The 72,089-nt window shown below is 45.9% G+C and overlaps 1 long non-coding RNA gene across 1 annotated transcript; it reads right to left on the reverse strand.

Annotated features, from left to right (window-relative positions):
* Positions 1 to 12,878: 12,878 nt before the first annotated feature.
* LOC144680284 (uncharacterized) lies at positions 12,879 to 60,038 on the reverse strand. The gene is made up of 3 exons (XR_013576521.1): positions 59,877 to 60,038; positions 56,941 to 57,050; positions 12,879 to 13,286 (listed from the first exon to the last, which is right to left on the reverse strand). It is a non-coding gene; the product is annotated as an uncharacterized LOC144680284 (long non-coding RNA).
* Positions 60,039 to 72,089: the final 12,051 nt, after the last annotated feature.

Consider the following 72,089-nt stretch of genomic DNA (forward strand, 5'->3'; position numbering starts at 1 on the left):
AGGGGAAGACTGTTTAAATTCACAGCCTGTTCTTTTTTGATTGATCTATGTGTCTGGTTTGCATTATCCCTCAGTCCCTTCACTGCATCCAGTTGCCTTTTGAACCCAATTATACCTTTTGCTTTACTTTCCCTTCCTGATAATAACAATACATTTATCGCACAAGTTGTGTAACAAGTTATACCTGACTATTTTTGTAGAACTTTGCCTGTGCTTGAACCCTGCCCTACAGTGAACAATTTAGCTGATAGTTTTTGCCAATTCCTTTCCGAATCATGAAATCTTTAATTTGCCCATTTTGAATCTTTCTTGAGCCCAGTTTTTCTTTTCACTAGTGATGCCCTTCCCAGATCTCAGGGGATTTCAACCCTCTTGATTCACAGATTGCCTTTTTACCTGTCCTTCACTTTCCATTTTTTGCCTCTCCTTTGCTCTCTGTTGCGATCGCCCTAGTGACTGTGCACAAATCAGCACTCGTGTTTCCCATCATTGTGCTGATCTGCTTTGCCTGTTGTTCTGACCCTGAGTTTCTGGCCCACTTCATTAATTCCTCCTTTAATGTGTTTCTCCTGTGTGTCCAGATGTGTCAGGGTGTGCAGGGTGCAGGATGTCTGGATGCTGTGCTTTGGATGAGATTCCAGTGGGATCGCAGCACCCCTGTGGTTCTGTCTGGTTTACTGCCAGATACATACTCCCAGCCTGGACACTCCAACACAGATAGCTGGCATCTACTCTCTGTGGCCTAAACATGGGTAAACAGCGGGCAACATTTTTATTTTTTGGATTGTAATGCACACCAGCATTGAACATTCTTAAATTCGTGAAATCCATAGATGGGCTACAGTAGACCCACATCAGAACAACCCTGTGAATGCATTGATGGCTACACTGTACGTGCTTCGAAGGTAAACAACCATTTATTTCATTTAGCACATGGGTTTCAAATGCAGCTGTTGCAAATTTGTAGATAAATTGGGGGGAGATATGGAACAGAAAGGAATTTAAAATGCAGACGGATTTGAAGTGGGACTGAATTCCTTATAAGTGTGCTCTCCAATATGCAGCTAACCAAGGCTACATGATTGCAAGATCTGGCATCCAATCAAGAACTGACAGTGCCATTTTAAGCTGTAACATCTTGGAAATGCAGCTGGCATTGCACATGATGTTAGAGGGTTCAGCGGAATACCTATATTACCAGTGTACTTTACCCAGGAAAAAACTGCCCACTGTTCACAGAACCATCCAGCACCGGAGGAGCCAATCAGTCCATCTTTGAAAGAGCTATCCGATTAGTCCGATTCTACAAGATACACTGCAGGATTTCACCAAGGCTCCTAGGCAGCACCTTCCTAACCCACAACCACTACCGTCTAGAAGGACAAGGGCAGCAGGTAGATGGGAACACCACCGCCTGGAAGTTCCCCTCCAAGTCACTCACCATCCTGACTCAGAAATATATCGCCATTCCTTCATTGTCACTGGGTCAAAATCCTTGAACTCCCATCATAAAAGCACTGTGGATGTACCTGCACCATATGGACTGAAGCAGTTCAAGATGGCAGCTCACCACCACCTTCTCAAGGTCAGCTAGGGATGGGCAATAAAAATTCTGGCCTAGCCAGCGAAGCCCACATCCCATGAATGAATAAAAAAATGTAAAATTCCCTTTTAAAAGTTACTATTATTATTATCTGCAACCACAGCCTTTCAGGCAGTGTATCCTAGGTCATATTGAAACGTCTAATTCTGAACACCTCTCCTTAACTTTCCCTGCTCTAAGGATAACAATCCAAATTTTTCTGGCCTATTCACGTAACCGAATTCCTTCATCCCTGGTACAAGTTTGGTAAATCTCTGCAACTCTCGAGGCCTTCTCAAAGTATGGAGCCCATAATTAGACAATACTCCAGCTGGTGCCTCATCAACAATTTATAAAGGTTTAGTATGGCTGCCTTTCTTCTGTACTCTACACCTCTGTATATAAAACAATGGGTCCTGTATGCTTTAACAGCCTTCCAACATGTCCTGCCACCATCAAAGATTCACATATGTGAAGTCCCCATGTCTGCCCCCCAACTTTAAAATTATACTATTTAGTTTATATTGCCTTTCCTCATGCTTCCTGCCAAAATGCATCACATCGCATTTCTTTGCATTAAATTTCATTTGCCACATGTCTTCCTATTTTGTATTTTGTAGTGTCCTAGGCCCAACCATCTTCAGCTGCTTTTTCAATGACCTTCCCTCTGTCATGCAGTCAGAAGTGGGGATGCTCGTTGATTATTGCATAATGTTCACGAATCCTCAGAAACTGAAGCAGTCTATTTCCATAAGCAGCAAGACCTTGACAATATCCAGGCTTGGGCTGACAAGTGGCAAGTAACATTTGTGCCACACAAGTGCCAGGAAATGACCACCTCCAACAAGAGAGAATCTAACCATTTGCTCTTGGCATTAAATGGCATTACCATCGCTGAATTCCCCCACTACTGGGGGTTATCATTGACCAAAAACTGAACTGGACTAGCCATATAAATACTGTAGCTACAAGAACAGGTCATAAGCTGGGAATTCTGCAAAAAATAGCTCACCTCCTGACTTCCCAAAGCCTGTTCAGCATCTAAAAGGCACAAGTTAGAAGAATGATTGAATAGTCTCTACTTGCATGGATGAGTCCAGCTCCAACAACACTTCAGCAGCTTGACACAATCCAGGACAAAGTGGCCCACTTGATTGGCATTCCATCCACCATCTTAAAAATTCACTGCCTCCACCTCTGACGCATGGTGGCAGCAGTGTGTACCAACTACAAGATACACTTAAGCAACTTACCAAGGCTCCTTTGACAGCACCTTCCAAATCAGAGACCTCTACCACCTAGAAGGACAAGGGCAGCAGATATATGGGAGCACCACCAGCTGAAAGTTCCCTTCCAAGCTACACACCATCCAGACTTGGAACTATATCACCGTTCCTTCACTGTTGCCAAATCCAAATCCTGGAACGCCCTCCCTAACAGCACTGTTGTCTTCCTACAACGTATGGTAGTAGCAGTTCAGGTTGGCGGCTACTTCTTAAGGGCGATTAGGGATGAGCAATAAACACTGACCTTGCCAACGATGCTCCCATCCCATGAAAGAATAAAAAAAAAAATCTGCTCCGCTTTGAGGCATTGCCGGGCTTGGTGTTTTCTCTGTGGGTGCAATCCAAAAGTTAGCGGCGGCTTTTGGCCCATTTGCTGTCCTGTGGGATAATGGCTATCCTGATCAGATCATTGTTTGCTGAACAAACTCACGAGTTCCTTTGATGCAGAGCATCCAGGAGGCCTGGAACAATTTGGGAGGGTTGGAGACAGGCACAGTCTTTCTGAAGGCACAGCTGCAGGATCTAAAGCTAGAATTAACTTAAAGAAGAACCAGCAAGTAGCAAGATGATCCAGCTGGATCTGTCCTTAAGCTGTTGGAATTTCAGGGCTAGTAAATTGCTTCAGAAAACATGCATAAATATTCTTCACTTCCTGCGGACCACTAGCCTGAAAATCCATAAGAACAATGGATGAAAATAGAGAAGGAACAGTTGAGTGTTGAATATACAATGCTGGTACAGTTGATTTTGCAATTTTTAAAAAAAAAATCGTACTTGGGATGCTGGCAGCAAGGCCTGCACTTAATACCTACCCCCAGCTGCCCTCAAGAAGCTGGTGGTGAGCCACCTTATTGAACCGTTGCAGTCCATGAGATGGAAACGCTCCTACAGTGCAGATAGGGAGGAAGTTTCAGGATTTTGACAGAGCAACACTTTGAGGAGCCGGCAGTGAATAAAATGGATTTTTCTCGCTTGTGCTGATCAAGTTAGGATGGAGGCATGCCTGCAAAGGGGACTGATGAGCTTTTAGATAGCATAAATAGCAAACTGGTTGATGCCAATGTGGAAGGGCAGAGCCTGCTAATGAATTCTGATGCAGAGGTTTCTTCCAGTAACTATTCTGCATGGCCTTTCCTGTTCATTCTCCCAGTTACGTTGTATTCCATGGGGAAAGCTTACCGATTCAGCATGTCTGGGAAGAACTCTTTTGTGCAGAAGCCTCAAAGTCAGCAAAAAAAATCCTCCCACGTATTCTACACCACTCCCTGTAGACTTTTGAATCTTAATTAAGACAACTATGGATAGCGCCAAAAACTTGTAGAATTGTAGCAAGGGCCTGAAGCAATCAACCTGCAAAATCAACTGTACGTAGCTGATGACCCTTTCAAGCAGAGCTTGGAGGGGGCCCTTCCTGCTGCTTAACATTGTTCTCTCCATGTCAATGAGAGAGTGTTGACTGAACACTGAGATCCAAAGTGGCAGTGCTGGTGTCAAATCAGTGTTGCATGCTGATTGACGTCATGCCAGATCTGTGTACTTCTGCTGTTCATTGCATGTGTGCCAACGTCTACACCAAGATAGAGTCTGGCACTCTTTGCATCGGGGGTGTGTGTGCAGGCATCACGGAGGCTATGATAGAACCCTAAGGGCACTTGCAGCACCCAAAAAATAGGTGCTATCAACACCAATTTCTCACCCGCTACATCTGCAGCACTGCTTCAAAGGGACAGCATGATTCGTGGTTAACTCTGTGCTCAGGTGCAAACTCCTGAGACATCACTCCTGGCTGAAATCAAGGTAACCTGAACCTGGAATGGTGTTCTTGTTGTCAGGATTACAGTGGGCTCCCATATTTTCAATCGCGATTCCAAACAACAACTTCAATAATTTAACAGTGGAGTGCCCACGGTGCCACAGAGCCAGCATCATTCAACGTTCTGATACCTCTCAGATTCATCCTCAGTCTCTGCCTGCTCAATCTGCAGACTTTGCCCAAGATTCAGATATGGGATAGAAGCACCCAAACCAGGCAAATAAAGCAGATATTTAACAAGGTATTCACAAAACACCTGTTATTGCTCCAGTTGGAATTTAGCAGGAAGAACTAAACACTAATTTGCCTTTCACAATTGCAGATTTTCTCGAAGTACTTTACAGCCAATGAATTGTAGTCACTGTGATAAGGCGGGAAATGCGACTGCCAACTTTGCACACACCAAAGTCTCCCAGTAAGGAGATAATGACCAGATAATCTGTTTTAATGATGTTGATTGAAGGATATTCACCAGAACATTGGAAAGGACTCCCCTACTTTTCATCAAAATAGTGTTAAGGAATGTTTTACATCCACCTCAGTAGGCAGATAGGGCCTCAGTTTAACAATCCATCTGAAGCGCAGCAGCTCTGAGAGTGCAGCACTCCCTCGGTCGACTCTTTTCTTCTCCACCGATGCTGTCAGACCTGCTGAGTTTTTCCTTCAATATAAGGTAGTCACCAAGAAATCAAATGGAATATTCAGAGTGGGACTTGAATTCGTCACCTTCTGACTAGACGCAAGAGTGCTACCAACTGAGCTCCTGGTGACACCGGCCAGGGGCAGATAATACACACTCAGGGCGGAATTTTCCGTGCCTGCTGGCAGCGGGCGTGAAGGTGGGTGTGAGCGGACAATACGGCAGGAAGACCAAACATCGCTTTCATGCCATTGTGAAACCAGTTTGCAGTCGTCTGCTCCGCCCATCAATGGCAGGCCATATTTCCGGCCACCACACGTCAGGAACTTCATTGTAACACATCTGCATGTCATTATAAGCCCAGCTCGCTGGAATCATTCCCCCCATGTCAACTTTACCACTCACATGTACAAGAAAAAATGCCATTGCAGAATATGCCTTGATAAGCGTGACGTGCAGAAGTTGGGACTTACCGTCAGGGCCTTGCTCACATCGCAGACACCCGAGGAGCAGAAGATGCTGGAACCCGACAGCAATGGGACCCTGAAGGAACGTGCATCGCATGCTGGGTGGATTCTCATAGACACGGCTTTGTCGTGAAGCAGACTACGGAAGGTGGAAAGTCACCGTTGAGGGTCTGCTTCGGGACTTCAGTGTCTTGGCCATGGTCTGCTACAGATGATTGTCGAGAGGGTGGAGAGGAAAGTGTAGGTTTTACTGGGAGAGGAAGGTGTGTCGGGGGAGGTGAGGTTGGAAGGGAGTGAAATGAAGATGTCGGGGGAGGGTGAGGTTGGGAGGGGGGGAGGGAGTGTGGGGAGAGGAGGGTGTAACAGCGGAGGACACAGCAACTGGGGAGGCAGGTGTAAGGAGGGAGGAAGGTGTATGGTAAGGAGCTCGGAGGGGGGATGGAGTTCAGGGCCAGGGAAGGATTTCGGGTATAGGAAGGATTTTGGAAGAGGGCAGGGCTTCAAGTGGAGGAAGAAGTTCTGAGGGGGGAAGGATTGTGAGTGGAGGAAGGAGTCCAGAGGTGGGAAGGAGTCTCAGGGGAGGAAGGAATCTGGGGGGATGAAGGAGTGAGGTGGAGGAACGAGTGAGGTGGAGGAAGGAGTGAGGTGGAGGAAGGAGTAAGGAAGGAGTAAGGGATAAGAGTGGAGGAAGGAGTAAGGAGGGGGCAAGGAGTCCGGAGGGAGAAGGAATCCGGGGGGGGGAGGAAGGAGTCCGGAGGCAGCGGGGATGAGGTCCTTAGGGGAGGAATGAGTAGAGGGGGCGATGTCCAGGTGAACATGCAAGGGAGGGGTCTGTAGAGTCAATGACTGCCTCCTGGGGAGCGAAATGAGGGTGGGCATGATGGAAGGGAATTGTGAGAATGAGAGAGGGCAGAGTGAGCTGGTAAGATGGTTGGGTGAGGATGTGATGGCATCAGTAGAAGGGACAGTGAGGGTGGTTGGTGGGTCTCTGAGGCAGGCACAGACCCTGGGGGTGGGAAGGAGGAGGTCAGGGAGCATAATGTGGATGGGGGTGGGACTTTTGGGAAGGAAGGGGACATGCACATTCACCTGGACATCCCCGAAAGAAAAGGGTTCTGGATGGTAGGTGTGAGTGGGGAGGTGGAAGGTGATGCCAGGAGGGTGGGCAGTGATAGGAGAAAGGACATGGGTGACTGGGGAAGAGGAAAGGACGGGGGAGCTAAAGACAAATGTTACACGTACCATGCTTCTAAATCCGAAAGTGAGCAGAGCCTCGTGTTGGGCAGGAACAGGTGCTGCATGGGAGTGTGAGCAGTGGGTGGGTGGAGATGCTGTTCAGCTCAAATGGGCAACTGAAAGCGAACCCCAACAGGCAGCATTAAAAATGCTCAGGACATTGAGTTGAGTGTGAAGGAGGAAGGATCCGCGTGCATGGGAGAGGCTGCACGAGGCTGTGAAAGGTCTTTCCACACACACACTTCTCCCTCCAGAATTACTTGCGGTCCACCTGAATGCAGCTGAGCTGCTAGTGGGGGGGATGCAGTGGGAGGACTAACGAAACCTGTCAATGAAGCTGAAAGACACCATTACACGTTATTCAGTGAAAGTGACTATGTTTTCAGATTATAAAGTGACAAAATGTATCCATCTGTGCAACCAACTGTGATCAGAATTTCTTAACTTTTCTAGGCCTACCACTTCTAGGTGCTGCCCTGACATCCGCAGCAGGGGTGGAGACAGCCTGTGCCATGGTTGGCCCTGTTGCCTCTGATGATTTCGTCGTGCATCCTCTGGTGAGCCGAGGCCTTGGGTCCTGGCTTGCTTTGGCTGTCCTCCTGTGGCCAGCTGCTCCCTCTGTGGTGACAGAGGATGAAGTTGAGGAGGTCGCAGACAAAGGGGACTCAGAGAGAGCGGATAGCTTCTGAGATTCCTGAGTGGATGACCCAGGCGTGTCCAGCTGCCGCTCCTCCTCCCTTCAGGTGCCCGAAGGCCCAGGCCTGGCTCCTTGAGAGGAAGGTGCAGCTGGAGGGACCCCATTTCCCTCATGTTGCCACTGCAGGAAGTCACCCATGGCTACCGCGATGGAGTGCAGAGACTCAACATCTGGCTTCAACTTAACAGATGCCTCTTCCCCAGCAGTCCTCCAGGTGCCAGGGAGCTCGGTCGCACCTGCCTCCTCCTGCAGCAGGCACGTGTCCGTGTGGTGACTACCAGACCGTGTACACAAGCCTGATCTAGATCTAGATCCCACCAAGGTGTGTGTATCTGTGCTGGTGCAGGGTGTGGGTAAGCGCTGTGACGGGTCTTCCAAGCCGCTTATTTCCAGCTCTTTAAAGGAGGAGGTGTCCTCGTGGCTGGAGATGAGGACCTGGATGGAGCTGAGGGATTGGCTGGTTGAGTGCGTTGAGCTCCCTGTAAACCAAAGTAGAGATAATTAGTGCAGGCAGCAGAGTCAAAAGCAGGAGAGAGAGAGCACTCACAGTTGCATTGAGGGAGGGATGATGTGGTGCAGGATCCTCACGTTGGTGTTCGCCGCTGACCTCACAGGCACTGCAGGTCTACATCCTCACCAGTCGGCGTGATGGCACCCTCCTCAACGTGAGTGAGGGGCCTAATGTGGGCCATTCCATCCCCGGTCTAGGACCTCTCCCTGCTGTTGTGATCCAGCTTCTCCTGCATGAAAACAGATGGAGAGAGTGTGAGCAGGACACATGGCAATGCATGGAATGTTTTTGTGGTGAGTAGAGGCATGGATGGGATGAGGACGCAAACACCAGAGGGTATGAGCCTGATGGAGATGTGAGGGTGTGTGTGTGAGAGTTAGTGGTGTTGTCCCTTGAGGTGTGAGATCCCTGTGGATGTGTGATGGGTTTGGGAGTATGAGTTGAGATTGATCAGAAGAGTGACTTACCTTGGTAGAGTGGAGGAGACCATTCATCCTCTTTTGTCAGAGGGTGGCTGTCTAATTTTGCAGGGCGTTGGCGCTGACCATCGCTGCCACTGCCTCCCATGCTGGATTTGTCACCTTGCTTGCTGGCCTTTGTCCAGAACAAGTGTAGAGGACATCAGGGCGGGCCTCCACGGCGTTCAAAGGGCGTTCCAGAGATGTGTCACTGAATCGGGGGGCTGCAGTCTTCTTGCCTTTCAGAGCCATGTCTTCTGTGCGGCAGTCCTGGGCTGGAAGCACTGATGCCTGCACACGGCGGCACTTTAAACATAGCGCCCAGCATGTGGAAGCGGCAAGATGACGACATGACAGGCAAATTGGAGACCGCCAGCCAGCGAAACGGTGTGTTTCTTGGGAATGCATGATTAATACGGTGAGATTGGGACGGTACGGTATGAAAAGCCGCCATTCTGGCTGACAGGTAAAATGTAAAATGTCATTTCTCCCGCCTGTTACCGCACTTAGTACAAATCTGGGACGATTTTCTCAAGCCTTAACCATCAATTGGTGAGTTAACATTGTCGCATGAAGGAAGTTGTGACCTTGGGAGGTCCAAATAATCTTTCTTGGGGCTCTGAGAAAAGGAACGCTTTTGCCTTTTCAGGGGGAAAGCTATATTTCATTAACATTTCCTGGCCATGTCCTGCACTGTCCATTTATACTTTCTGAAAGTTTTCAACTCAATACTCTTTATCTGAGAGCTTTTAAATGAAGTGAGTGCTTCTGAAATCATCAGTTTCATCATTTTATGATGAAAGGGCAAGAGCCAGCTGCTAATTGCAAAGCCAGGGAGTTGGGCCCTTGATTAGTGGGCACAAATTCAAACGACCCTCCTCTAGATTGACATTTTCACCTCAACTTCACTTAGATGGAAATATTTGCCAAACAGGCAGACCAGCATTCAACTAAAAGAAATAACAGATAAGCTTACCTTTATTTCTTGACTTCATGTTTCCTCTTTTAGCCAGAGGGGCACAATAGCCTGGAATGCAAGTTTTTTCTCACCTCTGTGGCTTTCATTAACTGGAAAGTTATGTTGCAGGGCAGCTAAGCTTTCCTGATAACTTTTTTCCTCCTATTGTTCAAATATTCTACCAGCAATGAACATCTCAAGGGAGACATACTCCACCCAGGGATGGTTTTGGCTGAATGTTAGCTCATGTCAGGCTGGTTCTTAAGGTAGGCCCTGGAAATAGAAATCCATGTTGCTATTAGCCTAACCAAGTTTTTGGATTTTCTGTCCCTCTGTTATAGAGTTGATTTTCCAGGCAACTTTTCTTGGTAGAAATATTGAACTTTATTTACAAGACAGCAACAGCAGCCGCATGTGTGCATCTAGCTCTGTAACTAAAGAAGAGCTCCCTCCTAGAGGTTCCCCGCGCTGTTAACACACTGGTTTACACAGATCATGTGATCTTACAATACAGGATTATTCTTAAAGTTACAGTCCTACATTTATCGGAATTACTACATTCCTCCCCCTTTAACTTTTCTGTACATTTTCTATTTACAAGGATATTTATCTCATGATATTACAATATTTACACAGGCCATGAAGTTACAAGTTCAGTCTTTCAGGTGGTTTCCTAATCCGTGAGGAACACCGTAGCTCCACAACTTCTGATTCTTTGACAGGAACCACATCCTCTGGAACCGCATTAACAACAGGTACCCTATTAGGCACAAGCAATTCAGTGTCTTCCACTCTGACAGAGACATCAGGTTGTCTATCCTTGGTTTAGCAACTTCAACAGGGATCACTGGTTCAGTAATGGTTACAGGTGGAACATCATTTTGTTGGGGTATCTCCCTTTCTCTTAAATGATCCACATGTTTACGAGTCATCCGGCCTTCCACTTCCAAACGGTATGACAACGGTCCAGTCACAGAGCTAGCTTTACCAGGTAACTACTTCAGTCCTCTACTGAAATTCCTTACATATACTGCTTTTCCAACAGTAAATTGTCGCTCACGACTATGCAAATCATGAGTCACATTTTGGTTCCCTTGACTTTTCTCCACCTTCCCTTCCAAATTGGGAAGTATCAGGCTTAGCCTTGTTCGAAGACAGCGCCTCATCAGTAACTCTGCATCCTCTTCCTACGTGTCTTCTTCTTTCTACCACAGAATTTAGTCTCGGACCTTTTTTTTTTGACTTCACTGTCGGCTAGACTTCTCTGAAGTGAAATCTCAACTTGTCTTAGTTCAGTAGTCGAGCTACGCATTATTTCCTTATCTACTCGCATCTTGGAAAGTTCTACGATGTTTGCTTTCAAAGTTTCTTTAGCTTCATTCAGCTGATTCTTCTGTCTCCTTCTTGTATCTGTTGTCTTCCTCCTGGTACCTTGAACATTGATTTGTCTTCTCTGCCAACTGGTGCTTCAGTTCTGTTCAGTCGCAAGCGTTATTTCTAATGCTTTCTTAAAACCACGATTCACTTCAGCCAGCAATCTTCACTGAATAGCATCTTCCTGCACGCCACATGCCAAACGATCTCTGAGCATATCATTCAGGGTTTCACCGAAATTACAATATTCCGTTTCTCTTGGTAATTTTTCAGAGGCACAAACTTTGACCTCAGGGATCCTTGTGTTGTGTGAACAGGCTCAACAGGTTTTCCTTCTCTTTGCAAAACTCACTCGCTTCATGTTGAATTCTGTCACTCAGCAGAGTCTCCTTGGGTTTCTTCTGCTGTTCCTCCATGTCATTGTTTAAGATAGTCTTCATTTCTTCAGGTTGCTGAATAGCTACACATTCCTTCTTCATCCTGTTGCGGTCCTTGGATTCTCCAGGCTCTTTCTGAAGTACCTTGTCTTGTTCCTTTTCCAACTCAGGGACTCTTCCAGCTTCCTTTTGAAATCTCACTGGCCAATCAAGGTTAATTTCCCTCAACCAATTTCAACCTAGAAGCCTTGGTCCTTCACCTTCTACCACCATCACTGGTAGTTGTGCTGTTTGATGTCTATAATAAACAGGTACTCTGGTGATACCTTTTACGTGGGTTTCTTCGCCTGTGTACGTTTACAACTTGGCAGAAGTTTGTTCCACATTTAATTGTTGAGCACCTTTATTTAAATATCTGAAAGTGTGTTCTCCCACTACAGTGGTAGAAACACAAGTGTCTACTTCCATTTTTAAAGGCTTACAATTCGCTTGCACTGTGACAATAATTAGCTCTGTCTTCCCAACTTTCATGTTGAATAATGAATAAATGTCAGAATTGGTTGTTTCTGGCTCTTCCACACTATGTGCTTCATTGGACTTCGATTGTTGCCTGTTTTAATCTTGCTTTGCAATGTTTTAATGTGTGCCCACGTTTGTGACAAAAATAACACTCTACTTTTTAAATTACCAATCGTTAGGAGTGTGACTGTTTCCGTGTCGATAAAAATTAGTTTTCAAATTTGCTGCTAAGCTGTTTCCTCTAAGTTTTCAGTTAGTGGGGGCTGTTTCCCGCCTTGCAGCAGAGTCCCGGCTTTTTGCGCCACTTTTGGCCGACTGTTCCTGCCCAACTAGGAAAACAATGCCTTACAGCACTTTCCATCGCAAGCGCTATTTCTAACTCTTTCTTAAAATCAAGATTCATTTCAGCCAGCAATCCTCCTGCACGCTACACACCAAACAATCTCTGAGCATATCATTCAGGGTTTCACCAAAATTACAATATTCCGTTAGTTGTTTTAATTTTGTCACGTAGGTAGCAATGGTTTCCCCCCGAGGCTCTAGTCCGTGAATTGAACCTGAACCTTTGCATTGTGACTGAGGGCTTGGGTTGAAAATGTCCCTTAATGGGGTCCACTAATTCACTGAAGGTCTTTGAGTCTGAGGCACTGGGGGCCGTCAAGCTTTGAATTAAACTAGGTTTTGCTCCCACAAATGCTCAGGAGAATTACCCTCCTCTTTTCCTCCCCCATGATTTCACTGGCTGGAAAGTAGAACGCAAGACATGCTATATATTGAGACCAGTCATCTGCGGCTTGTTCAAAGGGATCGATTCTGCCAAACTGTGGAATCTCAGATGAATATATCTTCCTTTCTTTTTAATTATCTTAGATACAATCGCTGGGTGAGGGACAGTACCGGATCTGATTTATTCTTGTCACCAGTTTGTTATAGAGTTGATTTTCCAGGCAACTTTTCTTGGTGAAAACTTTGAACTTTATTTACAAGACAGCAACAGCTATATTTGTGCATCTAACTCTATAACTAAAGAAGAACTCCCTCCTGGACGTTTCCCCCACTGCCACCTCATTGGTTTACACAGATCATGTGATCTTACAATACCAGATTATTCTTAAAGCTACAGTCCTACGTTTATCAAAACTATAATTACTACACCCTCCTCTTGTTATTTTGCTCTACCTTGACAATTTTTATATCACTGATCTTTTTTAGTCTACTGTTGTCAAACATTATTCCTTTACTGGGCTTCCATGGACTTTGCAGTGTTGCTCTGTACGTTAGTGATAGAAAATACACAAGCATGGTCCACCGGGAATTGTCCTCTGATTTTGCTTCCATCCCTCAGGTAGCTTGGAAATCAGGAGGTCACTGAGTGGGAAAAAATGGATAATAGCTTGTCTCAACAACATATTTCATGGTTGACTGTTAATTTATTTTTTTATCATATCTTTAAGCTAAATCTTCTTTCATTTTAAACTCCTGTGTGCAATTTGTTTTCTTGTCTAAAGAAGCAACGTGTAAAACCTGATAAGGAATACATGCAAGTGAAATAGATAAAGATGTATCTATATAGAGAGGGTACATGACACGGAGCAATTGTTCACAAAAATAAACTATTTGATGGAAGGGAACCCAATACAAAGCACCACAAGTAGAAACAAGTTTTGTTAGCTGATAAGAAAGCATAATACTGTGGATGCTGGAAATCTCCCCTCCACTTTCAGCATTCCAATGGGACCATTTCCTCTGTGATACACTGGTCCACTCCCCTGTCACTCCCCCTCCTCCCCAATAACCCCTCCCCTTCTTTCAACACCTTTCCATGCAAGCGCAAGAGATTCAACACCTGCCCTCTTACGTCCTCCCTTCTACCTGTCCAAGGCCCCAAACACTTTTTTCATGTGAATCAGCGATTTGCTTGTACTTTCAACTCATTATATGGTGTTCTCTGCTCATGATGTAGTGTCTTCTACATTTGGGAGACCAAGCGCAGAGAGGCTGACTGCTTTATAAACACCAGTTCAGTTTCATTTACCTGCTGCCTTCCAGTTGCCTGTCATTTTAATTCTCCACTTTGCTTCCACTCTGATCTTTCTGTCCTTGGCTTGGTATAGTGTTCCAATGAAGCTCAATGCTAGCTTGAGAAATAGCACCTTATCTTTCAACTGGGCACTTCAGCCTTCTGGACTCAACGCTGAATTCAACAATTTTAGATTATAATCTCTGCCCTCAGACTGCTTCATTTTACTTTGCTGGATTGGTTTGTCCTCTTGGTTCTCTCTTGCTTCCTTTGCTTTCAACAGCAGCTATTCAGGATCTTGCCATTCAACCCTCCTCTAGACACATCTTTTGTTTCTTTGCTTGTCCCATTACCTCTCTATTCGACCTTGCACAATGAAACCTTTTGTCATTTAATCTTTCCTGCCTTCCACCCTATCATAGACCTTCCTTTTTGTTCTTCTTCTCATCTTTCCCGCTTCTCTTGTTCAAAGTCTATTATATCTCTAACTTCCCTAATTCTCTGTTTCTCTCTCCACAGATGCTGCCTTGCCTGTTGAAAATTTCCAGAATTTTCTGCTTTTTATTTTGATAATCTGATATCGCAAGTCCTTCTTCATTTGCAGAACTATCAGCTTTCTGTCATGGGTTTTGTTTGCAATTGGTTTTTACGGAACCAGTTTTCTGTAGTTTATTTTCAAAGACCGAACTTTCCATCTGAAGCGATTGGCCTGCAACTCAAATGTTAGGAATGAGCAAAAGACTTGGATTTTATAGACTTCTTCAAATTGAACTAGGTGACATATCTACATCGTGGAGCTGCTTCCATTGGAAGCAATTCCACAGGTATGGCAGGTAGGGTTCTGCATTTGCACTCTTGTTATTTGTATTCAGAGCCCTAGCAATAAAATGGAACAATAAAAGCAAAACGCTGCAGATGCTGGAGATCTGAAATAAAAAGAGAAGGTGCCGGTAAAACTCAGCAGGTCTGACAGCATCTGTGGAGAGTGAAACAGTTTAACATTTCGAGCCCAATATGACTCTTCTTCGGAACTGAAGAGAGGTAGAAATGTGATGGGTCTTATGTTGTTGAAAAAAGGTGGGAGGGGCAGTTGGAACAAAAAGGAAGGTGAGGGATAGGTTAGAGGGCAGGGAAGGTTAAATATCAAAGATCTCATGGAACAAAAGGCAAAGGCAGTGGTAATGGTAGTAGTAAAGAACAAAGCATTGGTCCAGTGTAGGTGTTAATAGCAGAATAAAGGGCACCTCTGTCTGAAAGCAAAAACATGAAAACAAGATAACTGGCACTTGGGGAAAAAAGTTCAAAATGGAGGACAGAGTTCATGGTTTGAAGTTGTTGAATTCAATGCTGAGTCCAGAAGACTGTAAAGTGCCTCATTGGAAGATGAGGTGCTGTTCCTATAGCTTCCACTGGGCTTCAATGGGACGTTGCATATGAAAATACAAACATATGAATTAGGAGCAGGAGTAGGCCACTCAGCCCCTCAAGCCTGCCCCGCCATTCAATAAGATCATGGCTGATCTGAATGTAACCTCAACCCCACATTCCTGCCTGCACTGATAACCTTTCACTCCCGTGTTAATCAAGGATCCATCTAGCTCTGCCTTAAAGATATTCAAAACTCTGCTTCCACTGCCTTTCGTGGAAGAGAGTTCCAAAGACTCACAGTACTCGGAAAGAAAAAATTCTTCTCATCTGTTTTAAATGAGTGACCACTTATTTTTAAACAGTGACCCCTAGTTCTAGATTCTCCCACAGGAGAAAACATCCTCTCCACATCCGCCCTGTCAAGACCCCTCAGGATCTTAAAGGTTTCAATTAAGTCGCCTCTTACTCTTCTAAATTCCAAGCCTAACCTGTCCAACCTTTCCTCATAAGACAACCTGCCCATTCCCGGTATTAGTCTAGTAAACCTTCTCTGAACTTACATCTTTCCTTAAATAAGGGGACCAGTGCTGTGCACAATATTCCAGATGTGGTCTCACCAACACCCTGTACAACTGAAGCATAACCTCCCTACTTCTGTAATCAATTCCCCTCACAATAAATGATCACATTCTATTGGCTTTTCTAATTACCTGCTGAACCTGCACACTAACCTTTTGTGATTCATGCACTAGGACACCCAGATCCCTCTGAATCCCAGAGCTCTGCAATCTCTCACCATTTAGATAATAAGCTTATTTTTTATTCTTCCTGCCAAAATGAACGATTTCACATTTGCCCACATTATAATCCATTGGTCAGAACTTTACCCACTCACTGAACCTATTTATGTCACTTTGTAGCATCTTACATCCTCTTCACAATTTACTTTCCTACTTATCTTTGTGTCGTCAGCAAATTTAGCCACCATTCCTTCGGTCCTTTCATCCAAGTCATTTATATAAATTGTAAAAAGTTGAGGCCCCAGCACTGATCCCTGTGGCACACCACTTGTCACATCCTGCCAACCAGAAAAAGACCCATTTATGCCAACTCTCTGTTTCCTGTTAGCTAGCCAATCTCCTATCCATGCCAATATGTTACTCCAACACCGTGAGCTTTTATTTTCTGCAATAATCTTTGATGTGGCACTTTATCAAATGCCTTCTGGAAATCTAAGTATAGTACATCCACCGGTTCCCCTTTATCCACAGCACATATGACTCCTTCAAAAGAACTCCAATAAATTGGTTAAACATGATTTCCCTTTTTAACTCTGCCTGATTGACTTCAATTTTTCTAAGTGCCCAGCTATAACATCTTTAATAATATTCTTCAAATATTTTCCCTATGACAGATGTTAGGCTAACTGGCCTGTAGTTTCCTGGGCCAGAATTTTCGGCTCGGTGAGCAGGGGCGGGGTTCACTCAGCGAAGTGTAAAATGATGCGGGGTGACGTCGGGCGTGTGTCCCGACATCCACCGCGCGTCATTTAGATTTTCAGTGCGGCGGGGGTGCAGCCGAGTCGGCTGCTCGCCTGCCAAACTGTCAAAAGGCCAATTAAGGCCATTTAAATATCAATTAAAGTTATTAACTGAGCTGCCGGTCCATCCTTAAGGTTGACGGGCAGGCGAAGAGCCCAGGCGGCCTTTGCATTTTTCATGGAACCTCATCCACGGGCGGAAAACAGGAAAAATTTTTAATTAAAATTCATTGACATGTCCCAGCTCATGTGACACTGTCGCATGAGGGGACATGTCTTAAAATATTTTCTTCTCTTTATTTAAATTTTTAAATCTTAAACTAAACTGGTGCCTCAGGGAGATTTCTGCGCTCTTTCGGGTGCATGCACGAAAGAGCACAGGCCCCAACTCAGGGAACACCCCCCTGCCCGCACAGGGAGCGCGCAGCACTTCCGGGCGCACGTCACTCCGGGCGGGCCTTAATTGGCCTGTCCACGTAAAATGGAGCCATGGACCCGATCCGGGGTACTGATCGGGTTCGCGCCCGCCCCCACACAACACCCCCCGATGGGGGGATAATTCTCCCCCTGCTTTCTGTCTCCCTCCCTTTTTGAATGAAGGAGTTATATTTGCTATTTCTCAATCTAATGGAACCTTCCCCGAATCTAGGGAATTATGGAAAATTAAAACCAGTGCATCAACTATCTCACTAGCCACTTCTTTCAAGACCTTAGGGTGAAGTTCATCTGGACCTGGAGATTTGTCAGCTCGCAGCCCCAACAATTTGCTCAATACCACTTCCCTGGTGATTGTAATTTTCCTGAGTTCCTCCCTCCCTTCCATTTCCTGATTTACAGCTTTTTCCAGGATGTTACTTGTGTTCTCTATAGTGAAGACCGAAGCAAAATACCTGTTTAGTTCATCCACTATCTCTCTACTTTCCATTATCAATTCCCCAAACGCACTCTCGAAAGGACCAACGCTCACTTTATGAACCCTTTCCTTATTTAATTATCTATAACAAATCTTACTATCTGTCTTCATATTTCTAGCTAGCTTTCTCTCTTACTCTAATTTTTCCCATCCTTATTAATCTTTTTGCCATTCTTTGCTGTTATTTATATTTTTTCCAATCTTCTGGCCTGTCCCCCTGTCTTTGTGTAATTATATGCTTTTTCTTTAAGTTTGATACTGTCTTTAACTTTTTTAGTTCACCACGGATGGTGGGCCCTCCCCTTGGAATTTTTCTTTCTCATTGGAATATTCTGTGTATTCTGAAATATTCCTTTAAATGTCTGCCACTGAATCTCTATTGACATATCCCTTAACCTCATTTGCCAGTTCACTTTAGCTAGCTCTGTATTCATGCCCTCAGAATTGCTCTTATTTAAGTTTAAAATGCTAGTCTTGGATGCACTCGTTTCTTCCTCAAAATGAATGAATGAAAGTAAAATGTACCTAATGGTGCCTTCACTAGGAGGTTTTCAATTAATCCTATCTCGTTGCTCAATACCAGGTCTGGTACAGCCTGCTCTCTGGTTGGCTCCAGAATGTGTTGTTCTAAGAAACTATCCCAAAAACGTTCTATGAGCTCATCAATGCAACCTTTGCCCATCTGATTTTTCCAGTCTACATGTAGATTAAAATCCCCCATGATTATTGCTGTACCTTTCTGGCAAGCTCCTATTAGCTCCTTTTATACTCTGTCCTGTGTAGTTACAATTAGGGAACCTGTACACCACTCCCACAAATGACTTCTCGCCTTTATCATTCCTCATCTCACCCAAAAATGCTTCTACATCCTGGTCTCCTGAACCTAGGTCATCCCTCTATACTGTGCTGATACCATCATTAATTAACAGAGCCACCACTCCACCTTTTCCTAATTTCTTATCCTTCCTAAATGTGACATACCCTTCAATATTCAGGTCCCAATCTATGTCATCCTGTAGCCATGTCTCTGTAATGGCTATCATACCATACTTATTTATTTCTATTTGCACTATCACTTCATCTGTTTAGTTTCAAAACCTACATGTGTTTAGATACAGGGCCTTTGGTTTTGTCCTTTCATTATTTTTGTAGTGTCTAGGCTTTCTGCTGATTTACTTTTAGATTTGTACTCTCTGCCCTTCCTGTCACAGTCTATTATTTCCCATATTAATATCTGTATCTCTTGCCTTGTCTCTTCTCTTTGGTTTATCACATCTTCCCAAATTTGATCCCTTGCCCCCACTGTTTGGTTTAAAACCCCCTCTACTTCCCAAGTTCTGTGGCTCACTGGGATACCAGCCCAAGCACAGTTCAAGTATGGACCCTCCCAATGGTACAGATCCCATTTTCCTCAATACTGGTGCCAGTGCCCCACAAACTAGAACCCACTTCTCCCACACCAGCCTTTGAGCCGCGCATTCATTTCTCTAATTTTATTTGTCCTATGCCAATTTGCTCATGACTCAGGTAAAAATCCAGAAATTGTTACCTTTGGGGCTCTGCTTCTTAATTTGGTGCCTAGCCCGTCATACTGACTATGCAGGGCCTCCTTCCTCATCCTGCCTATGTCGTTGGTACCTACATAGACCACGACCCCCGGATCCTCCCCATCCCACTGCAAGTTCCTCTCCCGCCCTGAAAAGATGTCCTGAACCCTGGCACTGAGTAGGCAACAAAGCCATCTGGACTCTTGGTCTTTGCTACAGAGAGCAGTGCCAATCCCCCTTACTATACTGTCCCCTACTACTGTTACATTCCTTTTTGCTCCTCTCACTTGGATGGCTTCCTGTACCACGGTGCCATGGTCAGTTTGGTCATCCATCCTGCAGCCCCCAGTCTCATTCAAACAAGCTGAGAGAACCTCAAACCTGTTGGACAATTGCAGAGGTTCACACTCCTCCCCTCTGGGTCACCTTACCTGCCTCACTCGCAGTCACACCCTCCTGTCCTTGGCCACTGACCAATCAGAAGACCCTATCCTAAGTGTGTGACTGCCTCCTGGTCTAAAGCATCCAGGTAACTTTGCTCCTCCCTGATGTGTCGCAGAGTCTGCAGCTCAGCCTCCAGCTCAATGACTCTGAGCTGAAGTTCCTCAAACCACAAAAACTTACTACTATGTGTTTGCCCTGGATCACAATGTTATCCAGGAGCTCCCACATGCTGCAGCCTTGACAAATCGCCTGCCCTGCCATCCTTAATGTGTTTTAAATAATTACTTTATTATATTAATCACTTATTTATATTGTTTTCTTATACATTTATTAACTTTATCACCAAATTATGTACTATTTTAAACATTAAGGATAGAATAGAACTTACCCACTTACCGGATACTCACCAAACAGCTAGCTTCTTTCCCTGTAGTAGAGCAAGAACCATTTTCTTTGGGGTGAGAAAGATAAAAAAAGGAAACAAACAACTCCTTCTCCCAACTCCCCTCTCACCAAACTCCAAGTCTTCACTCAGTTAGTCAGCTGCACTCCAGTTTGCCAAGGCTGCACTAAAGAACCTGAATTTATAGTAAACTGAACTGGGGCTACAGTAACCAAATTCAACCAGTTAGCTAATTAACTGCTCCTACAGCTGAGAGTGAGTTTACCCTGTCTAAACTGCAAGAAAAGAGGAACTTAGCTTGCTTATACAGTACATTCCAGTTACTGCTAATTACAGAATAGATTAGATTTTTAGAGCAAAATTTAAGAACAAAATTAACACTTAAAACTCCCCTCTCACCAAATCCAGAATTTTACATTCGGCAGGTGCCTGACACGCTGGAACATAAAATGATGTGTGATGATGTTGGGCGTGCGTCCCAACGTCACTGTGCGCCATGGCGATATTTCGTTCAGCGGGCGCGTGCCGGAGTTGGCTGTGTGTCTGTCAATAATTAAAAGCCTATTAAGGCCATTACGGGCCTAATTGACCTGAATTTTATGCAGCCTGTCCAATCTTATGGTTGGCGGGGCAGGCGAAAAGGCCAAGCGGCCTTTACATTTTTTAGAAAACCTCATCCACGAGTGGGATCAGGTTTCCTAAAGCTCACACAAATTAAATAAAAACTTTCTTTTGCTATTGAAAACATGTCCCATCTCATGTGACACAGTTGCACGAAGGGACATGTTTCATTAAATTTTTAACATTGTTTTTAATTTTTTAAAAAAGCGCTTCAATCTCCCCGAGGCAGCTCCGTGCCTCGGAGATTGAAGCGCTCTTTCGCGCGCATGTGCGCTAGACTTGACTCTCCCTCCCCCCTCCCGCCCACACAGGCAGCGCTCAGCGTTACTGCTCACGATCCACGCAGGGCGGGCCTTAATTGGCCCACCTGTGTGAAATCATGGTGCGGAGCCAATCACGAGTGGCGGTCAGCTCCCCGACCTCCTCCGCCCGCTCCCGCCGAGCCCACACGCTGAATGTAAAATTCTGGCCCAAGTCTTCACTTATTTAGTCAGCAACAGGCCAAGGACAGAAATATGAGCATGAGAGCAAGATGGTGAATTGAAATGGCAAGTGACTGGAAGGTCAGGAACATGCTTGTATGCTGAGCAGAGGTGTTCTGCAAAGTGGCCCCCAGTCTGTGCTTGATCATCCCAGCGGAGAGGAGACTGCATTGTGAGCAGCAAATGCATTAGACTAAACTGAAAGACATACAAGTAAATCGTTGCCTCACCTGGTAGGAGTGTTTGGGGCCTTGGACAGTGAGGAGAGAAGAGGTAAAAGATACAGGTGTTACATCTCCTGCGATTGCATGGGAAGGGGATGAGGTGTTGGATGTGATGGAGGAATGGACCAGGGTGTTGTGGAACAAAAGGCCCCTTCAGAATGCTGACAGGGGAGGGGAGGGGAAGTTGCATTTGGTGGCTGCATCATACCAGAGGTGTCTGAAATGGCAGAGGATGATCCTTTAAGTACGGAGACTGGTGGGGTAGAAAGTGAGGACAAGAGGAACCCTGTTATGGTTATGGGTGGGAGGGGAAAGGGTGAGGACAGAAGTGTGGGAAATGGGTTGGACATAGCTGACGGTCCTGTCAATCAGAGTTGGGAGGAATGCTCAGTTCAGGGAAAAGGAAGAGATGTTGGAAGCACCGTTGTGGAAGGTCGCATCATCAGAACAGGTGCCATGGAGACGGAGAAACTGGGAGAATGGAATGGAGACTTACAGGAAGCTGGGTGTGAGGAAGTGTAGGTACCAGAAAAAAGAGTTATAGGAGAGGGTCCTGAGTAGGACTGGAACAAGGAATATTCCACATACCTGACAAAAAGACAGTCATAACTTGGGTCCATGCAAATACCCTTAGCAACACCTTTTATTTGGAGGAAGTGAATGGAGCTGAAGGAGAAGCTGTTCAAAGTGAGGACAAGTTCAGCTTGGCAGAGGAGGGAGGTGGTGGATGGGGACTGTTTGGGCCTTTGTTCAAGGAAGATGAGAAGATGAGGCCAAGTATATTTTTCCCTCTTGTTGGTTCCCTTACCACCTGCCGCAGACCCAGTCTAGCAGCTATGTCCTTTAGGACTCAGCCAGCTCGGTCAGTAGTGTGGTGCTACTGAGCCACTCTTGCTAATGGACTTGAAGTCCCCCACCCAGAATACAATGAAGCTCAAGGTCTCATATGCTTTGCTAATCACTCTCTCAATATGTCCTTTCCCCTTCAAATACCAAAGTACATGAGCCCCCTAGGTCCTTTAGTGTCTGCATACTCCTTAGAACTGTGTCATTTAGTTTATATTGACTCTCTCTATCCTTTTTGCCAAAATACATCACCTCACACTTCTCTGCATTAAATTCCATCCACCACTTGCCTGCCCATTTAGCTGGCTTATTTATGTCCTGTTGCTGTCTATTTTTATCATTCTCACTGTTTGCCATGCCTCCGAGTTTGGTATCATCAGCAAATTTTCAAATTTGACTCTGTATTCCAATATGCAAGTAATTTATATACATCAAACAAGCAGTAGTCCTCGCACTGACTCTTGGGGAACACCAGTATCTACCATCCTGCAGTCTGAAAAACAACCATTTAACATGACTTAAAAACTAAAAGTGCTGGAAATACTCAGCCGGTCTGGCAGCATCTGTGGAGAGAGAAACAGAGCTGATATTTCGAGTCAAATATGACTCTTCTTCAGAACTCATTGACCATAACTTGCTGTTTTCTGTCCTTAAGCCATTTTTTTCCTCCAAGCCGACATTGACCCTCCTATTACATGAGCCTCAATTTTGTTAAACAGCCTATTATGTGGTGCTTCGTTAAATGTTTCTTAAAGTCCATATAGACAAGATCCACTGCATTCCCTTCATCAATCTTCTGTCACTTTATTAAAAAAAATTCAATTAAATTAGTCAAACACGATTTGAATATTTTAATAAGGCTGCATGTTTCAGATTTTATCTTTCCTCAAGCTTTAATGCTGACTGACCTAAAGGAAGGTGCTTGGAAAGGACAAATGCCTTTCCAAGCTGCATGCGGGCCAAGGCCAGCAGCAGTGCTACCCCTGGCCCTCAAGCTAACCTGCTTCCCTCCCCACAATTGGAATCCCCCACCAGCGGTTGGACCCCAACTGTGATGACTGACATCTCCCTCCCTGTGAATACTGACCTCCTCGCGGTCACCAACACCTTAGTGACCATCGATCCCCCCTCCTCTCGTAACCTCGTATCTGCCTCTGACCTCTCGCCAACTGCCCGCAATCACCCATTACCCTCCAGTCCATGTTGTATCCACCCAACGCCCCATGAGCTGTCGTGGCCTCTTCTGCAGCATTCCCTACCTAACAGGGATTCATGCCTATTAATCGGACTGGCTTCTGGGCAAAAAACTACTAGAAAATATGCATGAGCACTGTGGGAGAATGCTTCCAGCCCCACACGGAAATATCACCCCAGTATCGGGCAAGGTGTTGTCCTGGGTCTTTGAAGGTGTGCATATAAGGATAGTGTCTATAAATGCATGTTCCTTCCCAGTATCTGGGAACTCTAAGAGATTGACTTCAGATGGATTATCTGGAGTTTTTGAGGATTTATTTTCTCCTGAATCTTCGGTAAACACAGTCTCCCTTACGTTCTGTAATATTTGATCATTTTTGCAATACCTTACTAACGAGCCAGAATAATTAAAAAAATAGAGTTGGTGTTTTGTGAAACATTTGAGCCAATTTGTCTTTAATATTCCTCATAAAAGGGAAGGCAAAATCAGAATGTCTGACCTGAGATTTCCTTTGCAAAACTACTCACTTTTCCATGGTTTTGCAGCACTACAAGGTGCTGTTCTGGGCCTTAGGAGGTAAGCTTATATGGGTGGTGTTTATAAATGCACGTCAGGAGAGATTGCTCAGGAGGGAAAGGGATTAAGAGATCCATCAGCCTGCAGCCAGACAGAAACTTATTATCGATTGTGTTAAATAAAAGCTGTGAGGCTAGGTAAATATATTTCCCTTATATATCATTATCCCTGCCCCAACTGCCTCATTTAGACCTGCTTTCCCAAAAGCAGCCTTAATAAAAGAACATTTACATCCCACCAACACAGCTAGGTTGCATGCATCCAGGGAAATGAACTTTGAAGTGTGCATTTCCAAAATGTTTTAAATTTTCAGTCTAATATTTTACAAGTGATTCCATTCCTTTTAAAAATTAGCTACAGCTATTGCTTATCACTATGCCTATACATTGTGCCAACTAACTTATTTACTCTATCTCCTATCCTTACACGTCCACTAGGTGCTCCCTGAGTGATAGGTTGGCTGGGAAGGTTTCCCTGAAACCTTTGAGGACTAGGGTGACTCTTATCCCAATGAAGATGCTCTCCCTGAGAGTTCCCATTTACAATCATCTTTTTTAATGTCAGGCCTGAAGCTCTGTCATGTGCTGGCATTGAAGGATCCTTTAACTAACTGCTGCTCTCAAGAAAGGCAATGACATCCGTTACTAGTCCTTTCAGCCCACTTGTGCTAGGCACCGTTTCAGATGTTACTGATTGGCATGAGAACAGCCTGAATAGTTCCAGTTAATGTTGGAAATACTGTGAAAATGAACCTGCCCTTATTTCAATCATCTGTGGTATAGCTGTAGGAGTCACAAAAAGCAGCTAGCCATTTAATCAGTTTGATTTATCTCCCTCCCAGTGGCATTAAGGTAATGACCAGCGCCTTCTGCACTATAAACCTGCCTTGCATAAATAAATGGGAGGTACTGCATGTTCAAATCCCTCCATGCAGGTCTCATCCTTTCTATCTCTGTAGCCTCCTTCAATCCTATAGCCCACAGAGAAATCTGCATCCCTCCAATGTTGGCGTTCTTGTGCATCCTCCCTTCCTTCACCCACCAGTGAAGGTCGCTCCTTCAGCCATCTAGTCCTAAACTTCCCTGCCTCTCCAACTCCCTCTTCCCCTGTGAGGCAATACTTAAAACCTGTCTCTTTGACCAAGTTTTTGATCACCTGTGCTAATGTCTTCTTTGGCTCAGTGTCAGTTTCTGTCTGATTGTATAAGAACATAAGAAATAGGCACAAGAGCGTCCAAACAGTCCATCAAGGCTACTCTGCCATTCAATAAGAGCATGACTGCTCTCCTCCATCAACTTCACTTTACTGCCCTATCCCCATATCCCTATTTCCTTAATGCCCAAAAAATCTATCAATCTCAGCCTTGAATATACTCAATGACTCAGCATCCACAGTCTGTTGTGGTAGAGATTTCCAAAGATTCACTCTCCAACTGAAGATTTTTTTCTCATCTCAGTCTTAATGACCTGGCCTCTTATTGTGAGACTATGCTCCCTAGTTCTAGATTCTTCGGCCAAGGGAAACAAACTCTCAGCATCTACCCTGCCAAGCCATCCAATAATTCTATACGTTTCAATGAGATCAGCTCTCACTCTCCTAAACTCCAGATCATTTGGGAACATCCCATTCAATCTCTCCTCATAGGACAATCTTCTCATCCCAGGAATCAATCTAGTGAACCTTCATCCTATCCCCTCTAAGGCTGGTACATCCTTCCTTAGGTAAGGAGACCAAAGCTGTACACAGTACTCCAGGTGTAGTTTCATGCTCTTATTGAATTCATGTTCAAATCCCTCCATGCAGGGCTGTTTGGATACTCTTGCTCCTATTTCTTATGCTCTTATATAATCAGACCGAATCTGACACTGAGCCAAAGAAAACATTAGCACAGGTGATCAAAAACTTGGTCAAAGAGATAGGTTTTAAGTATTGCCTCACAGGGGAAGAAGGAGTTGGAGAGGCAGGGAGGTTTAGGACTAGATGGCTGAAGGAGCGACCTTCACTGGTGGGTGAAGGAAGGGAGGATGCACAAGAATCCTTAAGTCCTATACAATTGCAACAAGACTTCCTTACTCTTATACTTCAAATCACTTTCAATAAAGGCCAACATACCATTTACCTTCCTAATTGCTTAAGCATGTTAGCTTTCAGTGATTTATGTACAAGAGCACACAGATCCTTCTGAATACAAATATTTAATTGCCTCTCACCATTTAAAAAGATTAAGCCCCTGTGAAGCACCTTGTGACATTTTAGCATGTTAAAGGCACTATACAAATGCAAATTGTTGCCGGAAAAAACAGCAGGTTAGCGGCAGAGTTGCATTAGTGTATGGAAGTCCCATCGCATTACTCCCCCACCAATTGGAGAAAAATTCAAGCTGTTTACTCATCTCTCGCACTCTGCAGCAGCATCTGAATCTTATTTTAGCAATAGTCTGTAAAGCCACCAGTTTATTAAATTCTTTTTGGAATGAACTGCACAAGTTCTATACATTGTTACTAAAGTGAGCATTATTATTTTCCCTTTCATAACAATAGGATAGCAAGCTGGTCAATAACTTCAAAGAGCGTCATTAACACTTAACAATAGTAGAACAGAACTAAATTACAATTTATGCCAAGATATAAAAGCGTTTCTTAATAAAAATGTATTTGCGAGTTTCTCATTTAACTAACAATGAAGAAGGATGGAGCATTTCAATTACACTGGGCCTTCTGTCAAACTCTGAATGGTGCAATAGTCTATTATTCATGCATGTGTCTCCATCACTCGCAACTAATAATAACCTGTGTAAATTTAGAAAACTGTAAGAAGTTCAGTTCATTTGGTGAACAAATAAGCAGCTGAAAATTACAGTATAAATATAAAGCACCCTACAGCTTAACAAGGGCACAAATGCAAGAACAGCCAGGGAAATGTCACCTTCCGCTTTAGACCTGAACTCTCGGTGTCAGCTGAGCTCCACAAGCTTCTTATCATCAGCCGCACACATGCAGCTTTTACTTCAGAACAATGGGCTTCGCATGGGATTGAGCCGGCAATGTCACTGGCACTGACACTTATGGGACAGTTGAAATGTCAGTTGCTCAGTGAGCTGGTGTGTTAGATGGAGATGGTGGCAATCGAGTCAATTATGTTGCAATGGCAACCGCACCTGGGAAAGAAAATGCTGATCTCATCCCTGCCTTATAAAGGACATTCAATTTCACAGGTCAGCACCACCTTTTCATATCTTCAAGCACCTTTGGCCATGCTTATACACACTTATTGTAAAGTTAAAGGTGGAAACTATAAATGTCCATCTGGCATTCAGATCAGTGAATTTTTATTTTCAGGGCCACATTCTCCTATTGATTGTGATTGTCCTTCACTATCTTGATGGCAGCACTGTTTTAACCTTTAATCTCTTTGTCTTTGGAGATCTTGCTTATCAATGGAAAGGGGTCTTAGCAGGATCCAGTCTGAAGCTGAAAAATCTCATGCAGACTGTTAAAATTGTAGATACCTCCTGCGCTCTTTTCTCTTGTTTGCACTCCCTTAAAAAGGAAAGATATATTTCAGCAGGTAAATGTGCCACATTGTTTCTATGAAGCCACACACATGAGTTAGCTTCCAGGCCTGATCCCTGACCTCTGTTAGCTGATCTCCTTTGTAGCAACAGAAGCTGCACGCTATCTTCGACTTGTGGGTGGAGATCTTAACTCATTCAAAATATATCCACTTGTACAGAGTTAAAATCAGGCCCGTGACCCCTGGCTAGAGATGAAAATCACTGAGACTTCCCTCACTGCTGTTAACCATTCAATGACTGCTGCTGTCCACTGTGTATGTGTGGATACCAGAATGGGTCAGGATAAGGCTAAACTGTGTTGGCAGCCCATCAGAAACATCCATTGAAGAGTTTGCTGACACACCATCTATCCATATTCACATATTGCAAACCGGCACTGAGGTATGGAAGACTCCTTGCTACAGGGCCATGCTTCAGCTTGAATCACTGCCCTGAGGAGGGGTAAGAGGGAAACGGTATGCTTCAGAAAAATAAATGTACAAACGTTCAAAATAGCAGCATAAGTAGGCCATTCTGCTCCTCGAGCCTGCTCCGCCATTCAATTGGATCATGGCTGATCTGTTTGTGTTTCAAATTCCACATTCCCATCTACCTCCGATAACCTTTAATTCCCATGCCTAACAAGAATCTATCTACCTCTGCCTTAAAAATATCCAATGACCCTGTCTCCACTGCCTTTGGAGGCAGAGAGTTCCAAAGTCGCACAACCCTCAGAGAGAAAAAAAATTCTCCTCATCTCTGTCCTGAAAGGGCAACCCCCTAATTTTAAAATAGAGCCCCCTAGTTCCGGACTCAACCACAAGAGGAAACATCCTTTCCTCATCCACCTTGTCAATATCGTTCAGGATCTTATATATTTCAATCAAGTCACCCTCAATCTTCTAAACTCCAGTGGAAACAAGCCCAGTCTGCCTAACCTCTCCTCATAAGACAACCCACTCATTCCAGGTATCAATCTAGTAAACCTCCTCTGAACCACCTCCAACACATTTACATCCTCCCTTAAATAAGGAGACCAAAACTACATGCATCATTTGAGGTGCGGTCTCACCAGTGTCCTGTATAACTGAAGCATAACATCCTTACTTTTATGTTCAATTCCTCTCGCATTCCATTAGCCTTCTTGATTACTTGCTGTACCCGCACACTAACTTTTTGTGACTCATGCACGAGAACATTTAGATCCCTCTGCACCTCAGAATTCTGCAGTCATTCTTTGTTTAATTAATGTTCTGCTTTTTTATTCTTCCTGCCAAAGTGAACGACTTCACATTTTCCTACATTGTATCCCATCTGCCAGATTTTTACCCACTCACTCAACCTATCTATATCTATCTGCAACCTCCTTATGTCCTCTTCACAACATACTTTCCAACCTATCTTTGTGTCATCTGCAAATTTAGCTACCATGCCTTCACTCCCCTCATCTAAGTCACTGATATAAATTGTGAAAAGTTGAGGCCCCAGCATAGACCCCAGCACAGGACTCCACTTGTCATTTCCTACCAATTGGAAAAAGACCCATTTTTGCATGCTCTCTGTTTTCAGCCAGCTAGCCAATCTTATATCCATGCTAATACCATACCCCCAAGCCATGAGCTTTTAATTTCCACAATAACCTTTGATGTGGCACCTTGTCAAATGCCTTCTGGAAATCCAAGTACAGCACGTCTACAGGCTCCCCTTTATCCACTGCACATGTTACTCCTTTAAAGAATTCTAATAAATTGGTTAAACATGATTTCCCTTTCACAAAACCATGCTGACTCTTGCTGATTACCTTGTGTTCCTCTAAGTTCCCAGCTATAGGGTGGAATTTTCCCAAATTTGCACTAAATGCGGTAGCGGGTGGATGAAATGATGTTTTACCCGCTGGCCTTGATGGCAGGTTTTCACGCTGTATCGTCCTGAACCCGCCTCATTATTTACGCACTCCTGGGAAACACGCCGTTTCCATGGCGGGCGGGATCCCATTCATCCGCCCGCCATCATCCCGCTGCTGCATCACGCTGGGCGCCATGTTTAAAGTCCAGCTGCAAGCACACATCTCAGTGCTTCCAGACCACCACTGCTGCACGGAAGACATGGCCCTGAAATTGAAGGAGACTGCAGCCCCCAGGTTCAGTGACGCGTCTCTCGAGTGACTTTTGGATGACATACAGGCCCTCCGGGATGTCTTCTACCCCTCACTCTGGCTGCAGGATGGGCAGAAACAGCACTAACCTGGCTTGGGAGGTGGTGGCAGTGGTGGTCATTGCTGATGGTCAGCAATGCCCTGCAAAAAAGGACAGCCACCCAGTGCCGCAAGATGTTGAATGATCTCCTCTGTTCCGCCAGGGTGAGTCACACATCTTATTACTCAACTCACACACTCACAAACCCATCACACATTCACGGGGCCCGCACTCACTGCCGGTTCAAGGGACATCACCATTCACTCGCTCACACTCACCTTCATTGCCCTCAGCCCATCTGTGGGACCACTCAACACCCACACAGTCCAGGCATACTTGTCATCTGGCCTGGCAGGCACCCTGCTTACACTTTCTCCATCTGTATCCATGTGGGGCTAGCTGGCGCTCAACAAGAGGGAGAGGTCGCAGGCCGGTGGCAGAATGCCCGAAATCAAGGTCCTCACGGACTTTGAAAACAGAGCCATCCAGCTGGTCAGTGAGGATCCAGACCGTTCCTGTGCTGACGGTGAGGTCGGCGCTGCTCTACCAAGTGAGGATCCAGCAGTGCAACATCCATCAGACAACCATGCTGTGAGTGATGTGTCCTGTTCACAGGCCCCTGCCATGCACTAATTATCACCCCTTGCTTTCACAGGCATGTCTGCCAAACAGCCGACAGAGTTCATGACCCAGGGCCTCCGATCAAGCCCCAAAGAAATCTCTGAAGAGGAATCTGAAGGCACCCTCCTTGAAGTCCCATCACAGCGCTCACCCACACCCTCCACCAGCCACAGAGACACACACCTCAGTGCGACCTGGCTTTAGAGTAGCCTCGGGATCACAATCTGGTGAGCACATCGCACTTTCTGATCTACAGCAGGCGGAGGCAGGGACTTCCCAGGTCCCTGGCACTTGGAGGATTGCTGGAGGCCAGAACGTTGCTGAGTCCGAGTCAGATGACGAGTCTCTGGACTTGATCATATCACAGTTGCAAGAGTTGCAAAGGCAAACTGGGGAACATCAGGAAGGGATATCCGCTGCACTCCTCAGATTACAAGGCATGATGGAGGAGTCGGTCCACCTTCAGGCTGAGGTGATAGCGCCGGCATTGCAACGCACCAAGGTCAACACTAGTAGGATTGTGGTTGCCATGAAGACCTTGGTCCAGGACTTTGCTCCTGCACTGCTGCGCGGGCTCAACTCGATCGTTGATGCCATTGTTGGCCTCCAGCAGTGTGTATGCAAGAGGGATGCCGGGCAGCTCGACCTCACTCCAGCTACCCCTGCTCCTCAAGGAGTCAGCCTGAGGCCCCTGGGCACCCATAGGGAGGAGGATCAGCAGGCGCATGCTCCGGGGCCATCCATCCAGGTGACTCTGGGAATGATCGGCCCATCCGAATCCCCTCTTCCTGTGACCTCAGCAGCTCCAGCTCCACAGGCCAAGGAGGGTGCCACTGCCACACAGCAGGACCCTGAAAGCAGGTTGGGGCCCACCAATGTCATCACAGACAGGGCATAGCAGTCAGCAGGCTGCCTTCACTTCTGCTGTGGATGTCCGGGGAGCACCAAGGCGTAGCGACAGGGTTAGGACAGTTAAGGAGATTTAGTTGCACAGCCTGGGCATGGATGTTAATCACTTGTACATAATGTTAACTATTGTCAATAAACTCCTGAGAATGTCTCCTTGCCTATGGCTCCTTGTTCTGATGAGCAGTGTTCTTGTCACACAGATGTGAAACCTTTCTGCACAAAATAAAGGCAAGTGTCTCAGTCCGGGGCATCTTCCCTATGCTCTGTGCAGCCTTCAGATCAAAGTCATGGTCCTGCCTCACACTCCCTGGAGACATTACTGATGCCTGCACCTCGGCGGTGCTGGTCATTGCTGCCAGAATGTAGAGGGCAGGCATCACAGAGTTCTTTCACACTCTCTGTGTGTTCTCAGCACTTTTACTGAGGGGCTTGCCTCCATTTCTTCAGCATCAGTGACAACTGATGCTGTGCTCCAACTCCTGAAGGGCTCAGGTGCTGAAGGCAGACAAAGCATCAGATGCTTCTAAAGTTTCATGGCTGCATCTCTATGATATGACCCTGATCACAGAGCGCAAGCGAGCTGCCCTCAGCCAGACAGGAGTCAGACATTCTCAGAGGCTATGTGAAGATTTATAGAGTGTCCTCACTGCATGCCATCATCATCGTTCTGCAATTGAGAGACTATTAGGGCCTCCACTGCATCTCCACGACAGGAGCATTCTCACAGAGGGTATTCGTGCTGCCTTAAGCCAGACTGGAGTCAAACGTTCACAAATGTAATGTGAGGATCTATGGGATCACCTCACTGAATGTCGTCATCATCCTCCACAAATCTAGCAGCTATGAGGGCTTCCCGAGTGCCTACCTCATCTAGCCAGTGCAAGGGCCTCATCCCCGTCATTGTTGCCTCCGAGGATCTCCTCAGCCTCATCCCCATTGGTGTCCTCCTCATCGAAGGAGACACGCAGCTCATCCATCTCCTCCTCAGCCAGCTCCTCTCCCCTTTGCAGCGTCAGGTTGTAAAGGGCGCAGCAGACGACGGTGATACGTGACACCCTCTGTGGACTGTATTTCAGGGCCCCACCAGACCGGCCCATGCACCGGAATCTCATCTTCAGCATCACGATGGTTTGCTCCAAAAAGTTGCGAGCTGCAGCATGAGCCTCATTATACCGTCGCTCTGCTGCAGTCTGAGGCCGCCGCATGGGTATCATCAGCCATGGCCTTTGCAGGTAGCCCTTGTCCCCGAGGAGCCATCCCTGCAACTTCTGTGGGCCCTGGAAGACTCCAGGGACCTGTGACCAACTCAGGGTGTAGGTGTTGCGCACACTCCCTGGAAACTGTGCACACACCTGCAAGATGTGTTTCTGGTAGTCACACACCAGCTGCACATTCAGCGAATGGAAGCTCTTGCAGTTGATGTAGTCCGTGTGTTGCGACGGAGATCTGAGCGCCACATGAGTGCAGTCGATCGCACCCTGCACTGTGGAAAACCCGAGATCTGGGCGAATCCAATTCCTCTTGCATCCTGGCTGTCCTGGTCCCGGGCAAAATGCACGAAGTTGTGTGCCCTCGCATAGATGGCATCTGTGACCTCATGGATGCATTAGTGGGTGGAGGCTTAAGAGATTCCACAGAGGTCACCCGTGGAGCCCTGAAAAGAGCCACTGGCATAGAAATTGAGCACCACGGTCACTTTCACAGCCACTGGCAGTGGATGCCCTCCATGCCCACATAGCATCAAATCCTGCAGCAGGTGGCAGATATGAGCGACCAGTTCCCTAGCCATGCGCAGTCTTCGACGACACTGGTTCTTGGTCATCTGCAGGGCTGAAAGGCAGAGTCTATATACTCTGAGTTCCGCACGGTACTGGCATGAGATGGCTCGCTGTTGTTCTTGGGCGGCGAATGCAGGGCCTCCAGCTGCTCCTTCTCCCTGAGGTTGCTGCTCTTGCCTCTACACAGCCAGGAGCCTCTGTTGCTCTCTCCTCTGTCTTCTTTGCGCTCTGCAGGCCATCTGGCATACCGCTAATTCACCAGGCTCCATGATCCTGATGTATTCCTCCTGCAGGATGAAAGAGAGAGACATGTGGTTAGTGTGGGTGTACTAAGAACTTGTCCAGGTTAAGTGTGACAGCCCCTTAACGCTTCCTGGAGAGTGCGGGCCACCACTTGGATGGCCAGAGATTAGTGCGCTGTCTCAGTTGCAGAGGAATGGTCACTTTCTACTGGTTTCCCGAAAGCGTGGCCGCTTCCCTCGCCCACCCTACCCTCCCCACCCCAGATGTGCTATATTCGACGGGAGGGCTGCCCTTGCCCCCCTCCCCCCTCGCTGCCAGTCGCCTGAGAGGCAGGGCTGCCCTTAACCACTACCACCACCACCACCCCCCCAACCCCCACCCAAAGGTCGCCTCCGAGGCAGGGTGGCACTTGCCCCCTGCTCCCAACCACCCTCAAAAGTCGCATCCGAGGCAGGGTGGCACTTAACCCTGACCGCGGCGCCCCTGAAGCCTGCAAAGCAACAGGCAACCCTGGCGAGCTCTACAGAACGTTCCTGTGCACTCACCTCCAGTTCCTCCAAAGTGCAGGCTGCCAAGTGCACGTCACTTATGTTGCTGCTGTGAAACATGCCGGCGTGCTTTCCCGCTGATGCGGACGGATGATCCAGCGGGAGTGGAAGATCCTGGTGGGATGGCCTGATAATGATATGCTGATGTAGTACAATGAGGTTCCCGACAACCTATGGTGGGAAACGCGGCCCACCATTGGCAGGCTGAGCGGACAATCGCCAGCTGCCTTCCCAGGGTCCATAAAACCGATTGTGCCATATTGTCTGCTCATACCACCTGTCATGCCCGCCACCAGCGGGCACGGAAAATTCCGCCCATAACCTTCTTAATGACTGATTCTATTACTTTCCCCATGACAGATGTCAAGCTAACTGGCCTATAGTTTCTTGTTTTCTGCCTCCCTCCCTTATTGAACAAAGAGGTTATATTTGCTACTTTCCAGTCTGATGGAACCTTTCAAGAATCTAGGGAATTTTGGAAAATTAACACCAATGCATGTACCACCTCATTAGCCACCTCTTTTAAGACCCTAGGATGAAGCCCATTAGGACCCGGAGACTTGTCAGCCAGCAGCTCCATCAGTTTGCTCAGTACCACCTCCCTATCAATTTAGTTCAAACAAAATTGACAGGAGACATTTATTTTTAGTGCATCTGCATACCAGACATGCAAAAGATGTTTAAATTTTGATGTATTCATTGATCTTACACATAGTGATAAATTACAGAAAGGTGCATATCAGTTCTGTATAATTCGCTTCTAGGTTATTTTAAGCAGATGACTTTGCATCATGACTAAACGAATTCTGGTACGCATTACTCACCCTGCTTCCCATTTTTTAATTACCTGTGTTCTTTTTCAGCTCGTGTTCCAGTATGGCTTTGGGTCTCCAGAGGATATGAACCAGCAGTTACACCTACATAAAATATGGCTAATTAATATGTTTTTGTTCCCTACAACAGACTACAAATCTACAGGTCTACAGGATGTGTCAATTAACAGGCAGGGTGTGAACAGAAACAATCACTTAAAGGAAAGATTTTTTTGGAAGTATCAAGTCATTCCTTTTATGTTCTGGCATCTGCTTAATGGAGATGAACGGATGAAGGAGACACATAACTCACTGTAACTAGAATTGTTGCCTTAAACAAAAATCTATGAATGCTAGAAATCACCGCAGGTCAGTCAGCATCTGAAACTGAAAGAACGATCAACACTTTGGATGATTCACTTCATCTGAACTGAAGTATTCCTTTTGCTAACTCAGTCTATTTCCACCTCTGTATCATCACTGGACGCTGCCCCTGCCTCAGTTTATCTGCTGCTAAAACCTTTAGCACCTTTGTGACCTCTAGACTTGACTATTCCAACACACTCCTGGCTGGCCCGATACTCTATCCTGTGCAAAATTGAGGTCATTCAACACTCTACCACGTTTGCCCCAACTCACTGTAAGTCCCATTACATCACCCCTGTGTTCGCTGACCTACATTGACTCCTGGTTAAAAAAACACCTTGAGTTTTAAAATTTTCATCCTTGTTTTGAAATCCCTCCCTAGCCTCACGCCTCCCTATTCCTGTAACGTCCTACAGCGCTACAAGCCTCCAAAATATCCACACTTCTCCAATTCTAGCCTCTTGTGCATTCCTAATTTTATTCACTCCACCCTTGGTGGCTGTACCTTTAGCTGCCAAGGCCCTAAACTCTGGAATTCCATCCCTAATCCTCTCCATCTCTCTACCTCCATTTCCTCCTTTAAGACACTCCTTAAAACCTATGTTTTGATGAAGCTTTTGGATCATCTGCCCTAAACCTTCTTATGCAGCATGGTGTCAAATTTTGTTTGATAAGGATTCTGTGAAGCACCTTTGGATGCTTTACTAGGTCAAGGCACTATGTAATTGCAAGTTTTTGCTTTTGTTGTATCTATGTGTATGTTTATGCAAATATATCAACTACTCTAAATTGAATTTGAAATAAAGCCTTTATCCTTACAGAGCCCAAGTCGTGGCTGTATTATTTACACAGCTGCAGAACCTAGTCTATGATATTTTTAGCTACAGTAGTTCTCATCATGTCAACTGTACTGTACAGCAATGTCACCGAATCACACAACCTGTCACTGCCTCAGGCACCAGCAAAATGCTTTCTTCACTGCACGCACACACACACGCACACGCACACACACACACACACACACATAATTGGACTGCAATTTATTAGCTGCGGTATTAATTTTTTCAACTGTGCAACTTGTGTAGGCTCAATAAGGGTTAATACATTTAAAACACATGATTTTAAAAACTCTGGCTCTGGATCGATCGCAGCTGTTTTTGGTGCATTGTGCTTTAAATAAGCATTATTGTGTGTAGTGAGGTGAAAGGAAGTGGCCTTCATCAAAGCACTGTGGCTAACAGCATCAATTGGAGTGTAAACACCAACGCAGTTGCAGGTGTTTCTAGAGCTGTTTGTCTACTATGGCAGTCTGAGACATACACAGTCTACAGTGTAAATTACAGCACTGCTTTCTCCAGACTGGTTCAAAGCATCACATGAAGTCAAAATTGGTTCATCATGTATCGGCTCACAGTAAAGTTGAGATTATCATTGTAAGCTTATTTAAGTTTTGCACTGCCAAGTACTGTTGGACACTTTAAGAAACTTTCTGAAGAACAGCTGTTGCCTCTACTTAAAATAATGCTGACTCTTCAGTTTAGTTCCAGGAGGATTGCAACAGCACATGATGTCCTAGATGTCCTAAAGACTATTTCCCGGGAGGAGGATCACAGCATCTCACGAAAGCAAGGAGGGCAAATGAAATGGAGAGTCAGAACTTGGCCACTCACTTACTCCCTCTTAGCAAGTGTCAGGGCAACTCTAGCCTATGTTGGTAAATGCCGAGGGCATGAAATTGGTTTATGACAGTAGCCTATTTTTCGCACACCCTATCTTCTTTCCACTGAAGTTCACAAAACGATAGTTCAAACTTTTTTTGCAGGCTTATATATGCAGGCTGTAGTCTCACTGTCACTTTGACTTGGTTTTAAGTTAAAAATCTTGGCAATATTTTCCAAGTCAATGGAAAATAAAACTGGTGCGGTGTATGACAAGCTGTCGATTCACTATGATCCAGTTTCGCGCTGCTTCTGTAGGCTAATTTCAACATCCCCCTCCGGTCTCCACTGGGGATACAGGGGAGATTATACATTTAACATGTGGGCGAATCACAGGCTCAAAGCAAATCCCCACCATTCCATGGCAGATGGTGCTGCAAGATTGTAAATTGCTCTGTCTTGAGAATACTTCTTTAGGGTATACTATCAGCAATATAACCCTTGCTAGTTCTTCTACCTCTTTGTGGCCAGCTCTGTAGCAGCACTGCAGATGCACAGAAGGAGGTTGCTACATAGAATTTTACAGCACTGAAACAGGCCATTCAGCCCAATAGGTCTATGCTGGTCTTTATGCTTCACATGAGCATCCTTCATCTAACCTTATCAACATAACCTTCTATTTCCTTCTCACTTAATTACTTTGATTACATTGGTCCACTGGTGCATTCTAGGTGAATCTTGCTCTAATAATGGTGTGCGTAGCATCCCTGGCAGCAATGCGAGCAGCTGGTGACACATTGGCTTCATCATCCTTCTCCTCCTCTTGGTCTTCTTCCTCCTCCCCCTTCAAGTTGCCTCAGGACGATTTGAGCTCTTCATCTTGTTCCTTCTGCTGGTTGAAGTCTTGCTGTTGTACAGTTCTTGTGCAAAGCATTGTAAACCACATTCGTTCTGGATAGCCAGGCAGTTGCGCACTGAAGTGGCCTCCAGATTTGCCGATGCACCTGAAGTGTATCTTCAGCATACTGATGGCCTGTCCAATCACATATCTGGTTGTGTATTAACATTCATCACGCGAGCTGTACCTCTCTGACTGGCCACTTCTCTGCTGGTCCTCCCTTCTGTGGAGCTACAGACCTGTGACCTGCTAGAGGCTATGTTGTGTTGCTTCCGGTGCTGTTGCTGTTCATCGAGTCCAATCGAAGGCAACATCAATGGCGCCCATCCTGATGTGATAGAATAAAACTTCAACCTCTAAACTGTGCAAAGTAACTTCTCAGCAAAAGTACACGGAGCAAACACTTTCCCACAAGCAACTCAGAAAGCAGCTATGAGTACTGAGTATTTATTGGTATATTTCCCTGAGATTGATTCAGCCCCCTCAGTTGCTGCTGTGTACTTGCCTTGCTTTTACTGGTGAGTTTCCTGAAGCCTGTGAAGTTAAAGTGAAAACAGTGTGTCAGCATTGCTTGAATTGAGCGATTAGCATCTAGAAATTGACAACCTGTCTTACCCGAGGGGGTTACATGCAGGCAGTTCTCATGTACTGGAGTCAAATGCGGAAGTCAACCATTTGGACGCTTCCTGACATGCTGTCAATTTTACTCTCTTCAACCCCCTCACCTGCAGCCAAACCCACTCACTCTTCCACATTAAACGTGAGCAGAAAACTGTAAATCGGGTACAGCCAGCAATCCCCATTATGAACCCCCACCAGATAAAACTATATATGCTGGTGTGCTTCTTTTCTTCCATATCCCAACAGACAAAGACGCGCGGACACACACACGCGCGCACACACAAACCCTGCTACCAGCTGCCTCATTTCATCATTGCCTTGGTAACTCAAACTCATTTTTTTCCCTTCCTGTCCCCCTCCTCTCCTGAAGGAACTGACTCTTGCTGGTAGGAAACAGCTCTCCAAATTGACCTTTCATCCAGCATGTACCTAACCCATGGCTATCAGAAGTCTAAGTATGGAATACCTCACAGCTAAGCCTGACATCTGCACTTGGACATTTTCCTGTAGTGGTTACTGCCTAACAATCAGGAGTAGGGCCCAGTGGCTGAAATGGACGTGCCCCATTCCCCAGTATTTCTTCCATTTTGCTAAGCACAAAAATTTTAGGGAAGGCATGATCTTGCCATATACATGTGATGTCTCCAAACATCAAAAAGAACATGACCTGCAGTTCCTCTGACTTGCCTCCATCCTCGAAATCACAAAGTTGGCCTTTCAAGGAAACCTCAAATTGTCCAAGTTTGACTCACTGTGGCTTTTTAACTCAGTTCAGTGCGGTGTCGCTGGACCATTTGAGTATCAGATACATTTATTTTGCTGCAATATATCTCTCTTCTAATGCTGTTCTATCATTCTATCAATGTCAGATGCTGATGTGTCTGTGTAGTCCCATTTAGACTCTGAAAGGATTTAAGCGAGGTTATCCACTTTGGTAGCAAAAACAGGAAGGCAGATTGCTACCTGAATGGCTATAAATTGAGAAAGGCGAATGTGCAATGAGACCTGGGTGTCCTCGTACACCAGTTACTGAAGGTAAGCATGCAGGTGCAGCAGGCGGTAAAGAAGGCAAATGGTATGTTGGCCTTCATAGCCAGAGGATTCAAGTACAGGAGCAGGGATGTCTTGCTGCAATTGTACAGGGCCTTGGTGAGACCACTCCTGGAATATTGTGTGCAGTTTTGGTCTCCTTATCTGAGGAAGGATGCTCTTGCTATAGAGGGAGTGCAGTGAAGGTTTATCAGACTGATTCCTGGGATGGTGGGACTGACATATGAGGAGAGATTGAGTCAGTTAGGATTATATTCGCTGGAGTTCAGAAGAATGAGGGGGGATCTCATAGAAACCTATAAAATTCTAACAGGACTAGACAGGGTAGATACAGGAAGGATGTTCCCGATGGTGGGGGAGTCCAGAACCAGGGGTCACAGTCTGAGGATACGGGATGGACCATTTAGGTCTGAGATGAGGAGAAATTTCTTCACCCAGAGAGTGGTGAGCCTGTAGAATTCGCTACTACAGAAAGTAGTTGAGGCCAAAATATTGTATGTTTTCAAGAAGGAGTTAGATATAGCTCTTGGGACGAAAGGGATCAAAGGGTATGGGGAGAAAGCGGGAACAGGCTATTGAGTTGGATGATCAGCCATGATCATAATGGATGACGGAACAGGCTCGAAAGGCCGAATGGCCTACTCCTGCTCCTATTTTCTACGTTTCTATGTTTCTATGTAGGTGAAGTTCTATTTTCGTCATCCCCATTCAGTTTCTAGTCTGTAATCCATTTCCTGGCAAGATATGAATGTGAATCTTCTCCTAGAAGGACTAGTTTAATGGTTGCCTTATGGCAGGCGGTTATTTCAAACTGTTATTCTCATTTCAGATAATTAACGAAGCTTGGATCAGTTTGTGGTGGCCATAGAAAGCTCTTGCATCCTGTTTTGCAGTGATGAACCACTTAAACCAGACTCTGCTCCAGTCATTTCCACTTTTAATGGGTTATTTGTTTTTGGTTATGCAGTCTGCAAACTTGCATACACCAGCCATATAAATCTACTTTAGTTCTTAGCAACTCACAGCATTGCTCTCAATCTTAGTCATTTTGAAGTAAGCGGGGTTACATTCTCTAATCCTTTTGTCCTGCTTCAACCCTTTACATTTCTTTCTTTACCTTCTCCCCCTCTGTAAGTTCCTTACTGCATCCCGCTGATGTCTGGGGAGTGAGCTGCCAGGGTACTGAGGGAGCTCAATTAACAACAGGACTGATATAATTACTGATGCAACTCTGAGTTCATTGTATCTTCTGATATTGATTCTGAGCCTTCCTGTTGAGATCAGCAATCTCCTGCCCTGCAGTGCTCCCAATAATGCCATTAGCATCTGCTGTAGAAATTTCTATTTTAAAAATCCAAATGAACAGAAAATACATTTAAAATGACCTAATTTTTTTAAAAAAATTGTACTTGCACTAAGAACTCCAGTTCGAGGATATTTTTTCTGGGTACAGGAATAAAGATACACCAACTTGCCTGATGGTTTTTTAAAAGGATAAATGCTCCCTCCTTACAGACTAAGAAAGACCCAGCTTCACATAACAATGATCTTTTCTCAGGCAGGTTTAGGAAACTCAGTGCCCCCAGGTCAAGGGAAGGAAAAATCAGACAAGGTTACATTCTCAAGATGTTACAGAAGCACGCAAAGAGCGGAAGGGTGGTTAAAGGAAAGGACCAAAGACAAAGGAGGAAATAGATATTTGTTCGCATAACGCCATTTCAGACAGCGATACATAGGTTAGGTCAGTTCCCAGGTGCAGACAGAGCGTTGGGTCACTGTGAGACCCATGCAGCATGCAACAATGATATCAATGAGGAAACCCACGTGGCTCTTGCAGGTAGTGGCCCACCACACTGTCTGCCCCAGGGAATTGACATGGGGTCTGCATTGTGCCGTTTGAAATGGTGCTATGCAAATTAATTTTTTTCTCCGATATCTTCTTGTGGAGACAGAGTTCATGGCTGAGGGTTTGAATGCATACTTTACAAATGCCTTCACAGTAAAAAGGAGGAAGGGTAGAGAAACTGGATTGGACAAAAATAGACAAGGAGGACATACTTAAATCATCGGCAGCTCTCAAAGTGGAAGTGTTTCCCGGTCTGGATATGATGCATCCTGGCTGGCTGAGGGAAGTAAGGGTGGAAATAATGGAGAGTTTGACCACAATATTGCAATCCTCTTTAGATATTGGAGTGGTGCCTGAGGACTGGAGGGTTGTAAATGTCACACCCCTGTTCAAAAAAGGGGCCTGTGATAAAACTGGAATCTACATGTCAGTTAGCTTAACATCTGTGGTGGGGAAACATCTAGACACCATAATTTTGGACAACCCGAATTTTCTCTTGGAGAAACCGAGATTAATTAATGACAATCGGTAGTGAATTTGTTAAATGGCAAGTTGTGTTTGAAAAACTTTCTTGCGTTTTCCGATAGAATAATGAAGAGAGTTGATGATGGTATTGTCATTAATGTATTTTGGCTTTCGAAAGGCTTCAGGAGGGCATAAACAGGCTGGTGAAATGGGGAGACACGTGGCAGATGAAATGTAATGCAGAAAATTGTGAAGTGATCCATTTTTTAGAGGAAGAATGAGGGGCAAAATAATCTACACTTTTAATGGGGATTAAAGAACAGAGGGACCAAACCTGGGGGGATCAATTGTTTGAAGGGAGGGCATATTGATAAAACTATAAAAAAAAACTTATAGGATCCTTGACTTCATAAATAAAGTCATACAGTAAAAAAGGGGAGGTAAAAAACGCAGCGGTATTGTCACTAGACTGGAAATCCAGAGACCCAGGGCAATGCTCTGGGGGCCCAGGTTCGAATCGATGGTGGAATTTGAATTCAACACAAATCTGGAATTGAATGTCTAATTGCCAATTGCTGTAAAAAAAACCCATCTGGTTCACTAATGCCCTTTAGGGGAAGGAAATCTGCTGTCCTTACCTGGCCTGGCCTCCAGGTCCACATCAATATGGTTGACTCTTAAATGCCCTCTAAAATGGCCTAGCTAGCCATTCAGTTGTATCAAACTGTGACAAAGCCTCAAAAAGAAGGAATGAAACTGGATGGGCCATCTGGCATCGACCTATGCACCAGAAATGACAACAGCAAACTCAGCCCTGTCGACCCTGCAAAGTCCTCCTTACTAAATTCTGGGGGCTAGTGCCAAAATTGGGAGAGCTGTCTCACAGACCAGTCAAGCAACATCCTGACATAATTACCCTCATGGAATCATATCTAACAGATAATGTCCAAGCACAACACCATCACCATCCCTGGCTATGTTCCGTCCCACTGGCAGGACAGACCCAGCAGGGGTAGCGGCACAGTGGCACACAGTCAGGAGGGAGTTGCCCTGGGAGTCTTCAACATCGACTCCGGACCCCATGAAGGCTCATGGCATCAGGTCAAACATGGGCAAGGAAACCTCCTGCTGATTATCTTGTACCGCCCTCCCTCAGCTGATGAATCAGCACATCTCCATGTTGAGCACCACTTGGAGGAAGCACTGAGGGTGGCAAGGGCACAGAACGTACTCTGGATGGGGGACTTCAATGTCCATCATCAAGAGTGGCTCAGTAGCACCACTACTGACTGAACTGGCTGGGTCCTAAAAGACATAGTTGTGGCAGATTGTAAGGGAATCAAGAAGAGGGAAAAGCATACTTGACCTCATCCTCACCAACCTGCCTGCTGCAGGTTCATCTGTCCATGACAGTATCGGTAGGAGTGACCACCGCACAGGCCTTGTGGAGATGAAGTCCCGTCTTCACATTAACGATACTCTCCATTCTGTTGGTGGTACTACCACCATGCTAAATGGGATAGATTTCAAACAGGCTAGCAACTCAAGACATCCATGAGGTGCTGTGGGCAATCAGCAGCAGCAGAATTGTACTCAAACACAATCTGTAACCTCATGGCCTGGCATATGTCCCACTCTGCCATTACCATCACCCTGGTTCAATGAAGAGTGCAGGAGGGCATGCTAGGAGCAGCACCAGGCATACCTAAAAATGAGATGCCAACCTGATGAAGCTATAACACAGGACTACTTGCGTTCCAAACAGCATAAGCAGCAAATGATAGCCAGAGCTAAGTGATCCCACAACCAATGGATCAGATCTAAGTTCTGCAACCCTGTCACATCCAGTCGTGAATGATGGTGGACAATTACACAACTCACTGGAGGAGGAGGCTCCACAAATATCCCCATCCTCAATAATAGGGGAGCCCAGCACATCAGTGCAAAAGATAAGGCTGAAGCATTTGTTACAATCTTTAGCCAGAATTGCCGAGTGGATGATCCATCTCGGCCTCCTCTGGAGGTCCCCAGTATCACAGATGCCAATCTTCAGCCAATCCGATTCATTCCACGTGATATCCAGAAACGGCTGAAGGCACTGGATACTGCAAAGGCTTTGGGCCCTGATAATATTCCGGCAATAGTACTGAAGACTTGTGGTCTAGAACTTGCCGTGCCCCTAGCCAAGCTGTTCCAGTACAGCTACAACACTGGTATCTACCCGGCTATGTGGAAAATTGCCCAGGTATGTCCTGCACACAAAAAGCAGGACAAATCCAACCTGGCCAATTACCACCCCATCAGTCTACTCTTGATCATCAGTAAAGTAATGGAAGGGGTCATCAACCGTGCTATCAAGCGGCACTTGCTTAGCAATAACCTGCTCACTGATGGCCAGTTTGGGTTTTGCTAGGGCCTCTCAGCCCCTGGTCTCATTACAGCCTTGGTTCAAACATGGACAAAAAACTGAACTTCCGAGGAGAGGTAAGAGTGGCTGCCCTTGACATCCAAGCCACATTTGACCGATTGTGGCATCAAGGAGCCCTAGCAAAGCTGAAATCAATGGGAATCAGGAGGAAAACTCTCCGTTGGTTGGAGTCATACCTAGCAGAAAGGAAGATGGTTGTGGTTGTTGGGGGTCAATCATCTCAGCTCCAGGACATCACTGCAGGAGTTCCTCAGGGTAGTGTCCTTGGCACAGCCATCTTCAGCTGCTTCATCAATGACCTTCTTTCCACCATGAGGTCAGAAATGGGGATGTTTGCTGATGATTGCACAACGTTCAGCACCATTCGCGACTCCTCAGATATCACCTCCTGACTCCCCAAAGCCTGTCCACCATCTACAAGGCACAAGTCAGGAATGTGATGGAATATTCCCCATTCACCATCCTTACTTGGAACTATAATCACCCTTCCTGCACTGTCGTTGGGTCAAAATCCTGGAACTCCCTCTCTAACAGCACTGTGGGTGTAAGTACAGCACATGCACTGCAGCTGTTCAAGAAGGCAGCTCACCACCACCTTCTCAAGGGCAACTAGGGGTGGGCAATAAATGCCTGCCCAGCCAGCGAAGCCCACATCCCATGAATGGAGTTTTTAAAAAACGAGGCAGTTAATCTAAATTTTTATAAATCGGTGTTTAGGTCTCATGGTGCTGTGTCCAATTCTGGGTACCAGGCATTAGAAATGACATCAAAGCCTTGGAAAGTTTGCAGTAGCAATTTATTAGAATGATGCCAAGGATGAGGAACTTTAGTGATGTGGGGACCTGGAAAAACTGATATTGTTTTCCTTAGAGCAGAGAAGGATAAGGGAGATTTAATTGAGGTGCTAAAAATGATAGCTGGCTTTGTTTGATTAAATAAAGAAAATCTAGTGAGTGTAGTGGTATCACCAGGGGACACAGATTTAAGACAATTGCCAAAATAACCAGAAGGGGGATTAAGATAATTAGTTTTCATGCAGGGATTGTTATGATCTAGAACACACTTTTTCAAAGGATGGTGGAAAAAATTCAATAATAATGTTCAAAAGGGTATTGGATCAATACTTGAAACAGAAAGGTTTGTAGGGCAATGGCGAAAGAGCAGAGGAGTAAGGCTAGTTGGATAACTCATTCAAAGAGCGAGCACAGGCACAATGGGCTGAATGACCACCTTCTGTGCCATTAGGCACTATGGTTTGAATTTTACCCTTGGCGCGTGCGTGCGATTGGCGGGCCCGGGACTGGTCAGGAAACAGGCCCTCGCCCGTGATCGGCACTCAACCTCGATTTCACGCTGGCTGGCCAATTAAGGCCACCCCAGCATGAAACCCTTCTTCCCAATGGTCAGGAAGGGCTGGGCAGGGGCAGGGGCATGTCGGGCGCCATGCCCAATGGCGACTCGGTGGGCAGTTTGAAAACGGCACAGGCAGCTTTTTGAAGGCTGCCAGGAAAGAACATTTCTTCTGCATGCTGAAGACCGAAGCTCTGGCCTCTACTGCGGCTGGAGATGCCAGGCAGGAGGGCAGGTCAGGTGGGCATGCGGTCCCCTGGTTTTCAGACAAGTGCCTCGTGGTCCCCCTGGAGGAGGTGGCTGCCAGGAGGGATGCCCTCATCCCCAGAGATGGAAGGAGGAGGGCACTGCACCTGATAAAGACACCCTTGGGAAGGTACCGTGTTGGCATGGATCAGTGTGGTGAAATGTTAAGGTTTGGCCATCCCCCCGTGGAGCTCAGGGCTGTTAGAGTCTGAGTGCCAACTGTCAATGATGCTGGAGCTGGCCAAGGGGGTGAGCCCTGGCTGGTTGGACTGAGTGCCTTGCGGCTTGAGGGCCACGACTCGGGTGTGCCCTTCAAGGTGCTCTTCAGGTAGGATTGGCCAGGCTGCAATGGCGCTGCAGGTAGAGAGTGGACTAATCAATGCTCCTCTGTCCTTTCAGTAGAAGACAATCCATAACAACATTGAGAGTTTGGGGACAGGCATAGGCCCCTCCAATCCTCCTAATCCTTCCAAGATTTGAGCAGGACGCCTTGGAGTTGGAGAGGCGCAATGCACCTCGGTCAGCTGGTCGTGGAGAGGCTGAGGTGTCAGATGAAGGTAAGAGTGCAGTGCACAGAAGTGAGAGTTTCGGATGGTGCAAACATTCTTGTGTAGTCTCTTCATTGATGGGAGCCTCAAAACTGGAGCCCCCATTGATCATTGAAAGATGATGGCACCATGATGCAAATCTCCATTGTGTCACCTTGGTGATTGAGCTGCTGTTATCTCTGTGGGCTCCTCTCAGGATGCTCTGGATGATGACAGCAGCTCCTCCGCCCCTCTGCCAGTGACCGTGGCATCTGATGAGGCTGCGATGACTGGGGAGATGCCAGCCATGGCACCGTCCACTCCCTCCCAGGCAAGGCCAGCACAGGCTCCACTGGCCAGAGGGCGACCACCAATGTCAACAAGGGCAACAAGACAGCAGAGTCAGCAGGCTGCCCCTAATGCTGCTGCCAGCGAGGCGGGGGTGGGGGGGCACCAAGACGTAGCACTCACAACCGTAAGATTAAGGACCATGAGCACAAGAGGGACGGTCAAGGGTGATCTTCTGTTCTGTAATGTTTGTTTATGTTTACTGGTCTGAGAATGAAGACCAGAGAAGGTTATGTTAATTTGTTTGGGTTGTGAAAATGACATAAATTTTGTTTTTGTCGTAATGGCCTGAGTATGTTTCAATTGTTTTTTGGTACAGGGTACGCCAGTATGTAATGCTGGATGTGGGTGGCTCTAAACTTTATTGCACAGGCACTGAGTGGACTTTGGGTTCAAATGAAAGAGTCATTTCAGACATCCTGGATGGAGGCAGCAGCCCTGGCATGAGGTGGAAGCAGATCTTTGGCAGTCTTGCTGAAGGAGCATTGGGTCAAGGCATCGCTGGTGCCTCTGCCTCCCTGAAGGTTACAGAGGTCTGCCTGCACGTCCTCAGTATTCTCCTCACCGTGCTCCTCTTCAGACTCACTACTGGATTCATTATCTGTAGCCTGTGCAGCTGCGTCAACATCCTCTTCCTCCAGTGGGTCCCCCCTTGCCAGTGCCAGTGTGGAGAGCACAGCATGCAACCACTATCAGCGACACCCGCTCTAGGGGATATTGTAGTGCTCCCCCTGAATGATCCAGGCATCGGAAGCCCATCTTCAGAAGACCTCTGTATCATTGCCCTTGTGGAGGCATGACTCCTATTATAACACTGCTCTGCCTCCGTTCTTGGGCAACGGAGAGGTATCATAAGCCACCTTTTCAACATATGGCCCTTGTCACCCAGCAGCCATCCATCCAGTCGGGCTGGAGCACTGAATAGCCTCGGCGTCTGGGAGTGTCTCAGGATGTATGTGTTATGGGACCTGCCTGGGTACCTTGCACAGACTTGTAGAATCTGCATCCTGTGGTCACACACTATCTGCACGTTCATGGAGTGGAATCCCTTCCTGTTGACGAAGGCACCGGGCTCACCCATTGGCACCTTGATGGCCACATGCGTGCAGCCGATTGCACCCTGAATGTGGCGGAACCCAGTAATCATTGCAAACCCTCTGGCTCGCTCAGCCTGGCTGGCTTCGTCCATATGGAAATGAATAAATGTCATTACCCACCTGAACAGAGTTTCTGTCACCAGCTTGACGCAACTGTGGACAGCTGATTGGGACACTCCACAAAGATCCCCCACTGACCCCTGGAAAGAGGTTGAGGGTCATTGTGAACTTCAAAGCCACTGGCATGGGGTTTCCACCCACACAGTTGGAGATGATCTCAGGCCCTATCATATGACAAATGGACGCCAGTCTCTCTGGAGAGGTGCAGCCTCCTTTGGCATTGCATCTCAGACATTCTGAGCTAGCTGCATCTCTGACTTCTTGAACACTTGCAGCAAGATAGTGGTATCTTCTGTGGCCCCTTATGCTTGAACTCCCTGCTGGCCCTGCGCCCCTTGTGCCTGCGCCTCTCCTCTCACAGGTCGCTCCCCTGGAAGCTGCATGGGGACACCTGGCCTCCTCTCCCTTCTGTCCCTCTCTTCTTCCTCAGAGGAGATGCCACCAGCAGAGACCAGGGTAAGGGAAGGCTGTCTGATATCTGGAAGAGCCCACATGGTCAAAATCCTCTGAGGGCCTTGGAGACACCCATGAAGCCTAGAAATGCTAAGAATGATGCTCAGAACTGAGGTGAAGTTGTCAAGTTCTAATAGCAACCAACGGCAACCCATCTCCCAAACTCCTCACTACTCACACTGCCAATGCTGCTGACCCTTTTTATCCCGCCCTTGGATGAGGTTTTGCAAAATGTGGGGTGCCCACCTGCCCCTTTTGCCCGTCTGACAAGCGCAAAATCTCACCGGCAATATAAAATCGGCCTTTCTAATGGCCTTAAGTGGCCTTTTGATTGATGGCGGGAGCTGGCCTGACACCCACACACACCCGCCGACCTGAAGATTGTGCGCGTGTGGGATGATGTCAGGACGCTCGCCTGACGCCTTCTTGCATTATTTTACACCCGATTGGTTCGGGCGCGTGCCCGCCCGCGAGGTGTAAAATGTTACCCAATGATGCTACGAAGCCAGTGATCAATGCTGGAAAATGTGCATAAACATGCATTGGGCGAGGACAGGATGGGGCTTGGGTAGTTTACTATCAGACTCACACATAAAGAATGACAACTTGGCTCCTGTACAGGAGAGAACCTGCCACTGTTAAACTGTACTCCAACATGATTCAGGAGTGGGAAAGAAACAAAGAGCTTGCATTTATATACGCTCAATATATTGCTTTTGAAGTGTACTCACTTATATTGTCGGCAAATATCACAGCCAAATTCCAGACAGGAAGGTTGCACAAACAACAACAACTTGTATTTATGTGGCATCTTTAACATTATAAAATGTCTCAAGGTACTTCACAGGAGCACTATGAAGCAAAATTGGATACCGAGCCACAGAGCAGCAATGACGTAATCTATTTTAATGATGTTGACTGAAGGATCAATATTCCCCAGGAAATGGGAGATCTCCCCTTACTCTTCTTCAAGTGTTGCAACGAGATCCTTTATGTCAGCCTGAGAGGGCAGGTGAGACCGATGTTAATATCTCATTCAAAGGATGGCCTGGGAGTACTTGTTGCCAGGGACAAATGTGCTCTCCTGCTTAGCATGATGTTAATTCCAGGTTCAAGAGTCTTAGCAAGGCAACGACAAGCCTCTGAACAGATAGCAAATCCTTTTTTTATTCAATAATCTGGAAAGTTTCTTTGCTCCCCCAAGCCCACACTCTTTATCAGTAAAAGAGGGAGAAATGCACAACTTCCTAGTGGGGTCCGCAACCAGGAGCTCATCTTCTTTGCACATCCCTTGGTCTTTCCTCCAATCCCTGTCAAAGGAGGTCACCTCCCCCTTTTCACCCCTCACCCACTCCCACCACCAGCCTCTGGTCACCTCACAACCAGGAAGGGAGAGCCAGAAACATTGTTGATCTGCAGTGAGATTCTATTCAGTGAAACAGTCCTATTCTTCCTATTGACTGACACAACGAATGTGGCAGGCTTGCTAGTGAAGAGAAAGTAAGAAACGGAAACTGGAAATGGATGTTGCAAACCCATCTTTTATTCTAATCGTTCAAAGGAAAAAATGCATGTAGCTCTGTGTGACTGTAGAACTGTAAGGTTAGCTTTGACAATTTCTTTTTCATACCGCACTGTCTTATTTCCTTTTTTAAAGTTGCCAAGAGATTTCTTGTTACCTTAGCAATATAAAGTCATTACAACACAGGCACTGAGCTTCCAGGATCAGAGTATCCTGTCAAAACATTTTCCAGAGCTTTGCAATTACAGCCTGTGGTCTGTGACTGTTCATTCCTGCTGGGGTGTTGCCATGTTATAATATTGATCTGGTCGCAGTGCAGCAGTGATAGTCATAAAGTGCCCTGGGAGTCACTTGTAACCCTGCAACCCACCTCTCCTTCATCTGTGGCACTTGTAGACTTGCTCCTTCATAGTCACCATTCACAGCCTACTCAGCAGAGCTGGGATGTTATTAATATTCCTTCATGGGGTGTGGGCTTTGTTGATCATCCCTAAGTGCTCTTGAACTGAGTAGCTTGCTAGGCCATTTCAGAGGGCAGTTAAGAGACAACTACATTTCTGAGGGTCGGATGTCACTTGTAGACCAGACCAGGTCAAGATGGCAGATTTGCTTCCCTAAAAGGGTATTATGGTCACCATTTGAATTTAACTTTCATCAGCTGCCGTGGTGGGATGAACCCAGAGCATTAGTCCGGGCCTGTGGATTGCTAGCCCAGTGACAGTCCCACTATGCCACTATCTCCTCCTGCATATTGTCCTCTCTAGCAAAAGGCAAGAGGGGAACGCCATCAGGAATCCAACATTATTTTAGCTTTCATGCGGCAAGTGAAAGCGCTCTATCAAAATTGAATTGCTTTGTAGAATTCTGGATCCAATAGTTTTTGTTTCCCCATTTCCTCTGGGGAACTGCCAGGTCTCTAGTTGGCAGATGCCCACTTTAAAATGACTGAAAGGAACAGCTCTTTGTGAGCTCTCACTGGCTGGACTATGAAACGTGAAAATCATAGAGAAAGCTTATAGGATTAAGGAAGATTCTTTCAAATGTGCAAGTTATCTCTGCAGCATGTAGGCAGGCATCTCAAAAGCATCTGTCTGAGGAACTAACTGGATCGAAGTACATGGCTGCAGGCACACATTCAGTTCACATATCATTAGATGCAGCAAGGCAGCAACTGTGATTCAGAGAAGAGGATGTTAATTCAAAGGGCCCTGTGCACACACCGCAGAGAGGGGGGAAGGAAGATCATATCTTGCGTGTTGCTGCACTGTTGAGATCTAGGTCCTACTGTGGTACATTATGGGTCAATTTATTCTATTCTGTTGCTGAAATCAAATTACTACACAGAACAATGAAACCAATATTCTGAAGGTGGCATTGTTTGCCCCAGCCAATCTCGATAACTTTCCAATGTTTACATGATATCAGTTATTTAAAAGCAAATATGCAGAGCCAGAATTTTCCTCTTCAGTGTCTCAGTGTAAGAGCTCTACTTGCTTGAAGCCTATCTCACAAATTCAGGTATGTGCTGTCCAGATTTGCATCCATTAAAATGAAGGGAAATCAGGGTCTGGCTGTGGGTGCTCTGCATGCTCACACATTGGGTGCTGAAAAGGAAAATCTTGACCAGGATACAATAGAGGGAATGAAGGAGAGTGCAACCTGAACCCTTCTCAAGTTCACGTCATTTAGTTTTCATTCTTTATCTCTTCATTCATTTCTGCACACACATACATACAGCATAGTACTGCAGCATGGCACATTATAATGTCTTGCCAAAAAAATCTTTCTTTCAAATATGTTTTCCTCCTTGCAGTGTGGGCCTTGGTCTTTTCATTTGGGATTATGTCCCTGCTCCCATAGGCGCCCAAGAGGAAGAGGGAAAAGAACTCCATGTATAGGTGCAGTCTAGTGCTTTAAAATGCCCTATGCCACCCATCCCTGCAATAGGCTGGATCCCCGATGGCTTCATTTTAAAATCCTTGGGTGGAATTTTCCCAGGCCTCTGGAGGTAGATTCTGGAAAGGTGGAGTGTGTAATTTCACTAAAAAGACATTGAGTTAGATCCTGATGGTAATCCAACCCTTTGCCAGCTTTCCTGGGGTGGGGATGTAGGAGAGCGGGGACAAGGATGTTACAGAGCAAATGGTTCCTTCAGAAGGTTAAAAGGGGAGGGGAGGGGAGCATTTTTTGGTAATGACATTATGCTGGAAATGGTGGACGTTGATCTGCTGAGGTGAGAGCTGAGGATGAGGGGAGCTCTATCATGGTTCTTGGAGGGGAATAGGGGTGAAAGCAAACGTACAGGAATTGGACAGACACAGCCAAGGGCCCTGTTAACCAATGGTCAGTTAAGACAAAAGAAGATATGTTGTAAGCACTGGTATGGAAGATAGCATTAACAGAACAAATGTGATGGAGATGGAGAAACTGGGAGGATGGAATAAAATCTTTACAGGAAGCAGGTTGGGAGGAAATGCAATCAAGGTAGTTGTGGGAGTTAGTGTACTTATGGGAGAGAGTGATCAACAACCTTTCCCAAGAAATGGCTACACACAAGTTGAGGGGGGAAAGTGAAGAGCAGGAGTTTCATCATGTAAAGTGAAGTGAATGGTGGAAATTGGAAGCAAAATTGAAATCTTCAAGTTCAGGGTGAGCGAAGGAAATGGCACTGAATCAATTATCAATGTACCAGAGGACCTGGGTAGGACTGCAGCAAAAAATGGAATGTTCTACAGCCAACAAGAAGGCAGGCATAGCTAGGACCAATACAGGCTCCCTTACCTTTAATCTGGAGAAAGTGAGTGGAGTCAAAAGAGAAGTTGTTCAAAATTAGAACAAGTTCAACCAGTTGGAGGAGGGTGGTGGTGAATAGGGACTGGTTAAGCCTCCAATTAAGGAAGAGGTGGCAAGCCCTCAGGTCATCTTGGTGGAGAATGGAGGTGTACAGATGTAGAGGGATCAGACTTCCATGGTGAAAAGAAGGCTGTTAGGATCAGGAACATGGAAAACGTTGGATGGTGTTGGAAGAGTTGTGCGTGTAGGTGGGAAAACACTGGACAAGGGGAGAAAAAATAGCATTGAGATACGAAAAGAATCATGTTTAACATGCCCTCAGGCCTCACATTGGACCATGATCCCACTGCTAAACATCAAGCCATCATTTTCCAGACTGTCACTGTCCTCATCTCTTCTGGAGGTTTTCCCTCCATGACCTCCATCCTCATACAGCCACAACCCTGCACAGCCCACTTCTACCTCCCTTCCAGGGTCAGCAAATAGGCCTGCCCTGGAAGATCCATCATTTCAGCCTGTTCCTGTCCCAGTGAGCTGTTTTTCCTATTTTGGCCCTATTTTGTTTTAATTTTCTCAATTGGGAGTGTAGTGGCAAATGGAAGGGGGGGATGGTGCTGCCGATCAGGTGAGGTTCCGGAGAGCCTAGGTAGCAATCACAGGGATTGGGGGGATGTGGGATCAACGATTGGAAGGGCAGTGACTAGCAGTGGCCTGAAGTTTTAATGCAAATCCTTACCTTTAAGGTGATAGCCAACAGCGATCCTAAGGATTGTCTGTTGGGTCTCATGTGGACCTGATTTTCCTGAATGCAGTGGTGCTTGCACTAGTTGTCTGAAGTAGAGCCAATATAGCAAATGGGACTTCAAACAGATGTTAGGTCCTTTACTTTCAGACGCTTATAAAAAACTGTTTATATGTCCATGCCTTTTCTGTGAATAAATGGGCAATGAACCGAAAAATATGACAAGGATCATCGGTCTTCCCATGTCTCATTCCTGAAATATTTCTTTTAAATCCCATTCAAGAGAGAAATAGAGGGGTACTTAATCCAGGAATTATTTTCAGGATTTCCTTAGCTGCTAGCATGTTATTCATGCTGTCAGATGTAATTTGACAAATAGCTGTGAAGTGTTGTGATTTAAAATTTTCTCTCTTGACTGTTTCAAAGCTGCCCCTGTAAATAGGCCCTGTTCTTAATAACTCAGAATCTGGACCTGTTCAGTAATTATCCCTGCAGTTTTAACTCATGGAATTAACTATTACCCTTGTAATCTGTACCCTAAGTTAAATGTAGTTTTATGCCATTTTAACTCATTCATATCAACAGAGAGCCTGTAAAAAAACTGACAAATACTGATAGTCCAATGACTCTTAGAAAGGATGATGTCTGAAGCAATATTCTATTTCAAAAAACAGAATCTTCTTCACTGGCAAAGCATTAGTTTTTTTGTCTTTTCATATCACTTTCGGGATTGTCTCTTTTCCATTTAAGGTAAACCCTGTCTATTCAAAGGGCATTCAGAAATATTGTTCAGAAATCCACAGAATTGATAGCAAAGGACCAAATGTAACTCAGGGCAGGAAGACATCATGGGCTGAAGTTAGCCATGCCGAAGGATTATAGTTTGCATAAGAGGTCCCAATAACACTGCTTAGAGTTTTTGTAACCCCTACTCGACACTGAGCTTTTCTCAGTTTCCATGACAACAGCATGCAGCTCAGTGGATTAGGGGGTGTTCCTCCCCTCAGCTGCTCACCTGATACCTGCAGCAGTGACATCCATCTGGACCATCAGTATCCAGGTATGATCATGAATGACTAAAACAGCAAATATGTACAAGGCTTCTTTTACATGCTCATAACTTGTCAATTTGGTTTGGGAACTGTTTTCTGATGCAGACACTCGGTGGTCCAGCAATGCTTTTGCAATTACTATCACAGTTGTGTTAGGCTAAGGAAGACCTTTAGCTGCTTCCTCGTCATTGGGTGAGACCAGTATGAGTTTAATTCTTCCAGTCAGGTTTCTGTTTTGTCCCCACCATCATGGAGATCAGGATTTAACAATCGAGGATACCACTGGTTCTCAAACTTTGCCTTCTGCCTGCCTATCACCAAGCCTTTAATCAAAAGGGCTGGGGTAGGACAATTTCTGCTGGGCATCCTTCAAAATGGACACCTTGCTTGTGATACCCGGTGATGGGCAGGTTAAAACACTCTACCTCATTTACATAGTAACACTTTCCTTGTATCTAACATATACACACAAATCCATATATGAGAACTTTATTGAAATAGTTCTAGTCTGTGTGTCCATATAGAGTGGGCCTCAGAGATGTCTCGTGTCTGGTAGAACTCTTAAAGAGACTATGTTGTCTATTTTTTTAAATTTACAGTTTTACAGTTTGATTTTAGTACTGGTTTTTATTATTACGCCTTTCAGGTATTTTATAATATAGATATAATGTTATGCTCATGTGATAGGAACTTATGAAGTACAAACCTGAAATGGGCACTTACCTGTAACACAAGATAGAGTTGAGAAGTCAGGTGATCTCTTTTCTTGCCGACACATGGAGTTATAAGAACATTGAACTAAGTTTCATATCTGGACAAGTCATGGCGCAGTCATTAAAATACAAACGACCCTTCTAGTGATAATGGCTTTATCTCCAACTAGTTAAAAGACTGGGTTCACAATACTATTGTAGCCTCTGCGGCTCCAAACTTGAAATCCAGAAACAATGGGTGTAAAAAGCTCTATTTTCTCAAGATGGTATGTGGATGAGTGACATTCGGACTCCATTGTCTGACAATGGTTTAACCATCAGAAACTATTTATAAGGGCGATGGGAAGAGATGCTCTGGTCACATGACAGAGACAAAGTTTCTAAAAAGGGTTTTAATAAAGCATATTCTGCTCAGGCACACAGAAGTATCTATCCCAATGAAGTGGAAAGACCCTGCCTAACACCTGCTCTTAAGCCACAAGCAGGCAGAAACTTGTGCTGGCCTTGAACTCTCTACCTGAGGAGCCTGAGATCTCCACTATTACACCTTGACTGGAGTACAAGAGCCAGTCAGAGCCCAGAAATTCTGCAGAGAGTAACTCACCTCCTAACTCTCCAAAGCCTGTCCACCATCTAACAAAGCTCAAGTCAAGAGTGTGATGGAATACTCTCAGCTTGCCTGGATAAGTGTGGCTCCAACAACATTTGAGAAGGTTGATGCTATCCAGGACAAAGCAGTTCGCTTGACCAGCAGCAGTGTGTACTATATATAAAGATGCGCTGCAGCAACTCACCAAGGTTTCTTCTCAGCGCCTTCCAAACCCACAACCTCTGCCATGACCACTGAAAAGGACAAGGGCAGCAGAGGCATGGGAACACCACCACCTACAAGTTCTCCTCCAAGCTTCTCACCATCCTGACTTGGAACTACATAGTTGTTCCTTCATTGTCATTGGATCAACATCCTGGAACTCCCTTCCTAAGAACACTGTGGGTGTACCCGTACCAGACGGATTGCAGTGGTTCAAGAAGGTGGCTCGCCAACACTTTCTCAAGCGTAATTAGGGATGGGCAACAAATGCTAGCCAGCGATGCCCATATTCTACAAAAGAATAAAAAAAAGATGAAAGAAGGAACAAAAGGGAAAACAACTAGTACCAGAATGCCCACCATGTTTTAAAGCCCCAGCACATCTGCCTGACCATGAGTCTGGTCATTATCACATTGTTGTTTGAGACTTTGCAGTGTGAAAATTGGCTGCCGTATTGCAACAGTAACTCCAAAACTACTTAGTCAACTATTAAGTGCTTTGGAACATTCTGAGGTCATGAAAGGCACCATATAAACAAGTCTTTTTTCTTTCTTATGAACTGAACTATAAAATCAATAAAGAGAAAAAAACAACTGCGCACTAGATAGTCTTGGCCAAATCGTTAAGAGATTTTTTTTTCTTTTCCTTTATTGATTTATTCTTCAATTTTTCTACTTTTGCAGCCTGCTTGACATTTAATGTCCTTGTCTAGCCAAGCAGAAAGAGAAGAAAACCTTGCATTCTTTCAGAGAATGCAAAGAATAAGTTCTACCAGGGAAGAGAAATTACAGATATGAGGAGCAATTTCAGATACTGGGACAATTTCCACTGGAACAGAGAATGTTAATAGGAAATTTAACAAGCGTTTTTTAAAATGGTGATGGCTTTCGATAGGCTGTGTAAGGAATGACTGCACAGCATGTAAATTTTCAGTAAGGTAAGACTATAAATAGATTTTCAGAAAGGTAATATTGTAAGTTAGATTTTGAGTTAAGTGAGATTATAAATACGATCTTAGATAAGGTAGGGCTGTAATGTAGATCAATAGACTTTAAGGTAGATTTTCCCCCATGACTACCTGACAGGCATATGGTTAAATATCGGGAAGAGCTGTAGTTGAGCTCCTCTCTACTGTTTGAGCCTTTCTGGATGCTGACAGAGGGTCCTTACATGAGTACTTCAGATTACCTGGGACGAGGAAGTTGAAGAGGAGTGGTTACTTTGCCATGAACATCTTCAGCCTGCCCTTGCTGAGATCCCAAGTTGAGCCCTTGTTGCAACACACAATGGCGTTAATTTTTACTTTTTTGGCAACATTGGATCAGCTGTCGGTTATACATTTCCCTGATATCCCTTTTCATTGACTTCAAGGTGGTGTATGACGGGTAGCCTATCTAATATTGGGCATTTTACACTATCATCAAATGTTGAAATTAGCCCCAGGAACCTTAGGCTGGAGGCCAGGAATTCCACTCCTCATCCATCAGCCCCCTACCTCATCTATATACATCTGAACACTGAAACTAAGCCTACTAAAGGCCCAGAATCATTTGTATGACCGGAGTAAGCTTAGGGCAGTTGGTGGGAGGAGAGAAGACCAGATTTAATGGGCTCCCATCAAGGGTTGTCAACCCTGCAGAATTATCCTGGAGTCCCCAGGGAATAAAGATTAATCTCCTACATCCAGCTTGGGAGTTTATTTTCATTTGTTTTAGATCACTTTCATTTATTATTTATAGAAATATTGTAGATGGCGGGGAAAGGCTATTTAACAGACCATCAGCAATCATCCTTAGGCATTGAAAAGTCTGTTAGCTTTCCAAGTGTATAGGAAGGGGGTGCAATGTGAGGATAGATGTGATGGATGATCAGATTGTGGGGTTGGGGTCATTAGAAGCAGGATGTCATGTGCTGAAATCTGCAACAATACATCCAAGCAGATTTGGTAACTCTGTATCTGTCCAGTCTTCCCTTTCACTATAACCTGAATGCTAACTTCCCTGTGTTACGATCCCAGCTGAATATTGAAGAAGTCAGATCCCAGAGTGAAACATGGCCTGATAGATCCTAACTTTTTTTTTAGAAATCGTGGAGGAAAGTTATAGAACAAATCCACAGGAGTCTGCTGATGAACTTTTAACACAAAGAATAAAATATTTATTAAAACAGGAAAAACAAACTATATTACTCCAGACAAAAAGGTTGGAGCGATCTCAATACAAACACAAGAAGGTGATTCAATTTCCTAATATTCCTTTACCTAGCAATATCTTTAAAGACACATAAACCAGTGAAGAATTGTCACTAGCTTGACACAAAGGCTCCTTGCTTGGGACTGGCACACGTGCAAATGGTTTTCTTCTGGTGAATTCTTGAACATGCATTTGATGCTTCTCACCCAACTCGTATCTCTCCATGAGACACCCCAAATTACACTCTTAACTCACTATTGCTTCAACTGCAGAGCAAACACATGAGCTCCCTAAACTCAGTCTCCCAGTAGCCTTGTAGTATTTCTTATCTCAGAGAGCTGAAAATCCCCGTCTTCACTCTCTGACACATACTGAACTCTTCCCTGTCTTTCTCTGTGTCTCTGTGCCACTTGGCTACAGCGGCTAGGCAACAGCCCAGTTTTATCTAATTTGTGCTTTTTTCCCCCAAAATCGCTAAACTTCTAACCCCTTTTTTAACCCAACTCTTTAACTCCAGGGATTAAAAACCTCATTCAAAATATATATAAATAAACCCAAAAGACTGACCTTCCAGCCACAGGTCCCCACCCAGACTTGAAGGCACCAAGGCCCATAAACCACCTACATGGAAATGAAGCCACCCTACCTTCCTTAACACAAAAATACACATCTGTAAAAATTCAACTTAAAAAAAATTATACATTGTTCATCACACCTGACAGGATGAAGAGGAAAATCTGGGGAGTCAAGATTGTCACCATGATAAGGAAGAAAGTTATCAGAGGGAATCTCTGAGTTGTTGGAGCATAGAATGATTCAGGACAGGGAACAGTTGAAGCACAAACCATTGCATCTTTAAGGAAAAAAAAGAAAATAAAGGCTTGCATTTTTACCGCACTGGACCTCTGGACATTTCAAAGTGCTTTACACCCAATGAGGCACTTTTTGAAGTGTAGTCACTGCTGTAATGGAGGAAAACTGTAATAAAAATCTGAAACAAGGGAGTATGCAGCACTCTGAGCAGAGGGAAGGGCAGCAAGATTAGATTTAGATTTTTCTGGCAAAGGAACTGGAACTGACTTGCTGGCCTGAGTGGCCTCTTCCTGCATTGTTTACTTTGTAACATGCAGATTCTGCTGTTAAGTGTCAAGTTTCCTAACTTGTAAGTAAGAGACATGTGTTGATTGGGGTGCCAGTTATTTATTTCCTACATGAAGATGAAATACTCCCACTCGGTGCTTCTTTCAGTGCACTGGACAAGGTTGAACTGATTGGTAATTCTAGGACTGACTTGTACCAATGACCTGCTGCATAAGAGTCAAAGGTGCAACTGTGTAAGCTATGAAAGGAATCAAAAAGAAAGATGTCCATTTATCTCGCTCCTCTCAGAACATCCCACTTTGCCTTCAAGGAAAGGCTATTGGGACAGGATCCTTAGTAGCCAGTGAACTGATTTAATATTTTCTCTGAATTAACTGAGAATGTTCTTTACCAATGGAATATTGTGTATGAACCATTAGATGTGCATGAAGTATTTAAAAGGTTACTAAAATAATCATTATTGTTGCACAAATTGATTGACTGCAAGTATCAAGTCATTTTAGCTTTGGGTGTATGTTTGTTGTGTAAGGAGCAACTTGTAGATGTGACAGGGTAGTTTCTTGGCTTTTTAATCTAATAGTGTGATATCCCCTTGCCATAAACCAAATTTCCATCCTAATGAAAGACAGCATTCCCCTTTAACTCCACGTATTTACCAGCTCCAATGTCTCTCACTACTGCCCAGAATGCCCAATGACTACCCAGTGACCCTTGCACTGACCTTCAAAGAAAATGCCCTGAGCAACATCTGGTTCTGCAGCTGGGTCTTCTGCATGAAAGGGCATGCTAAAGCAGGCGGAGAAACGACCTTTGACAATAGCTGGTGTGACTGTACCTTCTCTATAGAGTGCCATAGAAAGGACAGAGCTCACTCTATTGCAAGCATGTGTTTCCTTTATGTTCACCACCTCCCCCCACCCCCCCCACAACCCGCCCCCAGCCCTACAAATAGAAAGCCAGCATATGACAGCTGCAATCACAATACTTATTCCAGCAGCGCTTAAACTAATGGATACAATTTACATATGGTTTGATTGTACTGGAGGTGGGCTGCTTTCCAAAGAAGGAGCTGGGAGAATGTTTGCTGTCACATAGAGCAGAAATGTATTGCAGTAGGTATTGCAGAGAATTAGATTGCAATTAGTATATGTTAACAGCATGAAAACAGTAGGATTTATCCCTACTTCAACTGGGCTTTTGGCATCGCATATCATCAGAAGCAGAGAATACATAATGGTCACCGATAAACCTTTGTTGCAAGGAGCTGGGTTGTGATAGCAAATTCTTTATATTCTCTCTTGCAAATTAACCACAGCCAAGGCAATGTTAACATTATCACACCTGATTTTGACAGCGTAACCTTGCTATGCACTTACTAACACCCATTGGTTACATTTGCAGTAAGGCTATTTTTAGTTCAAATGCTATTATTTCTACACCCTCCCCCATCCCCTTTGCAGTCCCACTTTCGTTTCCTATCATCATTGTTCTTCTTCTATCCGAAGGGACAAAATGTTTGGGGTGCAAAAGCCATCACAATCACTGTCGCTATAAGTACTCGATCAGCTAAAGATGGGTGCTGAGCCTGAGTAAGCGATCAAGAGCAGGAGTCTTGGTTGTTTTTTTCACTCTCCTTGGAGCAGCCCTACTAATGTTGAAGGTGGGGCCAGCTAACTCAGCACAGGCCCGGGTCAAACTCGGGAGCATCTGGTCTATGTGTTTCAGTAACACACCAGGTAATGCCTTTACCCATTGAAGCATCAGAGTTATATTGAGTTTTACAACACAGAAGCAGCCCATTCAGCTCAATAGGTCTAGGCTGGTGTTTATGCTCCACATGAACCTCCTCACAACTTACTTCGTCTCACCTTACCAACATCACCTTCTATTTCCTCCTCTAGTACCTGTATAGATTAGCCTTAAATGCTTCTATGTTATTTGCCTCAACCTGTGGCAGCAAGTTCCACATTCTCAACATCCACATGTGAAGAAGAGCTAGCAAGCTTCAATTCTGTTGAAAGGTTTCACATGAAACGTTAGCATGTCTTTTCCTTTCAGGTGCTGACCAATCTGCTGTGCATTCCAACAGTTTCTCTTTTTCACCTCACCATGTAACAAACAAGATGACAACTAATTAAATGCATCCAGCATTAATCGATAAGGCTGAATATTCGCTGAGAATTGGATTAAAATGCAAGTCTTCTGGTGAGGACCAGGGACTCAAGCACTCTTGCTAATAGCAAATATTTTTTCAGATCTCCCAGCTCCTGATCTGCCTGTAGTTCTAAAGCATCAGTTGAAAGAAAGACTTGCTTTTATATAGCACCCTTCACAAATTCAGGATGTTCTGAAATGCTTAAGCCAATGATGTACTTTTCAAGTGGTCAATATTGTAGGAAACATGGCAGCCATTTTGTGTTCAGCAAGCTCCCACAAACAACAGTGTGATTTTGATCAGTGTTATGACTGGACACCGGGTGAGGCCCCCCAATTTATTATGATCTTGGATGAGGCACCCCAAATTGTCAACTTCCCGAATGGGACCCCAATTTTGTTACGCTCCTGGGCGAAGAGGAATGACCTGGCTCCCCTTCTCTATTCAACCCCCTCAGTTGGCCATAACAAGACTTAATTTAAAAGGGACCCCTTCCCTCATGGATACCTTTTCCCAGTCCAAACGTATTTATGTTTTAGAAGGAACCAATTTAACCAGGCTTTCTTGAGTCAAAGAAAGAGTAAGTTTATTAGTCACTAAAAACCCGAGAGAAAAAAAATAAAAAGGCAACACACATACACACAGATCAGAAATGAGAAGCTGAGTCCAATAATCAGACTTTGGCTTGTCCGTGAGGAGTAGGTGGTGAAACATTGTGGCAGATAAGTTGGGTGATTTTGGCAGTTGAGCAGTTGGTTTGGAGACACTTAGTTTTGCAGGTTAGCAGAAGGAGTTGTCCTGTTTCCTTTTTGATTGTGGCTTTGCTAACTTGCCTTGAGAGAGAGAGAGAGAGAGAAATAGGCTTTTACCTGCAAGTTGCAGGGATGTCTAGTTGATGTTCTTCTGCTGTGACCTTCATAGCACACACTAGCACACCAGAACTAAAACGTCATAACTAGCACACACAGATCAGGTTTACAGCTGGCTTTTTAACCCATTTCCTTGTGCATTCCTGGAAAGGAAAAAACAAACATGTTGTTTGCCCAGAAACTGCTTTCAACTCAGGCCATTCCACATTCTGAGAAATAACTCAACGTGAGATAGTTTCTGCTGATAACCACAGGAGATTTAAGTTCATTATTTTGCTTGCATCTCTCCCTTTCAAGTGTCTCTGGCTGAAGTAAGCCTTGACACCTTTTTTAGGTGCGGCATTCCATGTTCTCACTAGACTAGTTGGTCAAGTATAATCCACAAAATAATTTTCCAGGAAGTGTTATTCTCTGCCAACTTTTGCTTGCAGGTCTTTTTTAAAAACACATGTCTTGTGTAAGATGTTCAATATGTCCATAAGTAATTCGGGGCTGTGATCCATTGTCATGACATCAGAAACTCTCTTTCTTTAGTGTTGTTGATTGAGGGATAAGTGTTGGCCAGGACACTGGGAAAACTTCGATGAAGTTCTTCAAATAGTAACATGGGACCTTCAACGAAGGCGTTTGATCCAAATGATGCCATCTCTGACAATGCAGCACTCTCTCAATACTGTATGGCAATGTCAGCTTAGATTTTGTGCTCAAGTCTCTGGAGTGTGACATGAATCCACATGAGGTGTTACCATGGAACCACAGTTGACACCTAGTGTTGTTAATGAACATTTGCCATATATGATCGTTGAAAACATGTCAGAGGAAAACTGTTTCAAAACATACGTTCATTTTGCAATTGTACTCAGCAAAATGTTATTCAAATGTTATTCAAAGTACAGCTGGCAGTTACAGCAAATGTTTTCCCAAGGTCAGAAATTGTGTGAAAAAGGCAGAATTCTGACAGTGGAGCTGGAAAATGGGGCAGGATGCAGATTCAGCAGGGTTCTTTGCAAGGCCAGGAGAAATTCCGTTGCAGCGGGGATGACTTTCCTCTGTCTGCTCACTTACATCCCAACAGTAGCTTGAGGTCATGACCGGGAATATTTCCATACCTGGAAAGCCCACTAGGTACACCCCAATAGGCCCAGTGCCCTCTACACCTGCTAAAATCAAGCATTAAGCGCCTTTCTGGGCTGCAAAAGTCCACAAGAGTGGCAATTAAAGAGAAATCGATCCCAGGGACATTGAATGCTGTTCAATTTGGGGCCTGTGAATATTTTAAAATGTTTTTACACTGTTCATGGAGAGGTCAGTGCAACAGGCCTTTATGCACACATTGGCAGCCACTCCAATATGCTGATGTGCTAGCAGGATGGACACTCCTGTTATGCCACTACAGATGCAGCCGCGTGCCTCTTATATTTAAATGGCTACGCCTCCAGAATTTATGATAGGGTCATGGTCAAGTGAGAATTGTGAACAGAAGGGTCTGGCTTCAGACAGCACCAACTTGGCATGGGTGGCAGCAGTCTGTCCTGACTGGCTGGCTCACAGGCAACAGGAAGGCTGCTGGTGGAGTTGCAGGTGTGGGAGGACAAATCCTGTAATTTTGAGAAAGGGCAGCAGTTTTGTGCTCAATGGTACCTCCCCTGGTGCCATGGCCATTCTCCCAAGGTAATGCCTCAAAAATCCTAGCAATCCGTCCCAGCACAGCTTTCTGAATCGCTGTGACAATCTATAAACTGTTTTGAACACTGTAACCCATAGCCATGATGATGGCAGTCTGAGCTTTCACTGCGCAGCACCCAGACATTGGACCCTTCTGTTCACAATTCTCACTTGACCATGACCCTATCATAAATTCTGGAGATGTAGCCATTTAAAGATTAGAGGCATGCGGCTGCATCTGCTTGTGCTGCAATGGAGGCTGCAACATCAACCATATGCTGCACAATATTCGGGTCCACAAGAGTGTGTGCGGAGTTGGCAACCACTTCCAGGCTGGAAAGGATGGACTCCAAACTCTGCACAAAACTCTGTGCCAAGTTGTTGCTGCACTGGATCAAGAAAGAGGGGGCACAGATTTAAAGAGATTTACATAAGAAGCAAATGTGACGTGAGAAAAAACTTTTTCACACAACGAGTGGTTCGGGTCTGGAATGCACTGCCTGGAAGTGTGGTGGAGGCAGGTTCAATCGAGGCACTCAAGAGGGTATTAGATGATTATTTGAATACAAACAATGTGAATGGGGAAAAGGCAGGGCAATGGCACTAGGTCATAATGTTCATTTGGAGAGCCGGTGCAGACACAATGGGCCGAATGGCTTCCTTCTGTGCCATTAAAATTGTGTAATTCTTCTATGCACCTTGGCATTAACAGCAGGCTTCCTGGCAGCCCTGCCAATTCATTAAGCATTTTTTTTCATGCTTAGCCATCAGCCTTTGTCTGTAGGCCACTCCATTGAGGTCCTTATCTCTGCGACATCACCTTCCTCCTCCCCCCACACCCCTGCAGCTAGCTGGCACCTATGCCGCCCTCAGCCCCAGCCCTGGCTACTAGCCAGTCATGCCTGATGTTTCTCCATGTGCAGATCCTGTCTCTCTAAGTTCTCCTTTAACGTATTCCCAATGTCAGTATCTGAGCTGATGGCTGTGAGTGTGTGATCGAGTGACGGTGTTTCTTCATTATCACTGTCTTCCTGATCTTCCGTCCCTTGTTCTTCCACCACTACTTGGCCAGCTTGTAGTTTTCGGGTAACTGAAAAGAGAAAAGCACAAGGGTAGGGTTGTGGTGCGTGGAGAGGGGAGGTAAGATTTTCCTGCTTACACCATCTGTAGCTTGTAAATCAGAAGAGATTGTGAGATGAGGGAGAAGTGAGATTAGGCCTGAGCTTCTTGTCATCCTCGTGATTTCAGTCCTGCCATTGGCCAAGGGCCTGCATCATGGCTGCTTCAAAGATGGCCATTGTGATAAGGACATGCAGCTGTGTCTTTCCCTGGTTGGTTAGCTCCTGCTGTCTCTAGTTATGTACCACCTTCTCCTGCATTAGAGAGGGAAGTGTGTCAATGGGTGTAGTGCAATGTGTTAGAGGATGTCAGGGTGACCAACTGTGTCAGGTTGTATGTGATCACCCTGTTTTTGAGGTGTTTGTCCTGTGTTCCAGATTGCTTGTTGCCTGGACGGATTTTGTCCTGTATTTTTGATCCAGTACACACATCCTCCCGGTGGTAAGCTCCCAACGTAATGGAACCCTCCCTCAACCCCTGCTTCCTCAGTCGTGGTAGCAAACACAATCCCCCACTCCCACAGCCTTGCCAGCATTCCTTCCCATAGTCTCACCAACCCTCCCACCTCTGCTCCCACAGTCTAGCCAGCATTCCCTCCCAAAATCTTGCCACCACCCTCTGTCACTCCAAAAGTCTCAGCAGAACTTCCCAGCACTCCCACAGTCTTGCCAGAACCCTTACCCAGCTCCCACAGTCTCGCCAACACTCCCCACCCCCGCTTGTCCCTTATTTTATACCTTGAAAGTTGGTCATCCTTCTTGGAACCTTCCTACCCTGCTCTGCCTTCCCCTCTGCCTTTTTATTCCCACTCCATTCCATTGTACCTTCCCTATTATCCCACACTGCTCTCACTTCCCTCTATAACTTTGAGGATTCTGAATCACAATCTTCTGTCACTCTCAGTCCAGATATTCCCAACCTCGTATCCTAACCTTCCCAGATTGCCATGAGTCTCCAGAATGGGTGATCAATCTCCCAGATGTGGCTGCTGGTGACCTGGGATGTAAGGACTTCCCCATTCCAGTTCGTGCCTTTGACAGCTGATCTGGTCAATTCCCCTGAACTGTCAATTCTCACATTGATCTGGTCAATTTCTGCTCTGATTTGTCAATTACCCTTGATTTGGTCAATTCCCGCTCTGATTTGTCAATTACCGTGATCTGTCAATTCCTGCTCTGATTTGTCAATTACCCCTGATCTGTCAATTCCATCCCCAACTCCTGACCTGTTGATTCCTGCTCTGATCTGTCAATCTCTGTCCTGAGCTGGACCTGCTATGGGAGGCTGTGGTTATCACCGGACTAGTAACCAGAGGCCCAGGCTAATGCCCTGGGGACACGGATTCAAATTCCATTACGGCAGCTGGTGGAATTTAAATTCAATTAATAAATCTGGAATTAAAACCTGGTCTCAGTTATGGTGACCATGAAGCCATTGTTGATTGTTGTAAAAACCCATCTGGTTCACTAATGCCCTTTAGGGAAGGAAATCTGCTGCCCTTACCTGGTCTGGCCTGCATGTGACTCCGGATCCACAGCAATGTGGTTGACTGTTAAGTACCATTTGAAATGGCCTAGCAAGCCACTCAGTTGTATCAAACCATTACAAAGTCTAAAAAGAATGAAACCAGGTGCATTACCCGGTATCAACCTAGGCACTGGAAACGAAAACAGCCCTGCACGTACTCCCTTAATAATATCTGGGGGCTTGTGCCAAAGTTGGGAGAGCTGTCTCATAGGCTAGTCAAGCAACAGCCTGACATAGTCATACTCATGGAATCATACCTTACAGACAATGATGCACTGACAGGGCAGACAAACCAGAGATGGTGGCACAGTTGTATACAGTTGGGTGGGAGTTGCCCTGGGAGTTCTCAACATTGGCTCTGGACCCCATGAAGTCTCATGGTATCAGGTCAAACATGGGCAAGGAAACCTCCTGTTGATTACCACATACCACCCTCCCCCAGCTGATGAATCAGTGCTCCTCCATGTTGAACACCGCTTGGAGGAAGCACTGAGGGCAGCAAGGGCACAGAATGTACTCTGGCTGGGGGGACTTCAAAGTCCACCACCAAGGGTGGCTCAGTAGCACCACTACTGACTACTGACCGAACTGGCTGAGTTCTAAAGGACATAGCTGCTAGACTGGGTCTGCGCCAGATGGCAAGGGAACCAACAAGAGGGAAAAACCTACTTGACCTCATCCCCTGTCGCAAATGCTTCTGTCCATGACAGTTTTGATAGAAGTGACCACCGCATAGCCTTGTGGAGATGAAATCCGATCTTCACATTGAGGATATCCTCCATCGTGTTGTGTGACACTACCACCGTGCTAAATGGGATAGATTTTGAACAGATGCAGCAACTCAAAACTGGGCAACATGAGGCACAGTGGGCAGCAGCAGAATTGCATAAAACCACAATTTGTAACCTCATGGCCTGGCACATCCTCCACTTTACCATTACCCTCAAGCTGGGGGATCAACCTTGGTTCAATGAAGAGTGCAGGAAGACAGGCCAGGAGCAGCACCAGGTATACCTAAAAATGAGGGGTCAACGTGCTGAAGCTACAACACAGGACTACTTGTGTGCCAAACAGTGGAAGCAGCATGTGATAGGCAGAGCTAGGCAATCCCATAACTGATGGATCAGATCTAAGCTCTGAGCTCCTACCACGTCCAGTTGTGAATTGGTGGTGGACAATTAAACAACTAACGAGGTGGAGGCTGCACAAATATCCCCATCCTCAAAGGTGCTGGTGTCCACCAAATCAGTGCAAAAGACAAGGCTGAAGCATTTGCAGTCACCTTCACCCAGAAATGCAGAGTGGATGATTCATCTCGGCCTCCTCCTCAGGTCCCCAGCATCACAGATGCCAGTCTTCAGCTAATTCAATCCATTCCACATGATATCAAGAAATGGCTGAAGGCACTGGATACATTGGGCTCTGGCAACATTCTGGCAATAGTTTTGAAGACCTGTGCTCCAGAACTAGCAATGCCCCTACACTACAACACTGGCATCTCCCCGGCAATGAGGAAAATTGCCCAGGTATGTCCTATGCACAAAAAGAAAAGACAAATCCAAATCGGCCAATTACTGCCCCATCAGTCTACTCTTGATCATCAGCAAAGTGATGGAAGGGGCCATCAAGTGCTATCAAACAGCACTTACTTAGCAATAACCTGCTCACTGATGCTTGGTTTGGGTTCTGCCAGTGCCACTCAGCTCTTGACCTCATTGCAGCCTTGGTCCAAACATGGACAACAGAGCTGAACTCAAGAGGTGAGGTTAAAATGACTGCCCTTGACATCAAGGCAACATTAGACTGAGTGTGGCATCCAGGAGCCCAAGCAAAAACTGGAGTCAATGGGAATCAGACGGAAAGCTTTCCACCATTTAGAGTCATACCTGGAACAAAGGAAGATGTTGTGGGTTATTGGAGGTCAATCATTTCAGTCTCGGGACATCACTGCAGGCGTTCCTCAGGGTAGTGTTCTAGGCCCAACCATCTTCAGCTATTTCATCAATGACCTTCCCTCCATCATAAGGTCAGAAGTGGGAATGTTCGCTGATGATTGCACGATGTTCAGCACCATTCACAACTCCTCAGATACTGAAGTAGTCCATGACCTGGACAACATTCAGGCTTGGGTATTGAGTGGCAAGTTACATTCGTGGCTGCACAAGTGCCAGACAATGACCATGTTCAACAGATAGAATCTAACCATATCCCCTTGACATTCAATGGCATTACCATCACTGGAATCTCCCACCATCAACATCCTGGGGGTTACCATTGACCAGAAACTGAACTGGACTAGCCATATAAATACTGTGGCTACAAGAGCAGGTCAAAGGCTAGGAATCCTGCGATGAGTAACTCGCCTCCTGACTCCCCAAAGCCTGTCCACCATCTACAAGGCAGAAGTCAGGAGTGTGATGGAATACTCTCTTGCCTGGATGACTGAAGCTCCAACAACACGCTGGAAGCTTGACACCATCCAGGATAAAGCAGCCCGCTTGATTGGCACCACATCCACAAACATTCACTGCCTCCACCACTAACGCACAGTAGCAGCAGTGTGTACCATCTACAAGATGCACTTCAGGAATTCACCAAGGCTGCTTAGACAGCACCTTCCAAACCCACGATGGACAAGAGTAGCAGATAAATGGGAACACCATCACCTGGAAGTTCCCCTCCTAGCCACTGATGATCCTGACTTGGAAATATCGCTGTTCCTTCACTGCCGCTGGGTCAAAATCCTGGAGCTCCCTTCCTAACAGCACTGTGGGTGTACCTACACCACATGGACTGCAGTGGTTCAGGAAGGCAGCTCACCAACACTGTCTCAAGGGCAATTAGGGATGGGCAATAAATGCTGGCCTAGGCAGCGATGCCCACATCCCATAAATGAATAAAAAAAACCCGTTCTGCCAGGATATGTCACACTTCTCATCACTCTCAACTCACACACTCACAAACCCACACCCGCAGGATCTCACATCTCAAGGGACAACACCACTAACTCTCACACACACCCTTACATCTCCATCGGGACCACATCCTCTGGAGCTCACACCCTCTTCCTGTCCATGGCTCTGCTCACCACACAAACATTTCACACAGTGCCATGTGTCCTGCTCACACTCTTTCCACCTGTTCCTATGCAGGAGAAGCTGGCTCACACCAGCAGGGAAAGGTCCCAGACCGGGGGTGGTGTGGCCCACATTAGACCCCTCACTCACTTTGAGGAGCGTGCCATCGTGCTGACTGGTGAGGACGTGGACCGTGCCTGCAGTGACGGTGAGGTTGGCAACGAACACCCTCGTAAGGATCCTGCACCACATCATCCCTCTCCATGCAAATGTGAGTGCTCTCTCTCCTGCTTTTGACTCTGCTGCCCTGCACTAATTATCTCTACTTTGGTTCACAGGGAGCTCTGCCAAGCAACTGACACCTTCATCTAGCCAGTCCTTCAGCTCCATCCAGGTCCTCAGCTCCAGCCAAGGGGACACCTCCTCCATTGAAGAGCTGGAAATAAGCAGCCTGGAAGATCCCTCTCAGCGCTTACCCACACCCTCCCCCAGCACAGAGACATATACCTCAGTGGGTCTTAGATCTAGAGCAGGCTCGGGTTCACAATCTGGTGCTCACCGCACGGACACGTCCGCAGCAGCTGGAGGCAGGTTCAGCCGAGCTCCCCGGTACTCGGAAGACTGCTGGGGATCAGGCATCTGTGGGATCTGAGTCAGATGACGAACCTCTGGGTTAGGCCTTCCAACTCATCGTAGAGGATCAGCCTAAGGTGAGGGAACATCACGTAGAGCTGTTGGAAGCCCTCAACAGAGTGGCTCGCAAGTCAGAGGAGTGCATCCGCCTGCTCTGTGATGAAGTGATGCCCACATGTGCGTGTGTGGAGGTCTCCATGGGGAGAATGACGGAAGCCATGGAGACGCTGGTCCAGCAGAATGTGGAGATGTGCAAAGACCTGTACTCCATCGTGGCAGCCATGGGGCAGTTCCTACAGTGGCAATGCGAGAGGTAAACGGGGCACTGCGATGTCCCTCCAGGTGCTCCTTCCCCTCAAGGATTCAGGCCGGGTCCCCTGGGCAACCGGAGGGAGGAGGAGTGGCAGCTGGACACCCCTGGGTCATCCACTCAGGAATCTCAGAGGCTGTCCTCTCCCTCTGAGTCCCCTTTACCTGTGACCCCCTCACCCTCAACCTCTGTCACCACAGAGGGAGCAGCTGGCCAAGGAGTGATCCTGGGCGGAGAAGTGTGTGTGCGGCAGGGCCTTTCGGAGCCTCGTGCAAGCACTCTCCCAAACACGAAGATTATTCCTGTATCACACTTACCTCAATGTCCTGAGCATTTTGAATGCTGCCTGCTGGGGTTCACTTTCAGTTGTCCATCTGAGCTGACCTGCATCTCCGCCCACCCACTGATCACACTCCCATGCAGCGCCTGATCCTGCCCGCTACAACTGTCATTTCACTTTCGATTTAGGCAACATGGTGGTGATTCAGTTTTTCATTCACTCCCCCATCCTTCCCCTGCCCCAGTCACCCATTTCCTTTCCCCCATCACTGTCGACCCCCCGGCATCTCCTTCCACCTCACAACGACACCTACCAGCCAAAACTCTTTTCCTTCAGGGATGTCCAGGTGAATGTGCACGTTCCCTTCCTTTCTGAAAATCCCATCCCCATCCACATTCACCTCCCTGACCCCCTCCTTCCCACCCCCAGGGTCCGTGTCTGCCTCCGAGTCCCCACAAATCACCCTTGGTGCCCCTTCCACCACTACCGTCGAACCCTCACCCTCCCACCTTACTGCCTCCCTCTGCCCTCGGTCATTCTCATCATTCCCTCGTACTACGCCCATCCTCAGTTTGCTTCCCAGGATGTAGTCATGGACTTATCAGAGCCCTCCCTTGTACGTTCACCTGGACATCCCTCCTCTGGGCTCCTTCCCCTCTTTGGGCCCCTTCCCCCCTTCATACCCCTTCCCCCCTTGAAACCCCTTCCCCCACCCCACCTCTCGGACTCCTCTCCCTTAGTCCTCCCACCAGCCCTGGACCTCCATCCCGCTTAGTGCTTCCCCCTTCCCGACTCCTTCCGACACCCTTACTTCTTCACCACACTTAGTCCTTCCCTCCTCCTGATTCTTTCCTCCAGCCTTACTTCTTCCTCCAGCATTACTCCTTCCCCCTTCCTGACTCCTTCAGACACCCTTTCCCCTTCCTCCACCCCTACTACCTCCCCTCTCCGCACTCCTTATTCCCCCCTGGACTCTCTCCCCTCTCCGCAATCCTTACCCCCTCCAAACTCTTTCACTTACACCTGCCAGCACCCTTACACCCATCTCCCCAGTTGCCATCTTCTCCCCATTACCCCCGCCTCCCCTGTACTCCCTCCCTCTCCCAACCTCATCCCCGGCACCTTCATTACCCCACTCCTACCTTCAACCTCCCTGACACCTTCATTCCTCCCCATCCCAACCTCACCCCCCTGACACCTTCATTCCCCCTCTGCCAACCTCACCACCCCTCCGACACCTCTTCATCTTCTAGACGATCTTAGACCTTCCTCTCCCACTCCCTGGTACATCATCCTCTC

The sequence above is a fragment of the Cetorhinus maximus genome, chromosome 5 (assembly GCF_964194155.1).
Source record: "Cetorhinus maximus chromosome 5, sCetMax3.hap1.1, whole genome shotgun sequence".
Taxonomy (NCBI): Eukaryota; Metazoa; Chordata; class Chondrichthyes; order Lamniformes; family Cetorhinidae; genus Cetorhinus; species Cetorhinus maximus.